Source organism: Pinus tabuliformis, chromosome 9 (assembly GCF_031772625.1).
Source record: "Pinus tabuliformis cultivar Carrire ecotype Pingquan chromosome 9, CPIR1, whole genome shotgun sequence".
Classification (NCBI taxonomy): Eukaryota; Viridiplantae; Streptophyta; class Pinopsida; order Pinales; family Pinaceae; genus Pinus; species Pinus tabuliformis.
In genome coordinates this window covers 1,572,692,888-1,572,764,976 of record NC_142307.1, presented here as the reverse complement: position 1 = coordinate 1,572,764,976, position 72,089 = coordinate 1,572,692,888, and the positions used below count along the sequence as shown (strand labels likewise).

Below are 72,089 nucleotides of genomic sequence, written 5' to 3'. Positions count from 1 at the left end.
GAGAGATCCTTTTAATCATCCTTTCATTTTTTGTATTGTGTACATGGAAACAATTAACAATACAGAAGATTGTTTTGAATAAATGGTTTTTAGTGTTTTTATTCCTAATTTAAACATGAACATGTAGCTATAATGTGGTTGGAGAGACAGTGAAACAAGGTTCTTGGCATTTGTGGTAGATGTTATTGTCTGTGTTATGTTTTTATTAGCTGAATGGTTTTTTGTGGGAAGATTAAGGAAACATAAACAAATAATATATAATAATTAAGATTAAGTTTAATTGTACAAGAATAAAAGAATTTATATAATTAATTTGTCCATTCAAGATCATAGTTGTATATTTTATTTAAAATATTGGGATGATACATAAGATGGGCCATTCTTATAATAACAATTTAAGATCAATTATTTCAATTTTAATAATATACAAACCATTGAATATCAATATTAAACATCTTAAACCTAAATCTACTGACCTAAAACACAATCATACTACTCTAAAACCATAAAGCTACACCTAGTTCCTTGAAACAATATTATTAAGATATAAACGTATTGTTGTAAAAACTTAACATCTAAAACCATTTTCAAAATGGTGACTTCTCAACTAAATATTGTTATTACTTTTATGAATGTTTGGTTTAAAAGACCTTGTATTCTCCTCTCCACAAAGAAATAAATAAAACCTAACATAATAATATGGATGAACATGTAGATAGACCTCTTATTCTCATCTCCACAGAGAAAGAAACAAAACCTAACATAATATTATGGATAAACATGTGCATATGTTGCAAATAATATTATAGAATACAACCTTTTTAAGCTTGTGAGTAGATCTAGAATTAATTAGTAAAAGTCTTTTTGGTGGGGAATCCTCTTCTTTTGGTAGAAGACCTCCTCTACAATCCATCATCCCAAACTTAATACAACTTTCTACAAATGAAATAGGAAGATACATTATATACCTTCAAAATATAAAACTTTCTACCCAGAATTCAGTTTTCCATCCAATATTAATATCAAATAGACTTTAATACATATTAACCATCATCAACCAAAATTATTAAATATTCTCAAAAACAACATATTAAATATTAAACAATACCAATTCCCCTTCAACAAAATTCCCTAATTTAGTTTCTCCCTCATCCATTTTCCCTAAATCTAATCATGTCTTGTTTGGTTTATTTATATTCAAGTGATTAATAACATAATAAGGTAATAATAATTGAAAATATTATTTTTTGTTTTAATTTACTAAATCTTAAAAATATATAATCTTTTGTTTTCATGAACACTGAAACCAAGATAATGGTGCCGTGAAATGTAGCTTAAAGAAAAATTTGAGAAAAGCCATAAGCAAATGAGTAATTTTAGATTTATATTATTAATATTTTTATTTAAGATATTCTTAAAACATACAAATTTCTAGATTGAGAAAATTTAATTATTTGTTTAAATTGAATAATAAACTTGTTATTTATTAATGTTATACTTAATTATATTCATAATGATATTAATATAAATATCTACACTTAAACACCAAAATTAAAATCTAATTTTATTAAAATGTTATTAATTTAATATTAATATATTTTTATGGTATATTAGGTATTAATATATTTTGACATTATATTAAGTATAGATTATTATATTTTAATTTTAAATATTATTATTTAAAATTATTTTAATATCACTTTTAAATAAATTATTTCAACAACCATATTATTTAATATATATATATCTATATATATATATGAAAATACAATTATAATCACAGTATTGAGCCATTAATCCAAAACCTATTAACATGATACTTAAATGTAATTTAGTATTTAAAATATATTATCACCTTGTTAAATTGCCAATCCAAAGCCCATTTTAAAATTTGAATTACTAACCAGTAAAACAATTGCGTTAAAGTTAAACCGAAGTTACCGTTCAGACAAAATTGACAAACACCAAAATTTTGACCATGGTACACACCATCACTATTTATAAAGCACACATTGAAATTCTTAAGAGCTGAAGATTATAAAGAAAAATAGAATAAACTAACAAAACAGTCAAGCAAATACTAGTGGCACCATTAGTGCTTAAAGTTTTGTATAATTCATTAATAATATAAACTAATTCTTTATTTCAAGCAGAAACGTAGTAACACATTCCATAGTCTCTCATTTCTGCAAAAGGTGGCGGACAGTCTAACAGTTTTGCGATCAACGCTCAAGTACAAGGAGATTGGTAGTATATGGGTTATAGATTTTGTTGCCACATTCGCATTTCCACATAAAGGGATAGTCTCCACCTATTGGAGTGGCAGGGCATTTCAGCGCTGGTGTTAAGGCGCACTGCACAGGGTTACATGGATAGCACCCTTCGCATTTATTATAGCATGATGGCGGCCCGGAGCCAATAGTGGGCAACGCAATGTCGCTTCTACCTTCTCCCACCCCCTTCACATGTCAACAACAGTTTTTATCATTCAAGTGTGCACTAATATCTTCATTCCAATCTATAGAAACAGAGCGAAATATAACTATTTAATATGAAAGATTACATAGAAACAGAGTGAAAACAAAATTACAAAAGAAAGGAAGGAAGGCCAAAATTTTCTGACGAAGACAGGGTTTGTTTATCAGTAATTTCTCTCCCAGCTATCTCTACATTATCAGCCAAATAAAAGGGTTGTTGTATCATATTAGTGCTTTTGCAGGCATCTGAGAAAATAATGTGTGCAAAATAAATTGAATACCCAATGAATTCCCATGCAAATAAATATAAAAATATAAAATATATAATCTATATATACAATCACATGACATTCTTGTTGTGAATATAAAAAACAAGGAAATAAACCTAGAAACATAAAAATAAACAGTAAAACATTTAACAATCTAGTCATTAAACTGTTTAGGAGATGTCAAAATTAAGGCTAAAAACATAAAAATAAACAGTAAAACATTTAACAATCCCGTCATTCAACTGTTCAGGACATGTGAAAATAAAGGCCTTTTTGCACGTGCTATTAACTTCCAAGCAAATATAAAGGATAATGGAGTCTGTCTTTAAGGTCTGCAGCAACGAGAGCAACAGTAGCAATCTTCTTTCTCATACTGATGCCCTTGCCACGACAACTAGCCATAAACACAAACATCAAACAATTTTATAGCTTAATTGGAATTGGATTAATTAGAATCACAGATTTGAATTATAAGTAAAGTCTGTGTGTTTTAAACTGTTTTTTCAAAATCCCTAAAAATTCAAACACATTTAAAAAAATCTATAATAGAAATAATTTTCGCTGACATGTTCTGCCATAGAAAAACCAGGGATACGGTTGTATTTTACCCTAAGGTGTAAACGTTGTCTACAGGTTTTCAGAGGTTGTTACAGTAGATTACAGGAAGAGGGTGAAAATGCAACAAAACAAAACGCTTTAGGATTATACAACAAAAAACTTTAAATTGTGAACGAAAAAGAGCATGGGGATGTTGTGGCCAAATAAAAAGAAAAGAGTCACGAGTGATATTTTACCTGTTGGTGTCTGGGTTTCCTACAGGTTTTCTACCTTGTTTCCAGAGGCATCATCATGGCATAGGGCTGTTACATTAAAAGCTAGAAATTAAAATTATAATATTGCCCTAAGCGAGCAACTCCAAGCTTAACCAAAAGACTCTACTTGGTTTCACTCTGGATTTTGTCCCCAGTATTTTGATGGCATCGGCCCTAAAAATTCTGTTACAGTAGCAAGAAAAGGGAAATGCAAACGCCCAAGAAACTTTATGAGATGCTCAGCAAAGAAGAGACTGCAGGAAAAGGGAGAAAATGAAAACGCCCAAGAAACTTTATGACATGCTGGGCGAAGAAACTTTATGTTATTTATCCACGTTGCCAGTTATTCCTCCATGTTCTGACAACCATACGTTTAAGAATTTAAATCGACATCAAGTCAGGTTTATGAGATGCTTGGAGTTATTTATCCACGTTGCTAGTTATTCCTCCATGTTCTAACAACCATACATTTAAGAATTTAAATCGACATTTGTTTCACCTGCATAGATAATTTTTAATTATTTTAAATTTAAGTTTTTAATCTTTATACGTGGTCATGAACAAGACCCATAGTAAAATTTTAATCACGATTTGGTAAAAAATTATTTTAAACATGGTTTAAACACTTGATTTAGATATGCAAGGAAGTTATCATTTTTAATTTCATTCATTGATGGAGTGGCGAGGACTAGAATATACCCGCATCTTTCAACTTAGACCATATGATCAAAATGATTAATTAGCAAATGTATTAAAATGCCCAAATCAATAGAAGGGACACCTATTGGCGTAATTAAATAAAATTTTGTATTATTATAGAATTTAAAAAAAATAATAATATACTAATATAATTATATTAGCTATAAAGTAAAATTGATAGATACTAATTAATAATAAAATACTAAAATAAAAATTAACTAAATTACAACTTTTTTATTATTATGAATTATAAAAAATAATATATAATTTAAACATATTTATATTCAAGAAAATATGGATGATGAAAATTTATTCTTATTTTATTATAGAGATTTTTAATTTGAAAATAAGCTTTGATACAATATTATAGTTTATCAATATAATATTTTTGAAAAACCATAATTTAATTTATATGAGACTTTTCATATTTAGTTTTTTTTTAATTAACTTATTTAATTAAAATAGAAAAAAATGACAATTTTTTTGGAGATAAATCTCAACCTTAGATTTGTGTATATTACTAAAAATATTCTAAAATATTCCATAGAAGTTAAATCCCTACCACCCACTTAATAATTATTGATAATTAAAATAAAATTGGGGAAGCCCAATTCCAAAATAGATAAGTGTATGTGCATAATTAAAAATATTGAATGTATATATATATATATATATATATATATATATATATATATATATATAGAGAGAGAGAGAGAGAGAGAGAGAGAGAGAGATCCAACATAATAAATATATATTGTTTATTGCATTGACCGAGAGGGATCAAATCTCTTATGGTGCAGATCTATTTTAGATTGCAAAATTAGAAAAAAAAAAAAAATTGCACCCTGAGAGATTTGATCCCTCTTAGTACTTGATAAATCTATGGTATATATATATATATATAATGCATTTTAATATTGGTTCAACTTCTTGAAAATCTCCTTGGACATTTGGATTGTATAACTTACATAGTTTAAATTTATAATTACAACATTTTTTGCTAAATTTCAACAAAAACCACGGAATTATGATTCAATTAAAAAACAAGAACCTCTTCTTGTAATTTTTATAATTTTTTGTATTGTGACACATCCATTAAACTGAGAAATCTTATTTTAATTTAAATTCAATCTCTTGAAAATATCTTTAAACATTTGAATTGTATAACCTATAAAATTAAACTTACCATTACAACATCTTTATTTGGGCTAAATTTCAAACAAAGACTATCAAATTGACACTCAATTAAAAATTAAGAATCTCTTGCAATTTTTATAATGGTCGGTGTTGTGAAACATCCATTAAACTGGGAAATCTAAAAGACTCCTTTTCAATTCTAGTAAAATTCACACTGTATCAATTGCCACTCACATCCAAAAATAAAGCTCTTCCTAATAACCACACACTCATTTTTTTATAAATCCAATAAAGAATTGAATAGTATCCTTTCTCAAATTCAATCTATCCTCATTAAAATATAATACGACATTCCCCTCTCCAAACCCCAAACATGCACGCATATATTTTACTAAACAAGAAATCCTTTAACTGAACTCTGGTGATATCAAAGCTCGACAACCAAGTTGAAGTTGAACGAGAGCCAAACGCATTTGCATAATGGTCGTTTGTCATATACCCTTTTTACAGAAATCATAAAATCATTGTTAGGAGCAGAGAAAATCATATCTGAGAAGGGCACCATTAAATAAGAGATAGGAGAAGGTTAAGAGTGAATCCACCTCTTAGATTACTTGGTTGACCTCAAAAAGAAAACTGGCTACTTATATAGAAAATATCAAAACCAATTAAAAGGATATTGAATAGGGGTCGAAGAAATAACCTAATTTAGTAAATAATGCTTATAAATATAATAATAAAAAATAAAATTATTAAATTATAAATAAAATATTTTGATATTTATTAGTAAAAAAATGAAATGAAATTTTTTTTAATTTATTAATAAATGGAGTTGTTTATAATGCTATTTTTTAGAGTTTCTAGTGTAGGAATCTAGCAGAAAAATTTGAGGTGAAATCTTGATTTGTATTATTAAAAATAATTTTTTGATGGTATATATGGATTCAGCGACATTAAAAACTCTTAGGGCACTTCTATTGTGCAGGATTTACCCATCAATTTTGTGATTTCAATGAATTCCGGCCAGATTTTAGAGAAATTAAACCAGAAAAATATACGGAAATCCACCATAAAAACTTCTAAAAAATCACACTAAACACAACTCCTTAATAAATAATCTCTTCACATATTCCAAGATAAGATGCAATTTCATACTACCTTGTGACTTACTAAATAAAACTAAAATGCAAAGTGATAATAACACAGATTTTTCAATATTCTAAATTGGTTTTGACGTACAAATTCAATTTGGAAATATAAAATACATAGTCAATGCTCATAGGCCTAATTAGTTTGCAAAATGCTTCTTAACATATAAATTTAATACTTAGAAAAATTGCTTCACGAAAATTGATTTGAAGTAACGATAATGTGACAAAGGTTTAACATCGACTAGCCGAAGCAATTTTCCATTGCAAAATAGATTTCCAGGAAGAAGATTAATGGACATAATCAATGCTCATTATCTAAATTGATTTGCAGCACGTGATTCATATGCAATAAGAGAGAACTAAAAATGGTTGGTCACAGATAAGCAGCAATTAAGCATACCCAAATCTTTTGATCACTGAGAAATTGGCAAGAGAATATGGGATATGATTTTCTTCCCAAAGTTGTACTATAATTTTTTTTATTATGGAAATTAATACTTTTTTGCGATGTTTTTTCGTTAAACAATTTGCAGTGATAACTTTAATGCATTTTTTTTATAAATTTTATTCAAAAAAATTGAAAATTTTCGCTTTTTTTCTAAAAATTAATGTAAATAATTGAAAATTTTGTAATCCCACGTGGTTGATTTTTGGAACTCTTTCCAACCATCCAAGTTAAAATTTGTATTGAGGCTATATAGGATTTAAATGTAATATTATTATAACCTTCATTTCATATAGCTCCAAACATAATGAAAGCTCTAGCATGGAAGATAGAATATTTATCTATGAAATATTATATACGAGTCAACTTATTTCAATAGAGTGATTTTCTTTTGAACCTTAGGTTGTATTACATTATCTTTATGCACTAAGCTACTCCCTGCTCAAGGTGTTTTAAAGATCTAATTGTTATCCTTCATGGCTCTTCCAACACATACTATCATACTCCCTACTCATCTTTGAACTTGTTGTTCTGGTGGACGTCGATGAGAATGAAAGAAGGGGAGGGGAATTAGGATCGAACCCCATCGAGATGGTCCGTGTTTGCTGATTTACATGTAATGAGGATTTGGAGCTTTGACTTCGAGCCTAGCAATTTGTATTAAGAATAGTTCCCCATGGATAGTTAAACCAGCAAAGGCTCGATCAACTGTGATAGTGCATGCGTAGGAGGGCAGCATGACTTAAAATTTGAACTAGTCAACAATTCGTGCAGTAAGTTGACCGGGGAAGGTCTGACCGTCCTGTTCGCCTAGAAAATGGAAGGATGTCCTAGGCAATGAGGTAGTCTGAATAAGTGTGTTAGGAACGTGAACACCAAAATTGTGTGACAAACGTGTTGACCGCGTTCTACAAGACGTGTCGACTTTCAATTCATCCACATAGATCAACGTTAATACTACCGTAGTGATTGTGGATTTCATTGACATCGTCCTTCGATTAATTGCTAACAGGTAGCGTTAGAGAGGAACTATTTAAAAAAATGTCGCAGACTACAAGTAGCGCAGACAAAGTTGCTCACGTAGTGGGAAGTTTGAGTATGTTTCATGAAATGTTCAAGAAGATTGCAGATGTTACCTGTTGGTTGCAGGAACATGTCTCCTTGCGGCAATTTTTGAGGTTGGCTTGCCATCTTGGCTTGGCTAAAAGTTGCGGAGTACATCGCCAAGTGTTTGACACTTTTTAGTTGTTTGAAGAAAAATTTAAAACATTTATGTGTCTCGCAATCTGAAATACGATGGTAGCCGAGATTGCAGACTGGCTTCGTGGTGAAGCGCTTCCATACAAATCCTTCACTTAATGCTTGTATGGAAATGGTCTGATGGCATCACTATTGAACAACTAACGTAGTGCTTTTAGCGAATAAGGATCATGCTAATAATTTCACTCCCGGTAACCCAAATATTATAGGTCGATTTTCTAGAGTCAAGGTTGTGCATTGCTGGTTTTTTTTATTATACGCACTCCATAGTAGCAAGTTTCGATTTAATTTCTGCACCTTATATTGAAATTCTCAAGTCTAAGTATTATATTTCAGGCAAGAGCTAACCAGCCTGCCATAGGGCATTAAATCCCTGGTTAGCTGCGCCCTCGATATCCCTATAACACACACCCATTATTTTTTATTTACAAAGTCACCACGTGAGTGTGTTATCGGGATATCGAGGGTGCAGCTAACCAGGCATTTAATGCCCTATGACAGGGTGGTTAGCTCTTGCCTTGTATTTCATACACCATGGTGGATAGCTATAGTAACATTGAGGGGGAAGAAACATTGTAAAGTTATATTGGAACAAATAATTTTGCAAATGTTGTTACATAACATAGAACCTGACAGTGTTTTGGTGGAGTATAGAGTAATGCAAATAAACGACAACAATTAACATGTTGATTATTTTCAATAAGTAGAAATGGTCAACCATAAATTGGTTATTGTTTCATTGTGCTTACTTATTGAGTGTTGGGAATTATGTGAAAATTAAATTTTTGTTTCATTATATGTTATGGAAGTTTCTCCAAAACTTAAGTTATTATTGAATGCTCTTGTGAGAGCACAATGAATCTATACCATGATTTAAAATTGGTTTAAGATACTTACACATGATAGACCTAGTTTTTTATGTTCATACTAGAGCAGGAGGAATGAAAAAAATTGCAATAATTGTAAAGTATGGTTATTGCATTGAAAGTTTGGATGATGGGTTTTAGTGGTCATCATGTCTTATAAATATGAATGCAAGTGTTGAAAAGAGTAATGGTGGATAGGAAAGTTGAATCCTATGTTTAATTACGTGCCAATAGGTCTCTTCTTCCATACTATCATCATAATACTTTGCTCATATTAAAATTAAATGATGATTTGCGTGATTGCCATGCGAAGTCTATTCAAGGAAATAGCTTAATAGAATGAAGTTTATACTTATAAGAGATCTTAATGGAAGAAATGTTGAACTCTTATGAGGTTGCTGGCAAACAAAAATAGATAAAATGACAAGTGCCTTTTCCATATATCATGGTCAACATGAGGAAAAATCAAAGATAAAAAAATATGGAGGGAATCTATATAAATCACAGGAAATAATTTCATGACATTGTATCAACATTAGCAGAAATTCATGGTTAATTATTTGGTTTCCATCCTAGAATAGAGTCTGAAGGTTTTCTTTAATTGTGTATATTCCTGAAGTTCCCACAAAATATCGTTAAGCTCATGAAAGATAGGTCTCTGTACATGGTATGAGACTATGCATTTTTAAAATTGCCTTTCAATTTAATATTTTTGTGTTAATTGGTGCATCTATATGTAATGATGCATTTCATTTTGGATGTGGTTTTGCCACTAGATGAACCGTTTGGGAAAATGCTCCAAATATACACTGTTGAAGGGAACTAAAACTTACCAAGTCATAATTCAAATATTCAATAGCAACATCTGTATTTAATTTGATATGCATAGTTTGAAACTCACAGGTTTCTTTTTGCATAAAGCAATATCCTAATAATTGTAACTTAGATATGCAAGTGGCACAAGTTATATTTCCAATCTAGACTAAACTAGGGTCAGATTTTCCAAGTGTATGCACACATGTAATACAAGTCATTGTATACATGTTGAAGAAGACATCATACATTAATAATTTTATGACCTTCATAAGTAGGTCAATGGGACTGGCACCCAAAAGTACATTTAGAATAAATACATGATGGGAGTGTAAAAGAAACTCCTAGTGATTCTCGATTAATAGCATTAAGACAGTATTAAATACAATCTGAAGGGCACATTCTCAAGTTCACTCAAATTGTAATGTGTCAATTATTGCAACTCAATGTATGCAACCTCAAACTTCACAACCTGTAGGTGCATATCAATCCAAATATAGTTGGGTTTCTCACAAATAGGGACCTTTCAAAATCTACAACAAGAAAAATATGCTTCCAGTAGAATGATTGTAGATCTTACGAATATACTTCTTGTGGAAATTGATAAGATTAAAATTATCTACCTGCTTCTACTATATATAAACAAAGTATACATGCTTTATGAGAACATAAATGACAAACAAATTAGATATGGTGGTGCTGGATTCACTTGAAGTAGAAAAAGAGGAATTCAGAGCACCCTAATGACTAACAAGAGTTATACACTAGATTCGAAGCATGAATTGTGCAAATTAATTAACAAAATTTTGGTAAACCAAAAGCTTGTTTCATATTAATACAACTTATGATGAGCTAAGGATCTTATGCTAGTAGTAAAATAATACACACATCAAGTAAAATGTCTAAGTGATGAAGAGAGAGAGGATAACAAACCATGCAACAAATCGTTGCTAAATTAATAGGATGATTCCACCATATTGATGGCTAAGTGCTCCTAGTAATCAAGATTGTTGTGCACAAAGATAATTGGTATCTAGAAATGCATTCAAATTAATTCACAATCGTACAATCTGGGATGCATATTCTGTACCACTTTTTCCTACCAAGCAATATTGGAGAAATCTACGTGTCAGATTACATTGATAGTGTTGTTTGGTTTTGAATATGGAAACATAACAATTGTTGCATAAACGACGTGGAAATTCATGTTAATGAATTTGATAATTGATAAATGATTTATATTCTCTTGTCTTCCCATGGTAATTTAATGTTTAAGGTGAGCTGTCAACATGTAAATGACCTATGTTCACACCCTGGTTCACATAATGCCTAAAATCTTAGAGGGTGTCGAATTGAGAACATTGTAACCTTCACATATAATTCATGTATAGATGTATGTACATGCATACTGATTGTTCGATTAGTTTTGGATATACACTGAATTATTCATAGCCAACAAGGTGTTGGATGTAGTGTTAAAAAATAGGAGCAAACAGGAAATCATATTGTATAACTAGGTTATGGGTGGTTTACTTTTCAGTACCAAACAATTATTTTCTTGGCTAAAGACAAGGTTAAGGTTGTTATTAAACTTCAAATATAATATTGAAGGCCATACTAGATTAGCTATCAAAAGCCTACTTTATGATTGGGCAGAGGTCATATTCCATTGTTATTAAGACCTTGTCTAGTGATAGGTTCAATCCCAAAACTCAAATTTATTGGTATTGTAAAGTTGTATTATACATAATTACCTCTATGTTATCATTTTGCTGAAAATTTTCTTGCAAACACAAGATACATGAAAATGATTAGCTAAATAAAGGCACTTGAATACATTGACATAAAATTATTGAGTTATGCTCTCGTTGCAGAAGTTGAACAGGTCCATGAATTCTTTATTCTCCAATCGAAAAACTGAGCATGGTTTGATTGGACTTTCCTAAAGGTAGTGTAAATAAATAAAGGAATTTTTAGCATTGACTTGTCGTTATGTTAATTGTACTAACATTGTTTAAAAAACATGTGGATATTGTACATGTCGTGCATGTGATGCTATGGACAAATGGTATTGTGTACACGTAGTACAGGTGGTATTGTGTACATGTGGTACATATGGTACTGGTATGGATGCATGTAGTGCATGGTCTTAGATGACATGTATAACTATATGTGTGCGGTACACACTATGTGTATGTGCATATGGTTGAGGAGAAGGCATTGAATGGTTGTTTGGTTTGGCAACCGACCCAAAGTGCATACAGAATAAATACATAGGTGGAAGTTATGGAGTGATTAAAGGATGAGTATCAGTATTTTATTTCAGTTTAATATGCATGTGGTTATGATTATGGTCTATGATGATTACATGTGATCTATGATTGGGTTTATGATGATTACATGTGATTTATGTTTTTCATGGTTATGTTTCGAGCTAACTTGATGTGATATTTTTATACATGTTGGTTGGTCAAATGTGTTAGTTTGACTTGTTGGAACTAATGCAGGGAGACTGCAAGAAACAAGCATTCGGCAATAACACAAATGCATTGGAAGAACGTCCATTTATTCCTATTATTTAAATACAATGAAATTGAGTATAAAGAATCATAGTTAAATGATGGGCAACATTAACCCATAGTTAATCAAATAGTAGTACTGTTATATCAAGTTATGACATTAACTGTGGTAAACAAAATTGAGCTTTTTTTTAAAGGCATCTAAAGTCTCTCACAATATTGATTGAAACAAATGTTACATGTAGCAATTGAAGGATATTACTAGTAGAACTCATGTGTAACATATATATCAGAAGATATGGTTTAGGTGGCAAGGCCATGGGAATCAGTAATATTAGAAACAACTACTTGAGAATGAGGAAATAAATTATAAGATACAATGGTACACCGAGGATGGTGAAAATTTAAGGGGGGAAGTATGTAACACCCCTCTGTTGTATGTAACACCCTGTTTCTATCATGCCAGACCTAAGCTAAGACTGAGTTGTAACAAAAAAGCTAGGTCTGAGGTGTAACAACGAAAGTAAGTAAATTATTATTAAATAAATAAAGATAATTTAATCACTTGGAAAATGAGGCACCAAGAGATGAGATTCTTACCAAATGAAATTCCATTGGTGAATGTGCATGGATAATTCTTTCATGATAAGACTTCTATATAAAATTTTAGATAAGCTTAATGGAATGGAAGATAAATATCCATTACGTTACTTCACTGGAGAAAGATGCTAATTTTAAGAAAAATAAATAAAATCCTTGTAGGAGAGAAAGGAAAGATTTTATGGGAAAAGACATAAAAGCCTTGTAGGAGAGAAATGCAAGATTTTATGGGAAAAGCCTCGTAGGAGAGAAAGGTGAACTTTTCTGGGAAAAGCCCAGGAGAATTGATAAAAAGATCCATAAAAGAGGGACGTCGCTAAAGGAAACCATATCATGAAAGAGGGTATTAAATAGCCATTAAAGAGATCAACAAGAGGCAGATGATCCATGTAAAGAACTCTCAGATTGGGGGTGAATTGGAGGAAGTCAGTTCTAGGTTGGTTGGCGGTGCTTGATTTTCCAAGTGACATTCTTCTAGTTGACTTGGTTTGATTCAATTACGTAGGATGCTCTGTATGTTGGTTCCTTACTCTTTATGTTGTCGAATATTTAAGCATATGAGTATAATTATAGGTGTTATCCCTTTTTACAAGATGATTGAATACTTATGCATGTGGAAAATACTGAATATAAATTTAATCAAAGATAAATTTAGTGATTGGAGGATAGTAGGTGGTTGTTAGTATTGTGTCAAGGAGGTATGTGACAAAATTTGTGACCTTTCATCTCCCTTTTCTCCTAATTTCCTTTATTTCCATAAATAAAATGTCAATTAATGCCTCTTTTCCTTTGCCAATTTCCTTAGCCATAATAAACTGAAAGTGATATCCACTAGGATGTTTTGTCCAACATTCAACTTGGAATACATGTCCCATGAACTAGGTCTTATTTTTCCTTTATTAACATTAATACATGGAATTTTAACCTCGGTTGTTACAAATTTATTATTTATTTACTTCATGGTTCTATTAAATTATTCAGTCAGTCTAATGCTGATAGGACCTAGTTCTTTCTAGGACCCGTCTCGACCCACTAGATTCAATTGCCTATATTCTTCAAAACAAGGATTGTGCCATTCATGTTCTCCAAATACTGGGTTCGAAACTAACATGTTTGTAAATTGTTATCATAATATTTCTAGCTTCAAATACTTCCAATACTCCTCGTTAGACTCTCTCATAATTACTTTATGTTTATCTAACCTTTCATCAATTACAGTTTAGTAATATTATTCAAGAGTACAAGTATCAGGTTTTCTTATAGCTTCCTATGAGGTACAACCACTTTTCTTTCTATTCGAATGTCCTATAGACTTATAAAATACTTTACAGTGCAACGAACCAAATTCTTTATTTGATACACACAAGAAAGAATTAAGAGCATGCAACCAAATTTATCCACCCACTATAATTATTAGCAGTCAACAAATTTTTCAATAAAATATTTCATACTTTTCCATCCCTTATTGTCTACCTATATAACGACACTCTTACAAAAGTAAAATTCTTATTTCATATCAGTCACAAAAAACAACGTCTGTAGAATTCACATAGCTTCTAGAAGGAAATTTCAGTTATCTATTTAGTCAAGGTTGTCAAGGAATTCAATCCGAGAGAAGACCTCTATCTTGCGGTCTTCAGGTGAACTCTGCAGTCTTTGAGTGAACTCTGATTGGACCTGCATTAACCCTGTCTGTGGTGAAATCTCGGTGGCACAAGAGGGTTGAGGGCACTCCATGAATTTTATTTTACACATATGCATTGTGCTTCTTGGCGAAACCTGAAACATCGACTTCAGTCTCTTGGTCGATGGATCTGCGACTCGCTTATAAACAGTTCTCCTTTTGTTAAGGATAAGTGCTCTCTATGTGTTGCCTCAGTTATTTTATCAATCTCTCGGTGGTTCTGGGGTTCGCCTTCTGTTGAGGATGACTTATAATCGGTTCACCTTTGTATCTTTGTTCCTTTGGTGATTTTATCAATCTCTCGGTGGTTCTGCGGTTCACCTTCTGTTGAGGATCACTTATACTCTGTTCGCTTTTGTATCTTTGTTCGAGTTTTTCTTAGATCCCGAAGGGAGTCTTTCTATGGCTTTTTGCTGTGCAAGTCAACTGGCCTCTTCAACCATTTCAGATCTGCGCATCCACTTTGGTGATGTCGAGAGGTTTTTTCTGTAGAGTTTGCTTTTGAGGATCTGCGGAAATGGCTTTGATTTAGAATTACGGCTCCCACGTTTTGTTCTGCGGCTCTTCTGTCGCTGATCTGCGGTTCTTCTGCGGCTGATTTGCCGCGGCTGGGTTTTGATCGACTATTTTCTCTGCCACGGTAACCTCTTCAGCAGGACTGGAAACAAGCATTGGTTGAGATCCATAGATCTGTCTATGGGCTATACAATCAAAATAGGCTAAGGGTTTCGCTGGGTTTTAGATCTAATCTTGTGCGGCTAGATCTAGATCTAAATCTAATTGCAGCTAGGTTCTAGATCTAATCTTCTGCGGCTAGATCTAGATCTAATCTTTATCTTCTGCATTTTTTTTTTTTTTATTTTTATTATTTTTTTTTTTTTTTTTTTTTTTTTTTTATTTTATTTTAATTTTAATTTTAATTTATTTATTTATTTATTTTTATTTTTATTTTTGTTTTTATTTATTTATTTATTTATTTATTTTTTTATTTTTTTTTTCTGTGGCTAAGTTCTACGGGCAAGGAGAATATGGCTCCCAGCTTCGCGAAAATAGCTACTGGCTCATTTCCGTCCGCTTCTGGAGGGCAAGCTCCTGCCCATATCGTCAGTGAAGCCCCAGCTCCCACCGTCCAGGTGGTCTAGGCCTCACTCGATGAGGCTTTGAAGTTTTCCGAAAGTGCCCTAATCTGTCGGTTCAATGGTTTTTGGCCGCGGCTGACGGCTCTCCACAATTGGATCTCGGAGGTATGGAAGCCTGTCATTTCTGATGAAATTAATATCTACCCCTGTGCTAGGGGTTTCTTTATAGTAGATTTTGAAAATGCTGAAAGCAGACAATGTATTCTAGATTCCGGCCCTTGGTTTTGGGAAAAACAAGGCTTATTCATGAAGCCATGGAATCCATCATTCGATCCGTCAACAGCAGTCATAACCTCAGCACCAGTTTGGGTGAGATTGCCAAGTCTACCCTTGCATCTCTAGAACCTCTCCTCGCTAAAAGCCATTGGAAATGCAATTGGGGAATTTTACTGCAGGTGCCCAGAAACAAAGGAATATGCCAAAACCACCTATGCACGCATCTGTGTGGAAATGGACTTCAGCGCCAGATTCCCAGCTGAAATAAACCTAACAAGTAAAGACTATGTGTGGAACCAGAAACTCGATTATGAAAGTGTCCTCTTCAGATGTCAATCTTGCTTTGAGACAGGCCATCTAGCCAAAAATTGCCCAAAAGCCTCCGAGAAAAATTTTGCTAGAAAAAACCACCACAGATCTACATGGTGGGAAGGAGCACAAAAAGAACACTACAGTGTCATCAAAGAAGAATACTCTAGAGCAAACTCTGAATCACAAGAAATCGGGCAAGAAAGAAACAACTCTCAAGACAAGCAGGGAGAAAGCCCCGGTCAACAAAAAAAAAAGTGAACTCGACAACCCCTCAAGCATCAACAGTGATGAGGATTCGAATACCGCACAAAATAAATCTTCATTTAACAGCAAAGCAGATCTCCTAGACCAAATTTCTTCTCCGACTACCTTCAAAAGGACGAACAAATGGATCGCGAAGCTAAGACACCAATGTCCCAAGAACCAGAAGAGATGAAGGAGATGCAAGATAAAGGAAGTTGGAAGACTGTAGAGAAAAAAAAGAAAGTTACAGCTCACCAATCTTGCCAAGAAAGACGAGGAGCCAGATAATTAAAAACTAAGAAAATTATAGGTCTGATAGACCAATTTGGTCTCAGTGGACGTTCATCATCATCATCATCATCATAAATCCCTTCACATAATTTTCAGATTATATTCATTACTTATTAGAGTTATTACTAACACTACACCTGGTAGGTGGGACCTGATCTCCTTTCAGGGCCTGCCATTTCCCTCCTCTAGTGTTTAAGCATAAATTATTTTGGAAAACCTCATTGTTCCATTAAAGAACTTCTGTTTGTTGAAATGGAACTAACTAATTCCAATACTAAATCATTATGTTATAGTAGCAGTGACTCAACAATATATAACTCACTTCCATCTATATTAGTCACAATCACACAATGTTTTCTACAAGACAAACATTTCCCTTTTTTTATCATGAGACCTTATATAAAATGGCATAAACCTCCATATTTATAAGAACTATAGAAAATGCATATTCTGAAACAAGAATTAAATACTCTTCTCTCTTACATCAATTTCTTTTTTTTATATTAAGCCACTACTTGCAAATAAATATTTCATGTACTATTATCATTTACTATAAAAATTTTGTTTTGAGAGACACAAACAACCTAAAGTACTTATCCATTAGGATTAGGCTGTCAGGAAATTCAAAAAGTAGAAAGACCACTCCTTCCAACCAATGAGAATAGAATTTACTTCCAATCCCCCTCCAAGTCAATTTTTCATTTTGTTGAGGCCTCGAAAATCATTCCTTCAACACAGGGGAAAAACCATTCAATCCAAACCTTAAGACAACTCCTTTTCCGTTTAAGTAGTGGCTCCGACTGGGGATAATGGGACTAGTTTCCCAATGAAAGATGATTGAATGAATGTGTGATTCTTATAGTGGAGTGAAATAGATGGATTTGCAACAATGAATCAAATGGAAAAATAATTGCATTAATCTATTCTATAACGCGGGATTGTTTAACATTTATCTAGATGTGATCTATAATGATTTTCCTTAGTAAATGAAAATATACATTGCTTAAACACTAATGGAAATGAAACTTATTTCAAGATGATTATTTTGATTAAGTAGTTAATCAAAGTAATGTGTAAACTCATATCGTATTTAGAATATCATAGCAAATTGCTTAACATGTATAAAAATATCAATGGCAGCATGATCAGTAGTGAATACATGTAACATTGTTCTATAAATATCAAGTAATAAGCAATCTGAAAAGATAAATTTACTATTTAATTATGAACAAAATAGAGGTACAATGATAGAAATACTATATGCACTTTGCTCAGCTCAAAAAAGAAATAACAATAGTTTAGTCCTTCTCACAAAGATGATTCTGGGAGTATAGTACTGCAACTTCTCAAAATTCTTTATGGAAATTCAAAAAACAATGTTCCAGTCATTCTATTGAGAAAAGTAAGAAAGTACAATAGTGCAAGCTTTCCTAAGCCTTTCTTCATAAAATTTAGGACCTTTATTTCCTACAACAGCTAAACTTAAATAACAGAAAACAACTCTAATCTATTGCATTGAGGGCATTAAATAGATCCGTTCAAAAATGCTTAAAGGAAAATAATATTTTGGTAGAAGTTTCTAAAAATTGTTTGTTCTCATCATTAGCTTCATTTGTTCCATCATATTATTTAGATGTTTGTCTGTCTGTTTGAACTGATCTGCCACTGATCAACACAACTGTCTTTCTCTGTCATGAACCTGAACATGACAAACAAGAATCGATAAGGTGGAAATAAATGAGACTGATAAGTGAGTTTTATTTGAAACAAATCACTTTTGTAGGAAATTAGGAAAATGTAGAGCGTAATAAATCTGACACAGACATCATGGAGAGGAATGTTGAGTGAGAAGGTGGAGCTTTACAGCTTATCGAAAATCATAGTTTAGGGGCAGGACTTCAGAACAATCGCAATCGGTATAGAATCAGGGGAAATTTTTTTAGAACAATCAAAAAATGTTTAAACCAGGAGTATTTCATATAAAATTCAAAAGGGGTCCTTCTCAAATAAAATCACAATTGGAAGTGTGTAGCGGGCAGAACCTTTAGACTCCTGGATACTCCAATAGCTCTGGACGCGGGATTTTAATGAAATGGATTTTATAATCCCATCGAGTCCGATTATATCACATACCGCAAATCGATAGGGTTGAAGGATTTATTATAAGTTGTGTCCCTATGAAATTTTCGATTGTGGGGTCCCGGGGTGACATCTAGGATGTCATCATAGTGATGTCACTATGACGTGGAATGGTGACATGGAAATTGATGTGGTGACTGACAAGTGATGTGGAGGTGATGTGGCAGATGACGTGGATCTGACGTTACTGTTGACGTCATATCGTAATCGGCGTTGGGATGAGGCATGACTTTTTAGAACTTTGCGATTGCGATATAGGCCCCGAACATGATATTAATATAAATCGCAGTGAATAATCTCGTTGGGTCCGGGCCTTATCGCATATTGCAATCCGCATAAGGAAATTGTTGTTGCGATTGCACGAACACAGGATTTTAATGAAGTGAAGTTGATAACCCCCATGGGTTCGGGATTAATCGCATATCGTAATCGGCAGTGGGGTATGGACTAAATATTTATTTTAGAACCTGTGGTAGTCATGGATGTGAGGTTTTATGAATTGTATTGGATTTTCCTGTCGGGTCCAGAACTTATATCGCAATCGTAATCGGCAGTGTGTAGCGGGTTTTGGCCTTAAGCCTTTAGATCTTGCGATAGTTACGGACGTGGGGTTTAATGGTTTGTATTGGATAATCCCTGTGGGTTCGGTTTATATCACAATCACAATGGAGTTAACAGAGTGGTCTTGAGCCTTATCAAACTTACGATGTGGGGTATGGATGCGATGCGAGGAAGCAGGATGAGACAGAGTTTGTTAAGATTTTAACTTTAGGGGAACAAAACTCTGATTTATTTTGTTTAGATAACCCATATTTTTAAATACTTAAGGTTTTTGAAGCCTAAGTATAGTTTGTGTCTTGAGGGCTATTTAATTCGGTTTTGCTTTTGGATAATCAAAATTTAATATTTGGGTTTTAATTAAAAAACCTAAGTATTAAACTTTAATTATAATATTTTTTAAGATGAAGGGTCCCTATTTTAATATAATAAATTTCATAGAAAATTTATAATACATTAAAATGGAGGTTGTTGAATAGTACAACAATTGGTGATAAAAATAATCTAAGAAGTGCAAACTTCTTTTGGAAACATCTAGATAAATAAAATAACTCTGACTATAAAACTGATTAACTTGCAATCTCTTTTAAAAACCTTTTGTGAATGAAAAACACCTATTTACTTGTATCAGTCATTAATCGGTTTATAAAAAATAAAGTAAGGGGACTTTTACGACTTAGCTTTAAAATGTACTCATTCATCATAGGTAGAGCCACTGTTGCCAGCAGGTGGTCATAGCCTCGACAGGGTTACCTTTAATCAACAACAATCTAGTGTCCCATCCATTTAATAGTGCAATAATTAGAGGTGATTTTTTTTTGTTGATATGCTAAAAAGTCATTGTCCTAGTTTGGTGGCCAAATAATGAAAATGCCATTTGCTGGTAACAATTAAACTGAACAAGTTGGCTCATGATGAGACCCCTTGTCTTACAATTAGAAATCATAATCCATTACCCTGATTTGGTGTTCAGAGTGGTAATGTCAGTTTATTGGTTCCCTATGAACATGGTAATAAGGCTTGTGCTAAGACATCTTATATTTCTAGATTTATTATATTTTAGAATCACACTCTAAAAATTCTCTTTTTAATGGATGGGGAGGATCGTTGGCTCCTTAAGAGTTTTTCCTGACAAATTTGAGTTGAAAGTTTTAAGTCGTAAGATGGTCTTTACTTCTTAAGGACAACCTTTTTTACTGAAACTAGAGTAAAAGGATATAATTGTTTTGGTTTGTAAATATTTTACAGCTTAATGGAAAATATTTTCACAGTTATATATTTTTTTATCAAATTTTCAATTTTAGTAACCACTTCTTCAAAATTCCTACCTTCAAAATGAAAAACGAAAATAACTTCAAGAGATGTTTGAAAAGTCAATAGAGTACTATTTAATATTTATTAAACAAAATCTGTAAAAGGAAAATAAATTGCAGCGGGATGTATAATGGGAGTGATTTTTTATAGATTTTATTCTTTATATATATATATATATATATATATATATATATATACACATACACATACATATATATATATATATATATATATATTATTAAAGAAATTAAGAAAAAAATTCTTTAAGACGAGCCCATTTACAGGGAGAGAATCTCTCTTTCCTGATAAATCTTGAAGTATAAATGTAGATGGGCTTATCTATTCAACAATCTGAAATGGACCAAGCCATAACTTCTTAAATTTGGTATGTTTCCCTTTTTTCTTCGTGTGTTTTGTCCCACTTGAGAACTAGATCTCCAACTTGGAAGGATCGTTGTGTGACTGAACTTGCATCAAAAGAAGCTTTCACCATTTGTTGATGTTTACTGTGTGTGAGTTTCGCCTTTTCCCTTTCTTCTTCTAATTTTAGGATTTGTGAATTTCTTAATTTCAATGAAGAAGAAGGTGTTTCTTCAATAACTTGAAGTAGTGCTAATGAAGGAGAAGCTAAATGTGATGGAATAATGGCTTCCTTCCCATAGACTAGGTTAAATGGAGAAGTGTCTATAGAGGCCTTCTGAGTTATCCTATCAACCCATAGAGAAAATAATAAAGCTTTGTGTCAATTTCTTTGATTTTGATCTACAATTCTTTTGATTATTCTAAGGACATTTTTATTAGTGGATTCTACCAAACCATTTCGTTGGGGATATTAATTAGCATAATATTTGAGTTTAAAACCTCTCCTAATTGCAAATCAATCATACTGGTACCCGAAAAATAAGATGCATTATCAAATATAAGTGTAGAAGGCAAACCAAATCTTGTAATGATAAATTGATCAATAGATTTAATAACAGATTCAGAATTGACTACCTTTAGCGTAATTGCTTCCACCCACTTAGTGAAGTAATCTGTAGCAGTCAGAATATACCTATGTTGTTTAGAAGAATGAGGAATGATCTCACCTATGATATCCAGTCTCCATTGTTCAAATAATTGATCGATGTTGATTGGTTACAGACGCAAAGATGATTTTCTTTGTCTTCCAGAAGCAGGTTGGCATGTTTTGTATTTCCTCACATATGTGTGGGTAACTTTGAAGAGAGTGGGCCAGTAGTATCCAACATGTAAGATTTTGTGTGTTGTAGTATCCCCTCCAAAGTGTCCACCTGCTGGTCCATCGTGAGGTTCCTGCAAAACTGTTTGTGCTTCAGATTTTTCTAAGCATCTTAACAATATGGAATCATAGTTTCTCCTAAATAACACGTTATCAACAATCTCATAATTTTTTGTTTTTAATCATAAAGCTCTTTTTCTTTTATAATTGAGTTTGGTAGGATCATATCCATTTTTCAAGTAAAAAATTAAATCAACATATTGGGAATTAATATCAATTACACTTACCTCAAAAATGTGTTTATTGTTACCTTTATCCCCTTCGGCTGGTATGTTGGATTGTCTTGTAAGAAGCTTGCAAAAACCTTGCTCTCTAACAATTTTGGCTGGTCTTATTTCGATGTCATATTCCTGCAGAGTTGTTACCAAAATTGCTCTCTTTTCTCCTAATTCTTTCTGCAATAGTAATTGCCTCACTGCTGGGAATGCGACTATTACTTTCATGTGTGTTTTTAAGAGAAAAGTTCTAAAATTCTTTACAAATTTATATATAGCAAATGCCTATTTTCTACTTCTGAATAATTCAATTCAACACCCTGAGAATTTGAGGTGAAAAATGAGATGGGTGCTTTAATTTTCTGATTATTAATTTGTGTCAAAACAACAACATAAGACATTGAAGAAGCAAAGGTATATAAGATGAAATGATTGGATAAATTTGGAGTATGTAAAGAGGGAGCGTTGACAATTGATTGTTTAATTAAATCAAATGATTTCTTTTCATGTTAGCCCCATTTAAAAATTGTGTTTTTCTTAATCATTTGTTGTAACGGTAAACCGATTTGTGAGAAATTAGGGACAAACCTTTTGACAAAATTGATATGTCCAAAAAATGATTACATGTTTTTTTTGTTATATGGTGGAGAAATTTCTGAAATTTCTTTTATTCTATCAGGTTCAATGTAAATTCCATTTTTTGACACAATGAATCCTAAAAGTTTCCCTTCACTAAGAGCGAAAAAAGCATTTTTTAGATTTAATGAAATACCATATTTTTTATAGCGTTCAAAAATCTATTTTGAGTCTTGCAAATGACTATTTCTGTTCTTTGAATAAACAATAATGTCATCTAGATAAACAACAACTGTTTTATGTAATATACCTTTGAAAGTTATATCCATGGCTCGTTAGAAAGTGGCCCCTGCGTTTATTAAACTAAATGGCATTTTTTGGTAGGCATAAATTCCCCATTTGGTTCTGAAAGTAGTCTTTAACCTATCAATTGGGTGGACCATAATTTGATTATATCCAGAGAAATCATCAAGGAAAGACATAAGTTTGGAACCAGTAAAATATGTTCCATAGTGGGTAGAGGGAAATTATCCTTTTGACTGGCTTTATTAAGATTCCTAAAATCTATACGAATTTGGATATCACCTTTTTTCTTCCTAGCAAGTACTAAGTTGGAAACCCATCTTGAATTCCTAACAGGAAAAATAATTTTGGCCTTAACGAGTTTATTCAATTCCGTTTTGATTTGATTTTCTAAGTTCGGATGAATTTTCCTTATTTTTTTTGGACATGTTTATCATTTGATATCATCAGGAGTGTATGTTGAATGATAGAAGTGTCAAATGTTTTCAGATCTTTGTAACTCCAAGCAAAGAAATCATTATATTTCTTTTACAAATTAACGAAGGATAATCTTTCTTCAGACAAAATATCAAGTCCTAAATTGATGTTCTGAGGATTAAGATCTGTCCCAAGATTTATTAATTCAAATCTCAAAGTTGAACTCTGTAGTTTTAAATTAGTAGGTCTTTTAAATCTATCTTTTAAATCATATAGATCCTCAAGTTTAACCACATATTTGGGTATGGGATTATGCTCAATTTTCTATTTTAATTGATCATCATGTCCATCCTCATCAATTATTAGGTCATCGTATGATTTTTCAAAAGTTAAGAAGCTTAAAATGTCTTCATCATCATTGAATACCCATCAGTTGGTGATATTATAGGGAATGGATGGCCTAAATATTAATTCTACAAAAAATCTATTAGGTCTGTAATCTTCAGATGGGATCAGTTTTGATGCAATGTTAGCAAGAAGGTTAGAACTGGCATTTTGAATTATAGGAATAACAGAAATGTTAAACTCTAAAAAATGTGAAGTGAGAGACTGAACCAATGACTGATAATGCTTCAAGTGTGTAGAGATACACTGCAACATGTTTCTTACTTGTTTTACTACAATTTCTGAATCTCCATAAACTTGCAAGTATTTAACGTCAAGGTTAATTTCTTTATACATACCTTGGACCAATGCTTCATATTCTGCAATATTATTTGTGCATTCGAATTCCAATTTTCAAGTCAGTATTGTCTTCACACCTTCAATATTAATCAATATGTTATCTACTCCTGCACCATCGCTTGATTTTGACCCATCAAAATACAATGTCCAGAATAATGAATTAACAAATGGTTTTTCTAGCATATTTAAACATCTGGAAAAGTCTGTCTATGAAATTTTTTCAATTTGAGAAGTTACATAATTACTCATAAATGGTGATGTTTGTGCTTTAAAATTCTCAAAAAATGATTTAGTAGAGTAGTTTACAAGAATGTTGTTATCAAATACTACTGCCTCATTTTCACCTTCGAAATCTATTATTGAATGTTTCATATGTTTTTTCTTGGTTGATTCTGATTTAATTCGGCTTTCGATTAAACTGGAGCCATAAGTGAGACCAATTAGTGGAAAAATAACTGTGTAGTTTTTCTGACCAATCTCTACTAAGAATTAAACCGTAGAAATTTGGGATATCATTAACAAGTATATCAATTATTTGAAAAACTTCAAGATTCGAAGATAATCTAATAAGAACTGAATTCAATTCTCCTATAACTTTGACTTTTGTCCTATCAAGTTGCACAACGTGAACTGGATTTTTATGGGGTGACATGTTTAATTTTAGAGAAACTGAATACGGCATGATATTCGAAGAAGCCCCTGAATCTACCATGCAGTTACGTACATTTTTATTAAATATCTAAAAGTAAAAAGAAAAGGAGGAGTATGTGAGTTAGACCTATCATCTATCATAATAACATCAGAGGAATCAAATAGTGGATGAGCAGGAGGCTTACCCATTCCGTTAGAAGCTTTGGATACCACAACAATAGGAAGATGAGAACCAGGTACTACATTCAACTCTTTTAGTAAAAATTTATGTTGTTTCTTGAGTTTAGTGAGTTCACGGAGGGAAATGTTTTCTTTTATTTTCTTCATATCCTCAACTATATTGTACTCAATAGTATCTAAAACTACTAAGGTTCTAGGTGAAGATGGAATCTCTTGGGGAGAAGTGGAAGTGGATTTTTTAACAACAACTTTATCTTTAGCACTGGAAGTTGAAGGTTTTTGTTTCTGAATTGATTGTTTAGGATCAACTAAACCTTTACTTCTTGTGCTAACAAGTAATGCTTCATATTCATTTTCACTATCAGAAATAGCAAGCATAAAATCTCAAATTCCATTTAACTCAACTATTTGTTCATCTTGGGATTCATCAGCAGAAAATGTTGCTTTATCATCATCTTCATCATCAGTTTCTGCATTAGAGATTGTGTTTGGAGGTTGTGAATTAGGTGGCTGATTTTTTTTGAATGGTCTAAAAGGTTTTTTGGAAGAGAATTCAACTACTTGTTTTTGATCTCTACCATCTCGTTAGACAAAGTTTTAAGAACTTGTTGTAAGCCTTGAATATCAAAGGGATCTTTAGGTGTTTTCTTTTTAGTTTCATCCTTAAATGTAACTCTTTTTACTTTTCTGTCCTCCTGATCCTTTTTCTTTTCTAGTGCATTTATCCCCTTCTCTACAGACACAACTTCTTTCATGTTATCTACCAAGGTATTTTTATTAGCTCTATCTCAAAAAATTCCTATGTTAGAAGGAAGAGATGAAATATACCATTCAATTTGTACATCGACACCAGGTCTGAAAGTAGTTGGGATTTTATTTAACAATTTGTTAAATCTGTGATTGAAATTTTTTATCTTTTCCCATTAATTCATTTTTAAATTGGGAAGGTCATTGATAAGAGATGAATTTGATAGACCATCACCAAATTTAATAAAAAATTATTCTTCAAAAATATCCCAACTAATAATAGAATTGGCTGGTAATGAAAAGTACCAAGATCCTGCTGATCCTGTAAGAGTGTACGGAATAATCTAACAACAACATCTTATTTATCTACCCCATTAAGATTGATGGCTAACATATGGTTGTGAAGGTGTTCTTCAGCAGGTAACCCATCATCATGATTGAATTTGGGAAGCCATCTTTTAGGATGTTTCGGTAGACGATGAAGTGGTGTTGGCTTTTGAACAGCTCCCGGATTGGACCATGGTATGGCTTCCATTATAACAGTTGGAGAGGTGGATGTGATAAGAGAAGAACTGATAGTTGTGACAGTGTTACTTGAGGTAGCACTAGTTGTTTGTGTAGAGGAAATGGAAATAGATGAAGTGAACTATAGAGAGAAAGGAAATGAAAAAGGAAGAAATGAAGATGTTGGTGAATGAGAGAATGCCATAATCTCATTAGTAGATGTTTGGGAATCTGATGCAGTAGTTTTCGTTCGGTGAGATTGAAGTGGAAATTCAAATGGCGAGATGCTAAGTTTTGCACTTTGGGACTGAGTTAAAACACCAGTTCCTTGAAAAATAGAAGTTATTCTTCCTGCAAAATCTTTGGATGATTCAAGATTTTCTACTGAAATGGAGACGTATTTCAATGTCTTTATCAAAGTTGTAATTTCTGGTTATTCTGGACTATAATTCGTAGGGATTACCTTAGGAAATATTCTAGGAGACTTGGGAGGTGATTGTACAACTTCTGATCTAAAAGTAGGAGATTTTAGAGGGGATCTAGAAGTTGTAGAAGATTTGGAGGGAGAATGACTCTTAGAATGGCCTTTTGCTTTTGGATTAGACTTACTTTCCATTCATAGTCTGCAGGCCCTCCTCCTAGTGCCAAAACATGTCCAGGCCTCGAAAATCATTGCTTCAACACAGGGGGAAAATCACCCGGTTCGGACCTTCAGACAAGTCCTTTTCCATTTAAGTAGTGGCTTCGACAGGGGATAATGGGACTAGTTTCCTAATGAGAGATGATTGAATAAATGTGTAATGCTTATAGTGGAGTTAAATAGATGGATTTGCAGTAATGAATCAAATGGAAAAATAATTTCATTAATCTATTCTATAACCCGAGATCGTTTAACTTTTATCTAGATGTGATCTATAATGATTTTACTTAGTAAATGATAATATAGATTTCTCAAACACTAATGGAAATGAAACTTATTTCAAGATGATTAGTTTGATTAAAACTCATATCGCATTTAGAATATCACAACAAATTGCCTAACATGTATAAAAATATCAAAGGCAGCATGATGAGTAGTGAATACATGTAACAATATTCTTTAAATGTCAAGTAATGATAAATCTGAAAAGATAAATTTACTATTTACTTATGAACAAAACAAAGATACAATGATAGAAATACTAGATACACTTCGCGCATGTCATAAAATAAATAGCAATAGTTTAGTCCTTCTCACAAAGATGATTCCGGAAGTACAATAGTGCAGCTTCTCAAAATTCTTTATGAAAATTCAAAAAACAATTTTCTAGTCATTCTATTGAGAAAAGTATGAAAGTACAATGGTGTGAGCTTTCGTAAGCCTTTTTTCATAAAATTCAGGACTTTTAGTTCCTACAGCAGCTAAGCTTAAATAACAAAAAACAACTCTAATCTATTGTGCAGAGCGTTGAGGGCATTAAATAGATCCCTTCAACAATTCTTAAAGGAAAACATTATTTTGGTAGAAGTTTCTGAAAATGGTTTGTTGTCATCATTAGCTTCATTTGTTCCATCGAATTCTTTGGATGTTTGTTTGTCTGTTTGAACTAATCTGCCACTAATCAACATAGTTGTCTTTCTCTGTCATGAACTTGAATACAACAAACAAGAATTAATAAGATGGAAATAAATGATACTAATAAGTGAGTTTTATTTAAAACAAATCACTTTTGCAGAAAATCAGGAAAACATAGAGCGCAATAAATCCGACAAAGACATCATGGAGAGGAATGTTGAGTGAGGAGGTGGAGCTTTAAGGCTTATCGGAAATCAGATCTTTGGCACAGGACTTCATAAAATTCACAATCGGTATAAAATCAGGGGCAAAACTTTTAGAACAATCACAATTGGTTTAAACCGAGAGTATGTCATATAAAATAAAAAGGGGGCCTTCTCAAATAAAATCGCATTCGACAGTGTGTAGCAGGCATAACCTTTAGACTCATGGATACTCCAATAGCTCTGAGTGTGGGATTTTAATAACATGGATTTTATAATCTCGTTGGGTCCGATTATATCGGATGTCGCAAATTGACAGGGGTGAAGAATTTATTATAAGTTGTGTCCCTATGAAACTTGTTATTGCGAGGTCTTAGGGTGACGTCAGATATGTCATCATAGTGATGTCACTATGACGTGGAATGGTAACGTGGCAATTGACGTGGTGACTGAAAAGTGACATGGAGGTGACGTGGCAGATGACTTGGATCTGACGTCATTGCTAATGTCATATCACAATCGACATTTGGATGAAACATCACTTTTTAGAACTTTGCGATTCATATATATAGGCCCCAGACGTGATAATAATATAAATCGTAGTGAATAATCTCGTCTGGTTCGGGCCTTATCGCATATCGCAATTGACATAATGCAATGGTTCTTGCGATTGTGCGGACGTGAGATTTTAATGAAGTGAAGTTGATAATCCCCGCAGGTCTAGGCTTAATCGCATATCGCAATCAGTGGTGGGGTATGAACTTAAGATTTTTTTTTAGAGCCTACGGTAGTCACAGATGCAGGGTTTTATGAATTGTAATGGATTTTCCCATCGGGTCCGATACTTATATCGCAATCACAATTAGCAGTGTGTGGCGGGTTTTGGCCTTAAGCCTTTGGATCTTGTGATAGTTACAGACGCGGGGTTTTATGGTTTGTATTGGATAATCCCCTCAGGTCCAGTTTATATCACAATCGCAATGGAGTTGGTGGAGTGGTCTTGAGCCTTATGAAACATGCGATGCGAGGAAATGGGATTAGTTGAAGTTTGTCAAGATTTTAACTTTAGTGGAATAAAACTCCGATTTATTTTGTTTAGATAACCCATATTTTTAAATACTTAAGGTTTTTGAAGCCTAAGCATAGTTTGTGTCTCGGGGGCTATTTAATTTGGTTTTTTTTATAATCAAAGGTTAATATTTGGGTTTTAATTAAAAATCCTAAGTATTAAACTTTAATTATAAGATTTTTTAAGATGAAGGGTCCCTATTTTAATATAATAAATTTGATAGGAAATTTATAATACATTAAAATGGGGGTTGTTGAACAGAACAACACATTCCTAGAACAATTTCTTGATAGACACCTAATAAGGTTTGTTTAAAGGCATCAAGACTGTACAAATTCAGTCAAAGAACTCACAAACTCAAAGGTCTGTGTTAGGGATTCCATTGTCTTCAACCAACTCAAGAATACCCTAACTGTTAATGTCATACCTTCTTTCAACAATGTCCTATTGCAGGCTCTCAAGCTTGCAATGTCATTCTCCTCACTTGGACAGCCTCCAACCATGTACCAAGTCTTCAAGGTTGCCTCGGGTTTTTTTCTCCTGTTCGCCTTTTGGCTCCCTTGTCCCAAGTAAAATTATTTATTTTTAGGGAGAGGAATAATTATCTTCTAACTTTTTGGTGAGTTATTTTTTTTTCATGTAATACATTTTCCCTTGAATTCCAAAACTAGTCATAGTTAGATTTTTGCTTAAGCTTTTCACTTAACCCATAATTTACCAAATCTATACAGTAAAAATAAATTATATATTTACTTTTCACTAAATAATGTTACACATCAATATATAAAGATAATAATTATCAATTTTTTGTAAAATATATTTACACACTATACTAAATTATATCAATAAATAATTTTATTATTTTTTATAAAACAATATAATTATTAGTACATTGTATAATATATAATTTCACATGTTAATAATAATTTTTAAATAAATTATTTAATTTAGTATAATTTAAAGGGTATACTAAAAATATAATAATATATACTTTTATTATTTTTATAATGCAATGTAATTATTAATACATTATATAACATATAATTTTATTATCAATAATACTTTTAAAATAAATTCATGTTGGTTTCTCACACAGCCAAAGACGCACAAATGAGCGGCTAGATTAGATCGAGGTATGAATTGATCGAGTTCCATGTTCTTGGGGTCTTAGACCTGTATACATATTTGGTGTTGGACATGCATTGACACTTCCTCTTAATCTTTGGTGTTGGTGGGCTGCATTTTTATTCTCTTTGTATTTTGGGTGCTTTGGTATGTTTTTGGGCATTTTGTTGTTAGGTGATTTGAGCATTTTCTTCCTTGGTATGATGGAAATTTTGACATTTATGCTCCATTTTTTTGTATTTTTCCTGACCAATTAAAATTGAGAGAGTAATAAAATTGGAAAAAATATATTACACTGTTTTGAAGAATTAATAAAAGCTTTTTAATTTCTTAAAGACGATTTATAAAATATTTTTAAAATAAAGTATTTTAATTATTTTAATTTAAATATTAATAATTATAAAAAAATAAAATTGATTTATAATAATTACATTAACCCATTAAATAAGTACAATCACAGAAAATATAATATGCACTATCACTAATAAATTAAATATACAAACTTATATTTCTTATGATAATAATATATAAAAGATTTTTATATAATCATGAAAGGTTTGTCAATATAATTATACCGCAATTAAATTATGATTTAGGAATTGTAATTCGGTGAATTTTATATAAAAAGACAAAACACTGAATATAAAATATTTTTAATTTTATGTATAATTATGTTTTATGTGAATGTGTTAATAATATAGTATTTTGATTAGAATTTGGGTAGATAAAAAATATGGGAAATATATTATTATTTTGAAGAATGATTTAATAATTTATTTATTTTATTGATGATGATGGTGGTGGTGGTTAATGTCCACTGAGACCAAACTTTGGTCTATCGGGACCTAAAGAAACGAATTATTTAGTTTCATTTAAGATTTTATTCCTATGCGGCCTCCCGAACTCAATATAATTTTGACATCGTAAAAGGCTAGGAAGGTCAGTATTGCAACAAAGATTATGAAACTTAGATCTAATGTGGTTGTACGCGGGGCATTCTAAGAGGAAGTGATTTTCATCCTCGATGTTCATATTCTCACAGAGATGGCATATCCTTTCCATCCATGGTGTTTTAGGAACTGCCCAACGAACCGTTTCACTATGGAGGTCATGAGAGTTCATTCTAATCTTAGCTATATTAATTTTCTTCTTTGAGCTAGTTAAAACAGAGAGATACTTTTGATTTTCGAGGGTGGGGTTGATGACCTCCTTATAATATCTTAATTTTATTTTAGCTACTAAATCTTTCTCACACTACATTTTTTCTTTGAACTTAGAAGTAACAACATTTTTAATGTTACTAATTTTTTTCAATGCAACATTCTCGTCGATCTCCCAATGGTTTACCAGGCCCTGGTGTCTTTACCAACCTCATTTGAGCCACAGGTGGTTTTGGCTGGAATTAAAAGCTAGCTTAGGAAGTCTATGGTCTCCTATTTTATTGAGTTTGTGCTTGTACAACAGAAGCCTAGTCATAACTAGGTTCTCGATAGGGAAAAGACCCACTTCTATAAGTAGAATATGATAAGGTGTATTGATTTTAATTTTGAGGTTATACGTTATAAAACGCTTCTAGATTTTCTCAATCTTTCTCCAAGATTCTCTAGAGATGCTGCAACCCCAAACTTCACATCCATATAAGATAACAGGAGTGACTAAAGTTTCAAAGAGGAACTTATTTGTATCCCACATTACGAGGTTTGTCGTTTTACAATTATTTTCAAGACCAAAATAAGCTTTCCACCCCCCATTAATCCTTTTCTCAATGTTATAGTTCCAGTTGAGCTTGTGATGAATATCAATTCCTAGGTGCTTGTAATAAGATACTTCCTCCAAGTTACTATTGTCATACATAAAATTAGCATAAGTGTTGTTCTTGTATTTGATAATCATAACTTTTTTTTCTCAGCATTAACAGTCATACCCATGGTAGAGTAGAAATTCTAAAGAAGTCTAAGTTTCTTATCAAGATCAGATGGGCACCTTGCAAGAAGAACAATATCGTCAGCATAGAGAAGAAGGATGATGACTATCCCAGCTAAGATCATACCAACACAGCCTACTTCCTCTAAACAACCTTCTAGCTTGTCGATGTAAATGCCAAATAGTGTAGGGGAGAGGGGGAAACCTTGTTTAACTCCGATATTACACTTAATATCTTTCGACCACCACTCATTTCTCTTTAACTTTCCAATTACATTCTCGTATAACCTTATAGCGACAACTCTCAACTCGAAAGGAACCTTTAGCTTTTCTAATATATTCCATAGGTTATTTCTAGGAACTGTATCGAAAGTCTTTCTAAAATCCACAAAGCAACAAAAGAGATTGGATTTATCATTGCGGAATTCCTCCACAATAATCCTAAGCATAACGAGGTGGTCCATTGTTGGGTGCTGCCTTCTAAAACCCGCTTGGTCATTAGCCCGCTTACCTTCACTTTCAAGCCATATGCTCAAATTCTTTTCCAAAATAATACCATATAACTTGGCTAAGAGAAGGCTGATCATAATTTTCAGATAATTAGAGGGGTTACTTGTATCCCCACTTTTAAAAATATGGATAATGAGGCTCTGAGTCCATGGTTTAGGGAACCCTTGCTTGCCCACTTGATTGAAAAGCTTGTGGATGTGGGGGATGAGGACATGACCTCCAATTTTTAAGATTTATGCCTGGTAACGTTCAATACCCTTAGATTTCCCATTTGCCAGACATTTAACCCCAAAATCAATGTCTTCTAATGAGAAAACTTCAGTCATTGTGAGAAAGTTTTCAAAGTTATCCATGACATTTGGAGATTCATAAAGATTTTTAAGATAGGAATTCCAGTCATGTAAAGCAATTTTATTATTATCTTTAGTTTTCCTAGTTAGAATCTGCCTCCAAAATTTCTTAGGAGCTAACTTAGAGAGGTGTTAGAGATTCTCTTGTCTTTTACGAATATACTGCCTTTTTTTCCTTTTAGTTAGGGCTTTGTATATTTTTATCTTGCCAATTTTAAGAGATTCATCAACAGCTTCCTTAATTGCTCTCTTCGCACTTTTACAATCTTTGTCATACCATCGGTTGGTTTTACTATTTCTTTTATTACTTGAAGCTTCAATTGAGAACTTGTTAATATAATATGAGGGTTGTAGTAAAATTATGATAAAGGTCTTCTATGTTGTCTATACTAGATAAAGGAAGCAAATTAGTTTAGTTCATTTAGAAAGAGATCGTTTTTATTTCTATCAAAGATTAAGTTCTTTTGGCTATAAGGATTAACTTCTATGGGATCTCTATGCATGAAAAAATTGAGAGTTATAAGTAAAAGCCTATGATCAGAGTCAGGCTCGTGCTCGTTTAAGATGTCAAAATTTATTATTTTGTTGTATAAAGGGAGATCAGAAATAACATAGTCTACCACGCTACTACCAAGCCCATGGATGCACGTCATCTGGCTAGAATTGGGCCACTTTTTTAGACCATTTCAAATTGTGAGATCTTGAACACTACAGATCTTGACTAGCTTTGACCCAAACAAATTCTCCCGGAGGTCTTTAGAGCTCCTTTTGTACTGGCTATCCATAGTAAGGTCTTCGTCTAACCAAAGAGGATTAGGGTTGGAATGATTTCTTAAAACAATAGCTTGGTTGCTTGAAGTTCAAGCATTAAAGTCACCCATTAAAAGGATATTACCTTCATTCCTTAGGCTAGAAATATTATTCTTTTTTTTTCTCAGTAAAGCTATACTATTCTATTAAATTATGTACAGGAAAACATTACAATCAGAAAGTCAGGTTGCCCAAGGCCGACTGTGGCTCTTTGGGTTAGCAGTTCGCAACTCAGTATTAGCCCTCGCAGGGGCAGCACTACCAAACATAACCTCTTCCATCCCGTGACATAACACAAAACTGTAATCAGACCAAACAAAAACATCCCAGGCAGGGGCTTCGGAACAAAAACAAAGATTTTTTCCTCGCAGGGGCGACAGAGGACCTATGACAACACAATTACGAGTCTTGCTAGCAGTACTATGGCAGACATAAACATATATATGAACTAGAGAGACCCAGACAGAAACATTTGGTCTATACCAGACGCAGACAGAGACGTATGACTTATACCAGACCTGAGCAAAAGAGTAGGATGACGGAGCGTGCCGCTGGATTCTATTCCTCTGGCTTCTCCTCGAGAATTATATACCACCCATGGCCTTTAGGGAAGCCTTCCCACTCTTCCGCTGCGGCCTTCTTGGAGGTCGACGCCTCCTTCTCCTGAGGTTGGATGGGAGTCTGCTCAGGTAATCCCTCTGGCTCTTCCTCAACAATTTCTAGTTGCTCATCTGGGAGCACCTCCTTGCTGCCCGAACCGCCTTCATCTTCCTGAGAGTCCTCCATGAACAAGACCGAGATGTGTGCATTGATGCGGGTATTATCCCTCGAGCTGCCGAGGGTGAAAATGGCAGTTCCAAATGCTGGAAGAGGAGGCGGTCCAACATTGGGACTACCCAAGTCCATAAATTGACTTGCCTGTATGGGTGTGGCCCCTGCCCTTCTGTGGCAGTAACAACAGCAGCAGTGGTGGTGGGATTCCACAGCGGGGTGGCGCGAAGAACCTCCACGAGTGGAGCCTCGTCGACTGAGCAACCTTTGCCTTGGTCTTACCATATTTGCAGTGATGCTGGTGGCGTGAAGCAGAGCGTCAGTTGAAGGTTTACCCAGCTTGTGTCGCCCCCCCACGTAATTGAGACCTCTCCCAACAGATCTGGGACGAAGCTTAGTAGCACATAAACAACAACCAACAGGGAATTCGAGCTCGAGACGTCCCTTGGCTTCTTGAGAGCTGGCTGTGACAGTAGGAGCTGTAGCCTGAAGGAGAAGATTGCCCACAAGAACTTGCACTGCGTGATCCTTACTTTGCGAATAGACCTGCAACAATCCTTCACCCATCTTAAACCTCTCCACATTCTCTCGATATCTGCCCTCCATAACTGCGCTCTGCGACCACAGCTATTCACCTTATGTTGCATTGAATGCCCTGAGCTCGCGTCTGTTCTTCATTCCTCGGCGGCAGGAGGCGATGAATTCCTTAGTTGATCACGAGGCGGCACATGCTTGGCATGTGGCCTCTCACTGCCAGACGTACTAACACCCGCATCCGGGGATCCTGCATCTCTTTGGATGAGGCTTTCACAATCCTGGGCCTGGAGATTGTTTGGAATGATATCCATGTTTCCTGATAGGAGGGTCTGTTCATTTTCTACCCCAATGTTGGCCAGGAGGTCAGCTATCTTGTTGCCTTCTCTTTTTGTGTGATGAAAGGAGATGGCTCTATTATTGCGCAGATCATGAGCAATGTTATTTAGCCTCGCTTCTAGTCTCCAGCTAGATGCAACTTTCCTGGCTTGAGAGCCATTCTGTATGCGCGTTGCCATGTTGATGAGGATCTGGGAATCGCCTTCTACAATCAAGGGTTGAAGGTTGAGGTTCCCGGCTAGCAAGAGACCTTGCCAGAGTCCCTCTAGCTCTGCGGAGTTGTTGGTGTCCCACCCTATATTTCCAAAGTATATCTGCAGAGGAGTGCCTTCATGGTTCCTCAAAATACCTCCAAATCCAGCTGCTCCAGGATTGCCTTTGGAAGCCCCATCAAAGTTGAGTTTGTATGAGTTAATAGGAGGGGCGTTCCAGCGGCTGTTGTCCTTGATGCTGCTATTAGATGGGTGATGCTTGGAAACTTCTTGTGGCAGTTGCAATTGCCAATTGTCGAGAATGTTTTTCTCATTATCTGTAGAAGGGAGATCCTCTTTTGTCCATGATCGAAGCAACATCGTTTCCTTGAGATTCCCATGTAGCCTGTTCCAGATTTCTTCAATAGGAGAGCGCTTGTTTTTGAATATGCGTTTGTTTCTTTCCTTCCAAATGTTCCATAGGACAGTTCCCGGGATGATGTTCCATAGGTGGTTGAGGATCTCACAGTTATAGGGGTTCTTTGGCCATTGTCTGATGGAATTGATGATGTCGTTATCCCCTTTACATCTTTTTTGGCATCTAAAGCTCACCTTTTCCCATAACTGGTTGGCTAGAGAGCAGGTATCCAAGAGGTGTTGAAGAGTTTCTTCGTTTTGAAAACAGTTGTGACACATAGAGGGGCCATGAAAGTTTCGTCTCCTTAGTTTATCCCATGTGAGAATTCTTTTATGTCCTACCAACCAGAGGAAGTAGGAGATTTTGGGCCAAGATCCGAGACCCCATATTTTACTCCATAGTGGATCCGGCGGAGTGGGGAAATTGCAGACTAACTTGTAAGCTTCGGAGGTGGTGTAGGTCCCTTTGGGTAGATATCCCCATCTGAGGATATCATTGCCTTCATCATGCCGTATGCTTCTTTTCCTTAACTCTTTCTCAAATTCTGCTGCCTCCTGTATATTTGTATTGATGAGTATTTGGTTACTCTGTCTCCATTTTCTGAATCCATGCTCCATCTCCTGCATCCAAAATTGTTGGACTTTAACCTGTTGCTGTTCCTGCATGTCTGGTATCAGAGATGGATGAAGAACACTAGTGAGCTTGGGCATTTGGTTCCAGGCATCTGTCCAGAATCTAGCCGTGCGACCATTCCTAATTTCCCAGAAGCTGTGCTGTTGAATGAGCTGATAGTGCTGTTTGGCCGCATTCCAGATTAGCGACCCCTTTTCGGTGGGAATAAATCTGATGAGCTCTTCTTGAGGTCTGTTATTGGCATATTTGGCTGTCCAGATTTTTACCCACGGCTTTTCTGGATTAGTTATCCATTGCCACCAAATCTTAGCGTTCATAATGGAGTTGCTATACTCTGGGTCCCTTAGCCCGATGCCACCCTTGTCTTTGGGCATGCATACAGTAGTCCATTTAACCAGTGCCCACTTGCGATTAGTTGCCGAGCTGCCCCAAAGAAAGTCGCGCTGTAGGTTCCTTATTCTTTTTAGGACCCACTTTGGTGCAGCTAGGATAGAAAAAAGGTAGAGAGGCATGGCCTGTAGGACAGACTTGATAAGCACCACCCGACTGGCTAGATTTAGAGATCGGTAAGTCCATAGGTTGAGACGGGAATCAAGCTTCTCTAGAAGAGAGCGCCATGCGGGATGCTTTATGGCTGAGGCAGTGAGGGGAGCTCCTAGATATTTAGAGGGGAGGGTAGCAGAGGGGAAGCCAAGAATGCGAGAGACAGCAGATTTGACCGAAGGAGGTGTGTGGAAGAAGAAAATCTGCGACTTGGAGCAGTTGACATGGGTGCCAGAGGCTTCAGAGAAGTCGTTGAGAAGGGTTTTTAAGCGAGAGGCTTCCTGGACAGAGGGGTAGCCAAAAAGCATGGTGTCATCAACAAATTGCTGATGAGAGGTAGCAGGGGTGTTGTGAACAGAAATGCCTTTAAGCTGCTGAGAATGGAGGGCGTGTTTGATGTGTCTACCAAGACCCTCAGCCATAAGAACAAAGAGGAAGGGGGATAGGGGGTCCCCTTGTCTGATACCTCGAGAGGGTTTGAATGGGCGGGAGGGGATGCCGTTCACAAGGATGGAAAAATGAGTGGATGTGATAAGGCTCATGATCCAGCGTATCCACATGGAGCAAAATCCAAAAGCTTTTAACATATGTTGAATATAAGTCCAACTGAGCTTATCGAACGCTTTAGAGAGATCCAGTTTGAGCAACATACCTGCTTGTTTAGAATGCTTGAGAGAGTGAATAATCTCGTGCGTGAGGAGAATGCCATCCATTATCTGTCTTCCTTCCACGTACCCCGACTGTTCCGGTGAGATGAGCAGAGGTAATAGGGGTTTTAACCTGTTTGCAATAACTTTAGATATGACTTTGTAGATGACGTTACATAGAGCTATTGGCCTGAATTTGTCAGGGGTAATAGAATTCTCCTCTTTAGGGATGAGAGTGATGAAGGTGGAGTTGAGGGAGGGGAGAAGCCAGCGCAGGGCCCTTGATTCCTCTACAATCTGCCAAACCTCCAACTTAATCATTTCCCAGAAAGCGTGAAAGAATGTGGTAGTGAATCCATCTGGGCCAGGGGCCTTTCCTTCTTTGAGCTGGGACATTGCCTCGTCCACTTCCTGGGGAAGAATAGGGCACATGAGAAGCTCATTGTGTTCCTCCGTGATGAGTTTTGGCACATTGCTGATTATCTTTCCAATAGCCTGTTGCCGATCTTCTACCTGTTCATGGTGGACATGTTGGAAATGATTGAGGAGTACCTCCTCGATTTCCTCATGCTTCTCTACTTTTTCCCCTTCTTGATTCTAGATGAAGGGTATATTATTATGCATCCTTCTCTGCACCATAGTTCTGTGGAAGAATTTGGTGTTGCGCTCCCCCTCCTTCAGCCATCTTACCCTTGACTTTTGCCTCCAGTAGATTTCCTCCTGCTTTCTCCTTTCTTCGAGCTGACTGTGAATGAGCCGTTCCTGTTCCAGGGTTGCCTCCGTATGCCCTTCTGTGATTATCTTTTGTTGGAGATCCACCAGTTCCTGATTTAACTCTTGTTGCGCCTTAAATATATTTCCAAAGGTCTCCCTATTCCATCTTTTTAGGTGACTTTTTAGAAATCTTAGCTTCTGTTGGAACTGATACATTTTTGCTCCTTCTGGGGGGACGAAAGATGCCCAAGTGGTCTTGACAAAGTCCTTGAATGCAGGGTGCGAAAGCCAAAACCCCTCAAAGCGGAAGGGTCTTTTTGTCAAATCACCTGGTCTCTGCCATTGTAGAGCGATCGGCCAGTGATCCGACCCAGTGTGTGCAAGTATTGCAGCTGAGAAATCTCCTCCTAGATGCACCGCATTATCTGAGATGAGAAAGCGATCCAATTTGGAGGCAATTTGATGCTTGCCAGCTCTGCGATTGCTCCAAGTGAAGGTGCCATTACAGAACGGCATGTCTATGAGAGAGGCAGTTTGGATGAAGTCCTTGAAGCGAGCAACTTCTGGTTCCATTCTGATTCTCCCTCCTATCTTTTCCTCGATTTTGGTGATCATGTTAAAGTCCCCTGCCACAATCCATAGTGGATGCCTTCTGTTAATGCTCAGAGCTTCTATAGTATCAAGGAGCGCAATTTTGCTTCCTGTGTCTTGCGGAAAATATACATTTGATAAGTTACCATGAATATTGGTGCCCAATATATGAAAGGCCGCCTGTATGAGATGATGAGAGGCATGAAAATCTGTGAGTGTTACCGCTTGGGTGTTCCATGCTATAGCAAGCCCTCCTGAGGCTCCCGAGGCATCTACAGCAACCGATCGACACCCTGGCCATGCTTTTGAGAGTATGTTACCTAGAGTGGAACTATTGCATTTGGTTTCCTGGAGAAAGCACATCTGCGGCTTTTCCATTTTAATCATGTTTTTTAACATCCTGAGTTTTCCAGGGCTATTAAGCCCTCTTAAGTTCCAGGATACAAGCTTCATGGTTCAACTATTGTTGGAGGGCCTGTAGTACTTCGTCAACTTAGCATATCTGCCTGAATCTACCAGGATTTTCCCAATCTCGATTGTTCGCTGGAGATCTGTTTTTCTTCCTCTCTTTTTAGTGTCCTTTGGGCGCAGGCTGCCATCCCAATGACTTCCTGGTTGTATCCCTAGTTGGTGTTGGTGGTAGGCTCTTGAGATGACCACTTCGAGCTTATTGAGTTGATTCTCAGATATTGTGTCATATGCTCTCTTTTTGCAAGCTAGTTCTAATTCCAGAATATCCAGACCATTTAGATCTATGCTTTCTGGCTCTTCTTCCATTTGTTGCACTTGACTGCTTTCTTCTATATTGATCTCTGAGTCCTGTGGGAGGTCTGCCTTTCCATCTACTTCCATGTCCTTGTGAATCTCCACTGTATCTTTCTGACTTCTGCTGAGGATGGAAGGGATGATGATGGGAGGCTGAGATTTGGGAGGGGGATCTGAGGGAGGGGGATGGGATGAAGAGGATGGGCGAGCTGGGTTGGTCTCAGAGATCAGGGGTTGATCTTCAGAGGTCTGGGCCAGAATATCGAAGCTGTTCTTAGATGCTGGGTCTTGGGGTTTGTTAGGCTGGGGTTTAGTCCCATTCTGGGGCTTTTTATGCGAGCGCTTCCGGCTTGGGACTTTGGTAAAGCCATCCTGGGTTAGGGTTTCAGAAGGATCAGGGGAGTTGGCTTTGACATTTTGAGGGCAGTCCCTGAAGAGATGCCCCAGAGCATGGCACTTTCTGCAACGAAAGGGCACATGTTCATAGTCGAGAGGCTAGATCCATTCTTCGTCTCGGTGGGCAAGAGTTACCGACTCTGGTAGAGCTTCATTCAGGCGGATAAAGACACATATTCGAGCATAGGAGATATACTTACGAGATTTGGTTTCTTCTGCCGCTCTGATGTATTCTCCCACTCCATTTCCTATGCCCTTGAGAATGTCCTCGTCCCAATATTCATCTGGAAGAGAGTACATTCTGATCCAAACCGGCGCCCAAGTGAGATCTTCTTTATCTGGGTTGAATCTTGGAATCCATTCCCTCAGATATAGTCCTGCTGAGTTGAAAAAGTAAGGCCCTGCTCCCAGAATCCTATATTTGTCCTCTAGGCAAAAAAAGATTGCGGTGAAAAAGCCTTTCGGCCCTAGCTGGAGAGTGACATCTCCTTTAGGTTTCCATTTCGCCGCAATCCAGCCATATAAGGCTTTCTCAGTCGGCCAAAACCCTATAAACTTCCCAATGAGGGCATGATCTTTCATGTACTCTATTCTTCTGTCAATCTTGTCTCCCGGCAGCTCTATTCGTGGCCGTTCTTTGGCCACAGGTCGGCATGTTGATGAGGATATTTTCGGGCCTTCTTCTGGAGTTTCTTTTCCTTCTTGTGTATTGCTGTCTTTGTTCTTCTGATTTCCGGTCTCCTTGTCATCATCTTGATGCTTTTTCCCTTTGTTTAGAATTTCCTGATCTACCGATCCAAAGATAACCGTTTGCTCAGGATCGTGCAGTGAAGGGGAGGGCTCTGACGCCCTCCCCTGAGGATGTTCCATTGCACCCCGCTAATACCCTGCAGCTCTGTCACGCCGCAGAGATTTCCTTACAGTCCTTGAGCGTGTTCCGCACAGTGCAGTCGGCGTCGTCAAGGGTTTTTCTCAGAACCCTAGTTCTGTTCCTGCTACGCGTAAGAATCCTCTGGCTTGCAATTTCGATCAACGCTGATGAGTCTGTGGCAACTTCCCCGGAAATATCATTCTTTAAACCATTGTAAGGAATATTTTTATCTACATTATTTTTCTTATAGAAGTTAGAATTGATGGGGGGAGGGTAGGGGGCAAAATAATAGATTTGCTATCAAAGTATTTTTATCATTAATGTCAGTAATCTCTGTCCAACTATATTGGTTGTAAGGGTCACTTTTATAAATCTTAGCATGGGGGTAGATGTTCTTCTTAATGTAACAAACTATACCTCGAATGCCTCTACAGGAGGATCACTTGTTCCAGGTAGACCATAGTGCAAAGCCATCTATGTTAGGGACCGTAGATTCTTCGTGCTCCCAAGTTTCAACAAGCAATATAATATCCACATCATTTGCGAACCAACTTAACTTGGGGCCTTTGTTCCATGGAAAGCCCCGACAATTCCAAGAAAAAATCTGAATCATGTTGAATTGCTATTTATTACTATCTTTTGGTTTCTATCTCGAATAACGGCTTTTCTATTTTTTATTATTGCCCATTTTCCTTCCTTCCTAGCTTCTTTTACCTTGTGAACCTCCTTTTATAATTCTGCTTGATCTTCTGGAATGATATCTTCATTTATAAATATTCATGTTCCTTTTAGACTTGAGGTTTTACTAAGCATGTCATACTTATGGTTAATAGAGCTCACCTTTATTCAGATCAGCCTTCCTTTATTCTTAGTTAATTTCCCCAACCTTGTTGCTTTTTTGAGACAAGTTGTTTCAATTTGTAATCTATTATGTAATTATGTCTGAGCTATGGCTAAAGTATCCTTGTCTACCTCCTCTTGCAAACCGAAGATTATAAGGTTCAAGGTTCTTTCGTTATGCTCATGGTCTAATTCTATCAATTTTTTTGTTTCATCTTTAATTTGTTTCATATCTAATTTACCTGCTACACTATTTAGGGTGAGGCAGCTATTAACTTTTTCTTCTAGTTCTTTAATCATGTCTTTCATTTTAAGACTCTTTAAAGTATCAACATTTCCTTGTTGAGATGTTTGGTTTGTATCTTGGTTTTGTTTTTCCATAACCTGCAACCTAGTCTCTATTCCCTCCATTTTATTCTCCAATAGTTCTATTTTATTTTCTACTTGTTCTGAATCTTGTCTTCAAAGTGAATTTGTTTTCTAGCATGGCTTCTAACTCTATTTGTAGGTTGACTTCTCTTTCTTTTCTACGTTTCTCTAAAGACTCTATATACTCATAAAGGTTCTGTAGAGTAACTGTGCTAGGTCTACCTTTGGTAATCTTTGGTAGCTGTGGTGAATTATTCATACTTGAAAATATATGAGAAGATATGTATTAGAAAAAGATAAGGAATGTGCGCACCTGATATCAACAAACTAGACCGCGGACTGCACGTGCCCCAGATGAACCGTAGCCTGCAGACCGAATTGGATCTGGAAAGATGAATGGATGAGACCGCAAATATTGGAAAAGTATTTGGAAAAATCGCACCGCATACCCGATTCACAGACCCGTCACAAGAATTTTTATAAAACCAGTTTTTGAACCGCAGAGATGATTGAACCATAGACCCGAATGGATAATGCAAAGCTCTTCCGAACCTTTGAGATTCCTCTGAAGTTTTTCACTGCTAACGTCGAAGGCAGTCTTTCAAATATATAGTCAGAGCATTACCTTACCTATGCGCCCTCATTGATTCATTTCTGTGGGTTTGCATATATACAAATCTTTGATTGAGCGAGGTTGATTCCTAAATTCGTGCCGAAAGCAAAGTGTAGAAAAAGAAGAACCTGATTGTATTGCTAAAGCTCTAGATTTTTGTTGGTTCTCTGGGGCCTAAACTCGCTGCAAATTTTCCGTAAGTCCCATGATCTATACAAAGGCTTTATATACAAGTGTGTGACTACTCCAGTTCTATACGGCCTCGTTGATTCATTTCTGTGTCACACTGTAAATCTAACACACATTAAATATTTCAAGAGGTTATTATTAAATATATAAAAATTTAATTAATATATTATTAGAAAAGAAAAATATTTATATATATAAAAATTTGAAATATATATGCGAACTATCCATTTGCTGGCAGATTAAGAAATGCCCATAAAGGTAAAGGTAAGCTTATCATTGACTGCACCGGTGAAGGGGTTGTTCTTGTAGAGGCCGATGCAGATGTTTCCTTAGAAGACTTGGGAGATTACTATCCCTTTGCGGGAAGACTGAGAAATGCAGATGATAAAGGTAAGCTTATAATGGACTGTACTGGTCAATGAGTTCTTCTTGTAGAGGCCGAGGCAGATATTTGTAAGCTTATAATGGACTGTACTGGTCAATGAGTTCTTCTTGTAGAGGCCGAGGCAGATATTTCCTTGGAAGACTTGGGAGATTTCTCGCGGCCCATTCCTCATGCTCTTGAGTTTATAAATAACGTTCCAGGGTCGGATACCATCACAGACTCTCCAATTCTTCTGTTTCAGGTTGGTCATTGCCATTTTTATAAATGTTACGTTCGGTGTTTATTCTGAATACGTTTACTCGGATTCAGGAAAAAAGATGTTTGTGTATTTATTATTAATTTTTTTATTTTAGAGAAACACAATAGCTAATTTAATTTAATTTGATATGTAGTTATTTTTAAATTTTTACGATTTATCGCTGGTCATTTTTCTATGAACTATAGTTATACTGAACAAAAATCAATAAAAAAAATATAAAAAAATTCCTACGCAACAAAAAAAACCTGCAAGATAAAATTCAATACTGTAAAAATTCGAAGGTATATATCTTATAAAGATGAAATATTATTATTTTTATTAAAATTTTAAAAAATTGAAATGAATCCGAAGATTTTCTCAATAAAATATCATCTTTATTTATTTTCAATATTTATATTTAGTTAAGATGGTTAAAAATAATAAAAAATAAAATGCATAAATAAAGTCTAATAGTATGAATAATAAAATTAAGATAATCATATAATTAATAAAAATTAATTAATAATACAAATAAATATCAATTAGTTTTTCAATATCAAATAAAAATAATTAAAAATTTCTAATCCTAAATTTTAATCTAAAAGAAGAAATGTTAAATTAAGAATTAAATAACTAATAATTAAAATAATTATCAAGTTAACAAATTATCACACTTACAACATACTTAACTATTACTAAAAATTAATCAATAATACAAATAATTATTAATTAGTTTATAATAATAAAAAAAATTATAATCTTAAACTTTAATCCTAAAAAAAAGAAATACTAAGTATTAAATTAAGAATTAAAAACTAGCAACTAAAATAATTATTAAGTTAAACAAATAATTATTAAATTAACAATAAAAATTAAAATAAACAAATTCCAAACATAACTCAAGTTACATCATTCTCATACCAACTCTAACTTTATTTAAACCTAATGAGTTCTGACTTATTCACTTATGAATGATGAACCACGAAAATTAGATCGTCAATTCCTACAAACATAAATGCAATAACTCAAAAAAATTACAACTACAATTGAACTGTAAAGTAAAAAATGAAATATTAGATATTAATAAACTTCAATAGATTTTTACACATAAATTTTTTTATATCTCAATCACTTTCATTCAACACAGTGTGTGTAAATTAATGAACGATGAATCACAAAATAAAATGAACGTCTCTAATTAAATTCCAAACAAATGATCAGTGCAATTCTAATAATGGCTATCATATAACTAAATAATAACTATCATCCCAATAAAATTATACTAATAATTACTATCAATAAAATTTTAAAAAATTGGAAAAATATATTTCAAAATTTTACCATTTTTAAATATTAAAATTAACATTTTATATAATTTTTTAATAAAAATTCCAAACTTTTTGGTGAGAAATTATTTTGTGACTATAGTTTTTTAAATATAAAAATTATAAACCATCCTCAACCATATGGTTGCCCCAATAATGGGATGGATGCTTATGTGGATCTGTTCTACCCTCGCTGCTTGCTCGTTGATCAGAGGAGATGTTCAAGCTGTTTGGGAGCATCGTGCCCTGTGCTGAGCGTCGTTGCTCAGAATAGCGACAGGGTTGTTTGTAAGTTTGACTGAATCGCGCACGGTTTAACTGATTTCATAAACTTCACTTATTTAGCACCAGCCTCCATGAAAGACACTCAAGCGACCGTAGTTCCTGTTTGTTTGCCGTCAACTGCCATGGAAATATTTGAAGAAAATTTGAATAAAACAATCAGCAACGGGACGCAGTGCTAGTGATCTAGCGATGCCTTCCAAGCTGATTGATGTTAATAAATTTTTAGGGTTTTAATGTATCCATTCAGAGAGCAATAGTTACATCGAACATAATAAATATATATTGTTCATTGTATTGACCTAGGTGTAGATTTTTTGAGCTGTAGATATTTTAGATTGCAAAACTAGATTGAGTCAGAGGAGATCTCGGATGGGTGACCTCCTGGGCCTCCTGAAGCTCTAGTTACCCGGTGCAAGTCCCGCAAGTGATTATTGATGCTATGTGATTTATTTCACTAGTTTCAATCCCACTTCTTCACCCGTGTGAGCATCACCTGATGGAATGAGTGCTAAGTGAACTATTCAAAAATCATGAGAAATTAGTCAGTTACGACTACCTCTCATGGAAATGGTCGTGAAAGACTTACTTACTTAACGCAGTTTAATCCCAAAATGATATCTAATATAATGCACTTCATAAACCCATACTTAATATTGTAAATTTTAATAAATATAATTTATAAATATAATAATAAAAAATAACATATTTTAATATTTATTAAAAAAATAAAATTAAAAATTTCTTCACATATTCGAGGGTAAGATGCAATTGCATACTACCCTTGTCAATTACTTTCTCAATAAAACTAAAATGCAAAGTGATAATAACACAAAGATTTTTTAATATTCTAAATTGGTTTGCACGTACAAATTCAATTTGGAAATATAAAATACATAGTCAATGCTCATAGGCCAAATTGATTTTGCAACATGCATATTAATATGTTATTTTATGATCTAATTTTGGGGTTTTTTCTGAATGATTGTTGGTTTGTATTTTTTTTTTCTCAAGAATATTTAAAATTCTGCCGACTGTTCTTCTAGATGGGATTAATTTTTAAGTCTGGTCTAGTTACTTAAATCATATTTTTTTTATTGTTTCTTATGTATCGTTCTCTAATCTTATTGTGTTTTCTGGAAATGAACAGAGTTTATACTCTGCAATATTCTGGCCACATCTAGATTTTAGTGAACATTTGATGTATGTATTTTGAACGGTTAAGGGGGATATAGTATCATACTTTTGCTAAATATAGGGGCGAAGATCTTGATCAACTAGGATTCTCTACAATAAGTTACGTGCGGTAAATCGAACTTATTTGTGAACCATAGAAATGGCAAGTACCACGGATATTCCGAATACCTGGAAAGAGAAATTCTCTAGAGTTGATCCATCCTAGCTCAAGGCGAACCTTTGGTTCATTCTCTTTCTTCACCTATACCTAAGATCATCACATGGTTTTTGTAAAACTTTCACACTTTAATGATTTTTTTTTTGTAAAGTCTAAAAAAATATGCATATTAACATATAAATTTAATACTTAGAAAAATTGTTTAACGAAAATTGATTTGCAGTAACGATAATGAGACAAACGTTTAACATCGATTAGCCGAAGCAATTTTCCTCTGGTAAAATTCCAAAAACAAAATCACAGAACAGAGAACAATGCTTTGTTTTACACACACAGGATCTTAACACAGCGGAAACTTAAAAAAAATTATTTGCAGCTGACAGAGTTCTCACACACCAACAAATTTTTATTCATTAATAAAAGAAAGAAACTGCTATTACAAAAATACGATCTTCCTCTCTCACATAGGGATTTACAAAAAAAAGACTCAGACTGCTGTGTCTGCTGTATATTCTATTTTGCTGTTGCTGCCTTTCTTTTTCATTCACGCGCTGCTGCGTTCTATATTTTCACTTCTTCGCACTGCTGTGTATTACAATACAATTTACACTGCTGTGTATATTTTCATACGCACTGTTGCGTTCTTCCCTCTTCTCTCATTAACACACAAAAAAAAAGCATTACACACACACACACACACACACACACACACACACACACACACACATATATATATATATATATATATATATGACAACAAAAAGAACTTACTTCATGTTTTCACTCCCCATGCTTCCGTAAAAGAAACAAAAAAAAATTAAATGCTTTTACCAGCTTTTTCTTGTGCCCATACTCCCGCTGAAATAAAATTAAAATCCTTACCAAAACTTACCAACCCACAGTAAATTCCATTTACTATTTTACTGACATTTACTGGCTGTCAATAAATGTAACTTTCACTTCACGAAAATTCATGCTGCAGGCATGTACTTAGTCGTTGACTTCATTTAGATCGCACCGCAGAAATCGCATTTGGCAGAACACAAAAATGGAGCACACACATATGGTGTGATCTGCGATATGCGATCGGATCGCATCGCACCATCGCAATCGCCAGAAAGCACAGCACATAACGGAGGGTGACAGGGTGAGTTTGCGATTTGCGATATGTGATAGATCGCATCGCAAATCAAATAAACCTGCAGTTGAAATTATTATTTCAACACTCCCCTTTAATTTCAACTGCTGGGTATTCAATCATACCCAAACATTTCCTCAAAAATTCAAAGCTCTTCTGATCCAGTGGCTTTGTCAGGATGTCTGCTACTTGTTCCTGAGTCCTGCAATGTTGTAGAACAATTTCTCCATTGTTCACCAATTCTCTGATGTAGTGAAACCTTGTATCAATGTGTTTCGTTCGCTTGTGAAATACAGAATTCTTGGACAATGCAATAGTTGAGCTACTGTCACAAAAAATCACTGTTGCTTTTGCCTGCTCTTGGCCTAAGCTTCTCAACATTCTTCTCATCCAAACTGCTTGACATGCTGCTGTTGTCACTGCCACATATTTAGCCTCTGCTGTAGACAGTGCTACAATGGACTGCTTCTTAGAAGCCCATGAAATGGCTCCTGAACCCATGTGAAAAACATAACCGGAAGTGCTTTTCTGATCATCTACACTTCCAGCCCAATCGCTATCGGTGTAACCAACTAAATCTGAACTTTCTGAAAAAGTATATAAAATGCCAAATCTTTTTGTGCCTTTGACATACCTCAGAATTCTTTTTGCTGCTTGCCAATGTGCTTCTTTCGGCCTCTCCATAAATCTGGAAATTAAACTAACAGCATGCATTATATCCGGCCTAGTTGCAGTCAAATACATAAGGCTGCCAACTATGCTCTTATACAAGCTAGGATCAAAATCCTTGTTGCTGTCCTTTTTGCTAAGTTTTAATCCCATCACTGTGTGAGTGTTTTCTGCCTTGCACTCTTGCATATGGAATCTTTCCAACACCTCTTTTACATATTTTGCTTGAGAGATGAAAATTCCATTTTCATTTTGATCTACTTCTATTCCTAAGAAGCATCTCAGCAAACCCATGTCAGTCATCTCAAATTCGTCTTTCATGACTGATTTGAAATTTTCAATGAGGTAGTCATCATTACCTGTAAAAATTACATCATCAACATACAAGACAACAATTAAAATCTTACCATCCTTTTCTTTGATGTAGATAGTGGGTTCTCCCTCACATTTGTCAAATTCATTTTCCAGTAGATAGGAATCTATCCTACTGTACCATGCTCTTGGCGCTTGCTTCAGCCCATAAAGAGCTTTCTTCAATCTGCAAACTTTGTGTTCTTGGCCTTTCTTCTCATAGCCTAGTGGCTGTTCAATGTAAACCTCCTCCTTTAACACTCCATTTAGGAATGCCGACTTCACATCCATTTGGTAAACTTTCCACTTGTTTTGTGCTGCTATGGATAGCACTGCTCTCACGGTTTCCATTCTTGCAACCGGTGCGAAAGTCTCCTCATAATCTCTCCCATACTGCTGCTTGTATCCCTTGACAACTAGCCTTGCCTTGTGTCTTTCAATTTTGCCTTCAGCATTGCATTTGGTCTTATAGACCCATTTGACTCCAATGACTTCTTTACCTTTTGGTAGCTCAACCAAATCCCATGTCTTGTTTCTTTCTATGGCTTTCATCTCCTCATTCATAGCTTCTATCCATTTCTTATCTTTAATAGCATCTTCGAAATGAATAGGGTCATCAACATGACAATACAAAGCAAACAAGGAATTCATTCCTTCATCATAAATGTCACTTAAATTTCTGAATTTCTTACCTCTTTCATTTGGTGTGCAAGTGCTTGAAGATGCACTTGAATTTCCTCCTTGTGGTGTGCTTGGAGAAGCACTTTCATTTATCCTCAAGGGTGTTCCTTGTTGTCCTTGTGTTGGCGCTGCTATTTGGGGATGTATTTTAGCTATCTCCTCATCATCTTCATCATGAGACAAACAGTTTTTAACATTTACTGTTTTCTCTATGCTTCCATCCCAAGCTTCCTCTTCAATGAACTGAACATCTCTGCTCACAAAGAACTTCTTGGTAGATGGGATATACAACCTGTAAGCTTTGGATTCCTCACTATATCCAATGAAGATACATTTATTCCCTTTTCTGTCCAACTTCTTCCTTAACTGATCAGGAATGTGTGCATAGGCCACACATCCAAAAACTTTCATGTGGGTGACTCCTTGTTTTCTCCCACTCCATGCCTCTTCTGGCACTTTGTTCATCACAGCTTTTGTAGGACATCTATTCAAAATATATACTGCACAATTTATGGCTTCAGCCCAATAATCATTTGGCAAATGCTTTGCCTTCAACATGCTCCTTGCCATATCCATAATGGTTCTGTTCTTCCTTTCAGCAACTCCATTTTGCTGCGGGGTGTACCTAGCGGTAAATTGCTTGTGAATTCCATTTTCTCTGCAAAAACATAAAAATTCTTTGGAGATATACTCACCTCCTCTGTCTGTTCTCAAGACTTTAATACGCAGCCCACTTTGATTTTCCACAAGTGCTTTGAAATTTCGGAAATTTTCAAACACTTCCGATTTGTTCTTCAAGAAATAAACCCATGTCTTTCTTGTAAAATCATCAATGAATGTTAGAAAATATTGGCTGCCAGCTAAAGATGAATTTTGCATTGGTCCACATAAATCTGAGTGGACAATCTCTAAGGGTGCTTTCGCCCTTATGCTTTTCCCTGATGGAAAACTTTCTCTGTGTTGTTTCCCCAATATGCAACCTTCACAAAGGCTGTCCAGTTTCTCTATCAATGGTAATCCTCTTACCATTCCTTTTCTGCTCAACAAGTTAAGACCTCCAAAGTTGAGATGTCCAAATCTCAAGTGCCACAACCAATTTTCATCCTTTGGCACACTTTGGAGAGCCTCTTGGGAAACTGCTGCAATTACTTCTTTGTTTTTCAATTCTGCTCTTATTCTGAGAGGGAACATCCTGTTCCTTGTCATCTTCACTTCAGCAATGCATCGCTTGCTGGGTGCTCTATCCATGATGGTGCATACATCATTCTCAAAGAAGACATTGTAACCCTTTTGAACAAGTTGTCCAATACTCAAGAGGTTACATCTCATTCCAGGAACATAATAGACATCTGTTATGGTTTTCCTTTCTCCTTGCTTTGTAAATATTTTAACTTCTCCTTTACCCATAACAGAAATTTATCTATCAGTCCCAAGTGTGACTTGTGACTTCACACTTTGATCTAAAGCAAAAAACAAAGCTATGTTTCTTGTCATATGGTTGCTGCAACCGGAGTCTAGAAACCATATATCTTCACTATTTGTTTCAGCCATGTTACAAGCTAACAATACATTATCTTGGCTGACATTTTCTCTAGTAATATTTGCATTAGATCTATTATTCACATCATGCTGCTTCTTCCTACATTCACTGGCATAATGCCCATATTTTTTACAATAATAACATTGGAAATTGGGTTTTTCATACCTTCGTCCTTGAGCATGATGTTGTCCTCCTTGTTGGCTGCTGCCTTGACCTTGGTTCTGATTTGGATTGTTGCCTCTTCCTTTCTTGTTTCCTCTGACTTGAACTCTTCCTCTTCCAAAGGACATCTGGGTCTTGAAGGCTTGCTCTAGAGATGAGTTTCCATTTCTACTCAACCTCTGCTTATGTGTGATCAGTGATGCATGAAGCTCATCAACTGAAAAGTTTGAGAGATCCTTTGTCTCTTCTATGGTGGTGACAATCACATGGAATCTTGAGGGTAGGCACCTCAATAGTTTCTCCACAATCCTCCTTTCTTCAAGTATCTCTCCATGAGATCTTATTTGTGTGACCAGGCCAATTACTTGAGTGAAAAATGAGTCAATATTGTCTGACTCCTTCATGCACAGGTTCTCAAAATCTTTCCTCAGCAACTGCAGTTTAGCTGTCTTCACTTTCTCCATGCCTTGATAGGCTGTCTTGAGAGTTTGCCAGGCTTATTTGGATGTCTTAGCTGCTGCTAACCTTGGAAACACGCTTCCATGCACTACTTGATACAAGAAGAAGAGGGCTTTTGAGTCCTTCTTCTTGTAGCTCTTTAACAGATCCTTCTCTCCCTGAGTTAATGCATTAAACTCATTTTCATCTGCTGGTTGTTCAAAACCATCTTCAACTATTTCCCATAAGTCTTGGGAAGCAAACAAGGCTTTCATTGTTATTGCCCAATAGTCATAGTTTTTGCCATCAAATAGTGGGAGCTGCATACCCATGCTATTGTTGGTGCTGGTGCCAGCCATTCTTGCACTACTTGACTATGCTTCAAATACTTCACTGTGTATTTAAAATAACAAATTGTCTTCAACAGCAACACACAAAAAAAACTTGAGAAATACCTTGGATTCTTTTGCCTGAGTCTTCACACTGCTGGAGAAATTGCTGCAGTAAGAATCCTTCCTTCAGCTTCTTTAAACCCTTCAAAGAGCCTAGACTAGCCCTGATACCAGTTGTTGGGAATTTTTCTGGTAAAATTCCAAAAACAAAATCACACAACAGAGAATAATGCTCTGTTTTACACACACAGGATCTTAACACAGCGGAAACTTAAAAAAAATTATTTGCAGCTGACAGAGTTCTCACACACCAACAAATTTCTATTCATTAATAAAAGAAAGAAACTGCTGTTACAAAAATATGATCTTCCTCTCTCACAGAGGGATTTACAAAAACAAAAGACTCAGACTGCTGTGTCTGCTGTATATTCTATTTTGCTGCTGCTGCCTTTCTTTTTCATTCACGCGCTGCTGCGTTCTATATTTTTACTTCTTCGCACTGCTGTGCATTACAATACAATTTACACTGCTGTGTATATTTTCATACGCACTGCTGCGTTCTTCCCTCTTCTCTCATTAACACACAAAAAAAAAACATTACATATATATATATATATATATATATATATATATATATATATATAGATATATATATATATATATATATATGACAACAAAAAGAACTTACTTCACGTTTTCACTTCCCATGCTTCCGTAAAAGAAATAAAAAAAAATTAAATGCTTTTACCAGCTTTTTCTTGTGCCCATACTCCCGCTGAAATAAAATTAAAATCCTTACCAAAACTTACCAACCCACAGTAAATTCCATTTACTGTTTTACTGACATTTACTGGCTGTCAATAAATGTAACTTTCACTTCACGTAAAATTCATGCTGCAGGCTTGTACTTAGTCGTTGACTTCATTTAGATCGCACCGCAGAAATCGCATTTGGCAGAACACAAAAATGGAGCACACACATATGGTGCGATCTGCGATATGCGACCGGATCGCATCGCACCATTGCAATCGCCAGAAAACACAGCACATAATGGAGGGTGACAGGGTGAGTTTGCGATTTGCGATATGCGATAGATCGCATCGCAAATCAAATAAACATGCAGCTGAAATTATTATTTCAACAATGTCCATTATCTAAATTGATTTGCAGCACGTGATTCATTTGCAATAAGATAGATCTAAAAATTGTTGATCATAGAACCAGCAAATAAGCATACCCAAAATCTTTTGATCACTAGGAAGTTGGCAAGAGAAGCAGCGAGGCTTCCACAGGAGGGGGAATGGTGGTTCAAAAACAAAGACTTTGATGAGAGGGCTTGGAGGATTATCTTACGCAATCCAGTTATGGATATAACCATTTTCAATCGTGGAATCCCTGTCTCTGCTCTAGAGGAAAAGTGGACTAGTTTATTACTGATAATTCAGAAGTTTATTACATGTGAAGGACAATTTGGGTCCATGTACATGTACCACGTCAGGTTACTAATGAATTTTCTGGAAAATCAAACCATCAATTTGCCTTATTTCTTGTTGAGTAGCCTAAAAAAGATGTCCACAACCATACAAAAGAATCTGAATGATGTAGAGCCCCACCTTTACAATCACGGCCTTGTTAAAATTCTAATTGAAAAACAATTGAATGAAAGAAAGGTGATCCGGACTTCAACAGGAACGCAACATATTACAGAGATAACCATAAACACAAATATGCAGTGGAAATAATACTTCATTTCATTAATGTAAAATACTAAAATATGCTTACAAATAGTGATGGAAACAAACTAGCTAGGCCGATGGTAGCTTATCTCTGAGAAGAGATGTGGTGGTTACATGCCTCTAGACTGTGTTACAATGAGGCTCGAAGGCCTATTTATTCTTGAGAAACAATGGAAAACCCTTAGCATTCCAAAACCTAACCCTAGAAGATGAAACGCCAAACTGTGGGCCCTGTTTGGGTAAATTGGTACATCAACTTCCCGAGGTCGTAACTTTGGCATACGATCTTCGTTCGACGCATACAATAGCTCATTAGAAAGATATATCTGAGCACTACCACTTTGGGAAGGGCAACATTAGTCCATGGACCCATTTTGCCCCCAGATTTCCCAAAAAACGTCGTTTAGGGCCTCAAAACGGCTTCGGAAGTTCAGGACCTGAAAAACTACGAAAAATAGTAAGTTGTGCTACAATTAAGGAAACTGAAAATGTTGAGAGAAACCATGTGGGGGTCCAGGTGGACTTGGCAAGTGGCCACCAATATCCACCTGGATCATTCCTCCCCCCTTAGGAAGCAATGGTCCCCAGTGCATTAAGTTCCTCCATGAGATGAGGAAACTTTTGCTGAACTTGGTCCCTAATGAGCCACTTGCCCTGGTGAAGGAGTTGGCCTGCTTTGACAATTCGATACAATTGGATATTTTGTTGGCAAGTGTTCTTGATCTATGTGTCCATGATCCGATCAGTTGCAGCTTGTTCCATGCAATCTGGATTTAACTCTGCGGGTGTGAGCTGTTCTGCAATGTCAGATGTGTCTAGCAATGGTGGAAAGTATGGCCGAAGGCGATCCACATTGAACACTGGGTGCAGGCCAAGGAATGGGGTAATGCTGAGCTCAAATGCATTTTCTCCCATTGCCTTAGTAATGGTGTAAGGACCGTATCGGAGTGGTCTCAGTTTCCGATCAGCTTCAGTAAGGCGTTCCTTTTGAAAATGCAACTAGAATTTGTCGCCCACCTGAAACTTGTGTGGCACCCGATGTTGATCATGTCCCTACTTGTACTTGGCATTTGATCTCTCCAAAATGTCATGGACCTACTGGCGAATATGTTGGATGTGCTTAATGAAGCTAGTTGCCTTGTCTGTTTCGGACTGGACATGAGCCAAATCTGTGTGAGTAGCTGCAAGTGGCATGGCCACATCAATGGGGCATAGTGGCTGGAATCGAAGCCCACCTGAAAAGGGCTGTGGTCAGTCGAGCTGTGAATATCTTGGTTGTAGCTGTGCTGAACATAAGGGAGGCTCTTGTCCCATGTGTGTGGATGCTTTGAGTTGTACATGTGCAGAATGTGTACAATCATCCTATTGACAAACTCTGTCTGGCCATCAGTTTGAGGAAGGATGGCTGTGGACTTCGTGAGTTTGGTGTCCAGCATTGACGAGAGACTGGACCAAAATGTACTGAGGAATCAATTGTCCTGATCTGAGATGATAGACTATGGGATCCCAAAGTGCACCCACACTCGTTCAAAGAAGAGTTTAGCAGTGGCTTCTACTGTGATATTCTTCTTGCAGGCCGCCATAATGGCCATCTTCGAGAACCTTTCGATGACCACAAAAACACAGTCATTTCCATGCTTAGTGGAAGGAAGGCCTAACATGTAATCCATGGAGATGGATTCCCAAGGTCGACTAGGGGTAGGCAGCGGGGTATAAAGGCCTTGCTTCTTGATGGTTGGTTTGGCAATGGAACAAGCAGTACATGATCTAATGTACTTCCCGACATCCTGTCGAATTGGCCAATAGAAATACTTTTGCAGTACTACCACCGTTTTCTCGACCGCAAAATGCCCAACAGCTCGACTATAGTGTTCTTCCCAAATCATATTGGCATGCTCGCTTGAAGGAACACAAAGGTGACCCATGTGGCATAACAGGGCATCCTGGAGATGAAAATTTGCAACATGCCAACCCTCCAAGAGTGTCTAGTATGTGTGGCCGAATTTTGGGTCGCTTTTGTAGAGAAGTGGACAATCAGAAGTCTCGTGCCCACAAGAGTTGAGCATGGTGGTTAACTCCATGATCGGTGGTCGACTGAGGCAATCTGCAACATTATTGGCTACCCTTCTTATACATGATATTCAGATGGAACTATTGCAGGTATGTAGACCACTTCTGATGGCGATCATTCTGCAATTTCCCTTGGGTCTGTATGAACTATAGGGGTCAGTGGTCTGTGTTGATGACCGTTTCCTTCCCCAAAATGTAATGCTTCCATTATCGGCAGGCCTGCACAATGGAATACATCTATTTATCATAAGTGGGATACTTCCTGACTGTGTCTGAATGTGTTTCACTATGATATTCCACTGGATGCCCGTGTTGAGTAAGGACTACCCTAATAGCATAGTCAGAGGCAATGATGTCGTGCAAAGGCGATCTTTCAACTCTATGAATGCCTTCTGTTGAGATTCAAACCAACCGAATTTTTCTTTCGCTCCTCCCTTGGTGACTTGACTCAAGGGCCAAGTGATATGAGAAAACCTCAACACAAACCTGCGGTAGAAATTGGCAAGACCTAGAAAGGTGCGGAGCTCTGTCAGAGTGGTTGGAGGTGGCCAATCCCGAATGACTTGGATCTTGGCTGGATCCACATGCACCCCCTATTCATCAATAATGTATCCTAGATACTGAACCTGGGTCATGCCAAATGTGCATTTCTCCAAATTGGCACATAGCTTGTGTTGCCACAGTGTTTGGAGAACCTGTCAGATGTGGTGGAGGTGCTCTTCCGAACTCTGGCTAAAGATCAAAATGTCATCCAAGTATACCACTACAAATGAGTTGTTGAATGGCCGCAAGATGTCATCCATTAGCCTCATGAAGGTTGCAGGAGCATTTGTCAATCCGAAATAACGAACCATTCGAAAAGACCCTCCTTGGCTTTGAAGGGAGTCTTCCACACATCAAAGGGTTCGATTGGTACCTAGTGATATCCTGACTTCAGATCGATCTTGCTGAAATATTTTTCCCCCTTTAGTTGGTCTAGGAGGTCATCAATCTGCAGGATCGGGTACCTATTACGGACAGTGATCTTGTTCACCGCCCGATAGTCAATACAAAGTCTCCAAGTCCCATCCTTCTTCTGTACCAACACAATCGGGCTCCCACAAGGTGATGAACTCGGACGGATGTGACCTTTCTGCAGCAGCTCCTAAATCTACCTCTTGATTTCATCATTCTCCAGAACGGAGTGCTGATAAATTGGTCCATTGGGTAGCGGCGCACCTGGGGTCAGATCGATAGAGTGCTTGACTTGACAGTGCAGAGGAACCCCTACGGGGGAGGTGAATATGTCCTCATGCTCCTCCACGACCTTGTCCATCTGTAGTTGTCGTGCGGAGGGGCCCTGTCTGGAGGCCATGGCCACCGTCTTCTTCTTCCCTTGAGGGCGTATCATCAGGAAAACAAATTTCCCGGTTTTGGAAATGAGCTTACTGCATCGTTTTGCAGTAATCAAAGAAATGACGGTAGGCGGTGCTACCTCTGGTATCCTATAAAACTTATTTCCCAATGTAATAATAATGACACCGGGCATACATAGCGTGTCGCTTCCACAAGTATGGTTGTCCTAATAATACATCACAAACTTCAAAGGGAGCAATGTCACACAATACCTCATCCTTGAAGGGCTTGATGTTGTATGGAAGGTGACACTGTTGGCTCACGCGAAGATCCCGTCCTTGGTGAAGCCACTCGATGGTGTACGGTTGTGGATGTGTTGTGGTCGGTAAGCCCAACCACTTCATGACCTCTGCTGAAATGAAGTTCTTTTTGCTCCCGCTATAGACAACGAACTGTAGCGGGGAGCCCTTTACCCACATCTGGGAGTGGAAGAGACGCTCCTCCTCCTCTAGATCTTCGGGTTCATTTTTCTGGATCTTGGCAGTAGCAACAGTGGCATTGGGATCTGCATCAATGATCTGCTTCCCTTTGTCATTCCCCTTGTCGGGTTCTGACTTAGAGTCAGTACATGCATCTGATTCTGAAACCTTTAGCTTAGCTACCAGTGACTGCTTGGCCCGACACTCACTTGTGTTGTGAGTGGAGCTCTTATGGAACTCACACCATTTTCCCGTGTCCTTTTTCAGCTTCGCGACGCTATTCTTTGCTTGCAGCTTTGGCAGGTTGTCTTGGGCTACCCCGCCTTGGCTTTGTCCTTTATTCTGTGGTTTAGGGGCACCTTTCCCTTGCTTCAGATTCGCAGATCCAAAGTCTCGCTTCTTTTGTTTAAACTTCTGCTCGACCTTGACGACATATCAGTATGTTGTGCTGAGCGAGGAGATGTTCAGGAACTCTATTTCTTCCTGGATGTACTTGTGCAGGCAGCTGTGGTATTTGAGTATCAAATGCTGCTTCGAATCCTTGATACCCAACTTTGTGTGAAGGGTATGGAAAATATTGGTGAACTCTGGCATGTCTTGGTCCCTTCCCTGCTGCAGCGTGGTCCACTTTATGTATTCATCCTCATAGCTTCTGACACGGTAGTATTGCTCCTTGATGGCCTCCCGGAATGAATTCTAGGTGGGTGCAGCTGAAAATAGTGAGCCGGTATTTTCGTCCTTCTACTCGCAGTAGGTTTCCCACCAGTCCTTGACATGGGGGGCTGCTTTGAGAAGAGCGAAAATAATCTTTTCCCGACTCAAAAATTCATGAACAGAAAAATAACCCTCTAGAAGATTTAACCATTTATCTATGGCATCTGCATCTATCTGACCCTTGAATATGTGGGTTTCAAAATTAACTTGTACCTTAAAGGGCGTGGCGTTTCCAGAGTAGCTGTTGGAAGCCGATGCGTCGCGTCTGGGTAGCCGCTGAAGGATCTGGGCAAAGTTGTCCATCATCGTGTTCCATTGTCGCTCGAGGGCTTCTTCGAGCAAGATTTTGATAGGATCTCCTGCCCCCTCTTCTTTCTTCTCATTCGCCATGGGAGGCCGTCAGCATTTGCGAGGTTGATCTTGCAAAGGTTCGACCAGTTCAATCCCTAACTCCTTATATCCCGACCTCGTTGGAGACATGCAAAGAAAAATAGAGAAAAAATAGACCACTCTAATACCATTGATCCGGACTTAAACAGGAACGCAACAAATTACAGAGATAACCATAAACACAGATATGTAGTGGAAATAATACTTCATTTAATTAATGTAAAATACTGAAATATGCTTACAAACAGTGATGGAAACAAACCAGCTAGGGCGACGGTAGCTTATCTTTGAGAAGAGATGTGGTGGCTACATGCCTCTGAACTGTGTTACAATGAGGCTTGAAGGCCTATTTATTTTTTAGAAACAATGGAAAACCCTTAACATTCCAAAACCTAACCCTAGAAGATGAAACACCAAATTGTGGGCCCCGTTTCGGTAAATTGGTACATCAACTTCCTGGGGTCGTAACTTTGGCATATGATCTCTGTTTGACGCATACAATAGCTCGTTAGAAAGATTTATCCAAGCACTACCACTTTGGGAAGGGCAACATCGGTCCATGGACCCATATTGCCCCCATATTTCCCAAAAAACGTCGTTTAGGGCCTCAAAACGGACTTGGAAGTTCAGGACCCGAAAAACTGCTAAAAATAGTAAGTTGTGCTACAATTAAGGAAACTGAAAATGCTGAGAGAAACCATGGTGGGGGTCTAGGTGGACTTGGCAGGTGGCCACCGATATCCACCTGGATCAAAAGGACACCTGGGAACAGTTCTTGATTAGAAACTTCTTTCAGGACCCACCTGAAACGCCTGAAAGTAGCTCAGCAAGGAAAAGTAGGAGAAGGAAAACAAGTGTGAGCATTCAGGACACTCCTACTAACATAGCTAAAGAAACTAGTAAGGAAGAGAAGCTGTCTGAAAGTAGGGAGGAAAGAACTGAGGTTAGGAAGCAAGGAAAACCAAAGGGGAAAAGAAATATTGAAGCTGTCTATCAAACCCCAAAACCTTCCTCAGAAGAGGATCAAATACTTTCTGAAAGACTAATTTACCTTAAGGAACAAGTAGCTACAGCAAAGGGAAAAGGGAAAGAAAAACAGAGTGTAGAGAAAGGAGACACCAGCTCACAGAATCTAAGGAGGAGCTCCAGACTTAAAGGTAAACTGAAGAAAGTACAAACTAAAGGGGCCCACTTCATGGACTTAGGAGAGGAAACACCGGAACAGTCTCCAGCAATCCCTCCTGGCCATAGCCCACAACATTCTCCTCTTTCTCAACCAGATATTGAGATCAGTCCTTCTCAACCAGATTTTGGGGTCATCCCAAGAAAGGCTACACCTGAGATAGATCCAACCCAGCAAGAAATGTATGATTTCATTGAATCATTGGAGAAGACTCCAATAGATCAAGGCACTTCATCTACCCAGCCTAATACAACGCAGGAAGCTTTAATCCAGTCACTAAAGTAGGAAGTTTTTGAACTGGAAGTCCTGAATAGACACATCAAAAGAGAAAATGAAACATTGAAAGAACAGAGCAGGTTGGATAAAATTATCCATGACAACACCATGTTGCATCTTGGGCTGTGGCAGAAGAAAAATAGGAAATTGAAGAAAAAGTGCAGGAGGTTGAGCAGGGCTCTTATCAACCTCAAATACAGGTGCCTAATGAGGAAGCCTAGGATGATAGTAGTACCAAGGAAGAAGAAAAGAAGGCTGGATGTATTAGCAGAGGTCTCAGAACACATGAACTGAAGGGAAGATGGTCACAGCTTTGGTTGCATGAGGACATGCAACACCTTCATAGTGGGGGTATGTTGAGCCTTGAAACTACCTTTCTTCTACATACTTTCCTAGACCTTTTTCCCCTCACCAATGCCTCATAAGTTATCAAATATCATTACATATTGATTATAAGAGTGCATTTAAGTGTTTTTCTAACTATATTTTTGTGTTTTCTATTTGACTTAGATTTTGTTCATCACCTGCGAAATGCAGCCACTTTCCACAGCTAACTCGTGATTCTGCAACAATTTTTATTGATCTCTAGGTTATATGTGTTGGCAAGTAAAATGAGGCACGTGGGCAGTTCAGGAATGATCTGGACATGGACCAGGTCCTATCGGTTCAGTAAAATTTGTAAAGGAAAGCCTTGGTCAAACGATGGTCAAACGAGGAGTTCTACAGCAAACAGGTCTCTGTTTTCAACACGTGAAAGGTCCGAGACCATTCCTAGATCCATGGATCCATTTTGACAGCTGTAGACAGCCTCCATGACGCAAATCCAACATCCACCTTTTGGTAGATTGAATGATCATGGCAACCAAGACACTAAGCTCACAGGTTCTGTCTTTTTATTTGTCCTCTGCTATAGGTGTTTCATAGGAAAAACAGTTATGTAATTTCCTCTATAAATATCGTGTTTGCAAATGCATGTAGTTAGTTTTTGGATATAGTCTTGCTATTAGTTTATATACTGTTGCCGTGACATCGGTCCTACTGTTGTAACGAGGGGATACTTCCTCTATTTTGCAATATAAAAGACCCTGTTTCTTATGACTGTGTGAGTGTAATTTCGGATTGACAGCGTGTTAACCAAGGCCGTGCAGAGGGCCCCTGCTGGCTGAGGTTTTGTTTCTCTATTTTTGTAAAGTCTTCATGCATCGTTTTCTTATTTCCATTGTAAATATTTCATAGCTCATTCACCTGTATGTTTCATAATTCAGTTATGGTGTTAGTGTTTCATTCCTGTACACAATTTTCCAGCATTGTATATTTTTGCTAACACTGATCAGTGTGTTTCAGGATAGGCTATGCTCGAGCATTTTCATATAATTTTTTTCAATAAATAGTGACATGAGATTGGCCTCTCTGCTGAATTTTTTTTTTAGCTTTTCAATTTCAGTTATGCTTTGATTTCAATCTTATTTATTTGCTGTTGTTAGACATCAAATTCTTCATGTCATTTAACGTTATCTCCAGAGCCGTGGCTTAACCCCGAAAAGCTACTTGGAGAGCTATCAGATTATGAGTGAAGTGATTTGATTTTACTTTCCTTTTTGCAGTTAGATATCAGGTTCTTCATGACATTTGACGTTATCTCCAGAGCCATGGCTTAACCCCGAAAAGCTACTTGGCGAGCTATCGGATTATGAATGAAGTGATTTGATTTTACTTTCATTTTTGCAATTAGATATCAGGTTCTTCATGTTATTGACGTTATCTCCAGAGCCATAGTTTAACCCCGAAAAGCTACTTGGCGAGCTATCGGAATATAAGTGAAGTGACTTGATTTTACTTTCATTTGCAAGTAGGTAATTTAGATATCAATTCTTCATGTTATTGACGTTATCTCTAGAGCCATGGCTTAACCCCGAAAAGCTACTTGGCGAGCTATCAGACTATAAGTGAAGTGAATTGATCTTACTTTCATTAGTTTGCAATTTTTGGTTTGTTTGAGTGCAATAGTTTAACTTTTATTTCTGTATCTAGATGAGCAGCAGAGACAATGATTTCATGATCAATAGTTCATCATTTGTTTAATTTGAATAGCTACACATTTACATTCTTGTTCAAGTACTAATCTTATCACTAGTTTGTTTTGAGATCCTTTGAAGTGTTAAGCTCTGGAAGTTATCATAAGTGACATAATTGTCTAAAAAATATATCCATACTTGCCTTCAAAAGTATTCTTTAAACTTAGGAATAGGATTTCCATTTGCATTAGGAGATAAACAAAGACAAAACCCCAAAACAAAATAAAATTGAAAACAATAAAAAGTAAGAAAGAGGTTATCTTGCACATATAGTGCGCCAAACTTCATCAGTTTACGAATCTCGGATTGATAATTAATATAGCAATTTAGGACATACTAAATTGACTAAACAGGAAGCTGCCAAGGTGTCAGACAACTGGCGCCTGAAGAGAATCCTCGAAATAATAAAATGCCACATAGAGAGGGTGAGTAGGCGTCATTTCCAAGTTGTCATGTGTAATGGGAATGACCTGGCTGATAGGCAGCAAATGAATTTATGGAGGGCAACTACCGGCTACGTTTGCTGGCATGGATTGACCTGGAGCACGAGCAAGCTTCATCAGCAATGTGAGACCATCAATGAAAATGCTAATCAAAATAACAGGCACTAACTACTTTGAGATCTCCAGTATTAATAATTATGAAAATAGTTGCTCGACGAGAGGCAGTACTAAGGGAAATTTGCCCCGTGTCGCAATCCTAATGACAGTCATGCCAAAGGAGCTATCATAATCTTTCCTTCCTATTATCCTCTTTTGGTATATGCTCCCTCACCTACCTCTGGTACCTCCCATGATCACATTCATTCCCCGCCTCTGATTGCCCCACCACTCGATGCTCTCTAGCCCCTATGTATACCCCCTCACACCTGCTCCTCTCCGACACCTTGCTTGCTCTTTCCCCTTGTTTCTCCCACTCCCTTTTGTTGTCAACCTGTTGACCTCCCCTCCCCCTTTCATGGTGCTTAAGGACAGTTCAATTTCGGCTCCCAGTCATGGTCAAGGTCGCGGCCATGAAACCTCCTGCTGGAACAACCTGGGTTCTCTGCTCATCACCAGAGTCGAGTCTTTTGCTAGAAGAGTTGCCTTGAATTATTCCATAGTTTAAGTATTAGGGGGTTTACGGAGTGCAATATATTAGATCTCATTTTGGGATTCAATTGTGTTAAGTAAGTCATTCAGGTATGACCATTTCCAGGAGAGGTAGTCGTAACTGACTAATTTCTCATGATTTTTGAATAATTCACTTAGCACTCATTGCATCGAGTGATGCTCACAGGGGTGAACAAGTAGGATTGAAACTAGTGAATGAATCACATAGTGTCAATCATCACTTCCGGGGCTTGCACCCGGCACGAGGGCTTCATTGGGGGAGCAATACCATACCACGTGCATTCATATTGGGGGATATATATTGAGGAAAAAATGACATAATATATTTAGCATATAATAGGGGGTAAAGGGTTTTATATTGGTAGGTATAAAAAATGAAGCTCAAAGTTAATGACAAAATATAAAGGGTATAAAAATGTTAATGAAAAAATGGATAGCTGTATTGGGTTTGTATTGATAGTGGGTTAAATAATGTGATTTTTAGATGTATTTTCCAATATGTAGTCAAATTAGGGGACTTGTTTAGTATGCCATGAATGCACATGATATGTCAGAGATTCATTGAGTGAATCCCCTGTGGCACCCAATAACCAGGACTTCTCAGGAGGTCATCCATCTAAAACCGCCTCTAGCTCAAGCATGCTTAACTGTGATTTTTCCCCACAATCAAGCCCACTTATCTTGCTACCCCATTTTCAAAACCTTAGCAAGTATTGTGCCTCGTGAACCATTCAAGAAGAGATCCCTTCACTCTTTTTGAATTTAAGTATTAGGCGATTTACACAGTGCAATATATTAGATATCATTTTGGGATTCAACTGCGTTAAGTAAGTCATTCACGTATGACCATTTCCATGAGAGGTAGTTGTAATTGACTAATGTCTCATGATTTTTAATAGTTCACTTAGCACTCTACACCCCTGTGAGCATCACCCAATGCAATGAGTGCTAAGTGAACTATTCAAAAATCATGAGAAATTAGTCAGTTACGACTACCTCTCATGGAAATGGTCATACGTGAATGACTTACTTAACACAGTTGAATCCCAAAATGATATCTAATATTCCATAGTTGTTAACCGTGAGATGCAGGAATGAATTGCAAACTTGGAAGCTCAAGCGACGGTCCTTAGACGAGGGGTGTCCTCGGAAGAAGTGGTGGAGGATTTTGCATGGATCCTTGACCCAAGTCTCACCAGGGCTAGGGAGAACCTGTACACTCACACAATCAACCTCTCGTGGCAGATGAAAACTCTCCTCAATCTGGAAATGCAAGAGCAGACTAAAATATCCAAGGCGGTGGAAGAGAAAATTGACAAGCTTATGGAAAATTTTGTTGTCTATGTGGAGTTAGTCCACCATTGTCGCTTCGTCACAAGAAATTCTCCACATTACACCATGATGAAGAAACGAGCTACCATGGGGATCCGCTCGCCAGTCGAAGGCTCCCCCAACGTAAAAAAGGAGGCAGCTAGTGCTTCCTCCAGTTGTTCAATGCCCACAGTCGCACAAGAAGGCAACACCCAAGGGATGCCTATCAGCTTGGATGATGACTCGGCAGAAGGAAATCCTTAATGCCCACGAGAGACTCCTTTTTTGAAATTTTACTCTCTCTGGTTCTCAGTGGTGGAAGAGCTCTTATTAGAAGGCACTGTATAGGCAATAAAGAATTTGGGACATTTGTATTATCTTCATTGTCACCCCTCCCTTCGAACACATGGGAGATAATATCAGCACGACTCCTTGTAATTTTCTCAAAAAACATAGAATTCTTTTTTTTACAAGCTTCAATGTAAAACAGTTCCATGAGAAGCCTAGAAGGCATTTGTTGTTGGCTCTTGTGTTGGAAAGTTTTCTCACACAATCCAACTTTTTGTAAATACAATTTTCATGCAGTAATATATTCTATTTTAACTTTTTTTAAAATTTTTCCCTAAAAGAAATTATATACTAAAAAATTTAATCTTATCAACACTTCATAAATCTCCAAATTAACTTATATCTATACTAATTAAAATTTTAACTTTTAAAAAGTCATAAGAATACACTCATCCTCACATCATAAATCACAGTCATAAAGAAAAATAAAGGGAAAAAAAACAACTTACTTTCACCTATATATCACCCAAGTGAATACAAAGATTTTGAAAATTATAATAATGTATTTGCAAATTGTATAGAGTTAATTGCCCTAAGAGATGGACCAATTTTTTTTACGAAATTATTAAAATAAGCTTTTCCTTGCGTATCTCTTAGTCATCATAAGCATCTTTTCCATTAAGAAGAAAGGATAAAAATCAACTCTTTACTGATCATATTTAAGAAATTTAAAACTTCGAAAGCATAAAAGGGAACTTTTCCGGTTTGGAAAACGTGAAAGACGAACTCTTTCCTATTTATATACTCAATAAAAATTTAGTTAACTTTAGCAATGTTGAAAGAAATGAAATAATCAACTCTTTACCACTTATATACCTAATAGGTGGTATATAAATTATATTCATTGACTCTTTACCCTATAGGAATTTTTGTAATTAAATTATATTCATTACCCTATAATGTTGAAAGAAATGAAATATCAACTCTTTACCCTATAGGAATTTTTGTAATTAAATTATATTCATTGACAAGTCCTTATAAATAGAATAGGATTTTTTTTTAGGAAATTGGGAAAAAATAACTATTCCTTACAGATCCGCAGTTATAGCATCTTTGCGACTTTGAGAGAAATGTAAAAATCAGACCCCTCTTCCCTATATACCTACCACGTGGTCTCCTTCGGAGGTTTGTTGACATATAGATATATGTCAAAGTCAAGTGATCAAATAGCCACTGGTAATTACTATATTTTCTGTAAAATGGAAAGTAATTTAAGTGATACAGTGCCCTCACCATCACATTCATGAGATCCTGAATGAGATGAATGCATTTAATACAGGGAATGCGTTTCAACAACCAGAGCAACCAAATATTATCTGTCAGATATTATCCTTAAGTTCCATTCCAATCAGCACGTTCACATTTAGTTGTATCTTACTTCTTGTCTTCACATCTAATTCACAATATCCTTTTTTTCTTCGCATCTAATTCACCACATTTTTTTACCATCTAATTCACCACATTTTTTTAACATCTAATTCACCAAATTTGGAGCATTTATTTTGAAGCTTTACATTTTTTTTTTTGAAAAATTTGGAACATTTATTTTGAAGCTTTACCGAAAAAGACCAAGTACGTCCGTTACATAAGCTATCTACATCTATTCTATGAACTATCTTTAAAAGCTAAAATAATTTTTTATTTTCCAATATCCTCTTTCTTGTCCTCATCCTTTTACGTCTTCCTTCCGAATACTTCGTTGGATCTTACTTGGTGTCCTCACATCAATTCACAATATCAGATCGAACATCTATATATATGGCCTCCCGCGCAGACCATCAAACGAAGTTATTCAGCACGCAATAATCCTTTATTGTTGTGCAGGCTATCCCCTTAGTTCATCAGCTTACATGGCAGCAGCTCTTGTATTGGGATGTACAGTTCAGCCGCCGCCGCTGCCTCCTCCTTCACCATTCCCAAAGAAGTCCCTCGGCCAGTTTACAGTCATTAAGCGCCCACCTCTTCTCGTTTCCCCGAACTTCCCCACACCCACCCAACGTCTTTACCTTACCAATATTGACGATCAATTGGGATTAAGGTTTCATGTCAACATACTTATGTTTTATCCACCACCCTGCAATTCCTCCATGAATGGTAATGGGAGGAATGATCCAGTCCAAGTTATTGGAGAGGCTTTGGGAAAGCTTCTGGTTGATTACTATCCCTTTGCCGGAAGACTGATAAATGCAGATGATAGAGGCAAGCTTATAATGGACTGCACTGGTGAAGGGGTTCTTCTTGTAGAGGCCGACGCAGATATTTCCTTGGAAGACTTGGGAGATCTGTCTCCACCTATTCCTCGTGCTCTTGAGTTTATAAGTAACGTTCCAGGATCGAATACCATCACAGACTCTCCTCTGCTTCTGTTTCAGGTTGGTCATCGTGGTTTTCAATTTATTAATGATAATTCCACCTATTTCGTGGGCTTGCTTGGTTAATTTTTATGTGCATCTTCGTTATACAGTCTAGTGTGTTGAAGACTATGTAGGATCCAATACGTTTGGTTTATTCTTAATGTACATCTTCTTTATATAGAATAATAGAATAGACTAAGGTTTTAACTTTCAATAGAATAGACTAGGGTTAGGGTTTTATTTTTTATTTGAAGAAATATAAATTGTTATTTGAAAAAATATAAACAATTTAATTTATTAAAAACGAAATACGAATTGATTCTCTCCTTATGTGTACTATCAACATGTTGTTTCTTTACCAAAACGTTGTATGATAGTAGATAATGTGAAATCACATGCCTAGTCTACTTAGTTGTTGTTATTGATTCAATTACGTCACAAATATCTTGTGGTTTTTGGAAAGCATGAACTGCGTTTCTTTGACAGGTGACGCGGCTACGATGCGGAGGCTTCGTACTTGGCTTGCGTTTTAGCCATTCCGTTGCTGATGGCGTTGGAATCGCGCAATTTCTGAATTCTCTCGGCGAAATAGCGAGAGGGGCAGAAAGCCCCACGGTACCTGCAGTTTGGAATAGAGAAATCCTTCGACCCAGAGCCAAGCCTACGGCAAATTATCCGGGACTGCGTGATTACTATGATTTTGAAAATAAATATCAAGAAAGAATAGTGCCGGTGACCGCTGCATCGGAGGAAATCAAGAACTTGAAATCGTTCTACTTTGGTTCAACAGAAATTGCGGCTTTGATTGATTTGGCGGAGTTGAAAGGGCGTCCACTTAGCCCCTCAGATGCTTCTTTCATCGTTTCAGACGTTTCCAAACTTGCGCAAGCCGTAGCAGAGTCGGATTTCGGGTGGGGAAAAGCAGCGTATGTGTGTCCTGTTTATCCGGCAATGCCACACTTTACTTATTTAGCACCGGCCTCCATGAAAGACACTGAAGCGATCGTAGTTCCTATTTGTTTGCCGTCAACTGCCATGGAAATATTTGAAGAAAATTTGAATAAAACAATCAGCAACGGGCCACAGCGCTAGTGGTCTTGCGGTGCCTTCGAAGCTGACTGAAGCAAATAAGTTTTCAAGGTTTTGATGTATCCGACAGTGGGCAGGGGAATGAAGAGCCGCACTGTATCCGACAATAGTGGAAATCTTGTAGTGCAAATCGAGTGCCATATCCTGATGGTTCTATTTTTTTCTGCAGTAAATTCGGTTAGTCCGCATTAATACTCAGTGTACTCTTGATAGATATAATGCGTTGAAGTTGCCTGTCTACATTGGTACTTAGCATACTTTCGATAGATATAATGTATTGAACTTGCCTGCCTATAGAATTGTCGATATGCCTTTTTCATGACAATCCTAAAATAAAATTGTCTTCCGCTACATCCCATTTTGGAAAATCCCACTGTTTTTCTCTTTGCTACGAAAATACTTGAGTGTAAAACGAATTTAGTAATCAGTTTTGAACATCCACCTATAATGAAGCATGGTTTATATATATATGAATATTTTTAATAAAGCATGGTTTATATATATATATGAATATTTTTAATAAAGCATGGTTTATATATATATATATATATATATATATATATATATATATATATGAATATTTTTAATAGTAACACAATAAAATAATAATTAGTACAACCACATTTACCAATGTGGTTGATAAAGGTCGATAGGCCTATATGTAATATATATACAATCACATGGATTCCTTGGTAATTGAAGAGTGATATTTGGTAAATCGAATAAATTAGTGAATTAAGTAGGAGGAGACCCGAAAAAACGCTCTGCAAGAAGCGATTAGGGTTCCTCTGCAACCCGTGACGGCGCAGACTGTCGATCGAAGGACCTGTACCCATACCAAATCGAAGCTCTGAGCGAAAAAAGCACCAGAACCGCGCTAGTCAGGCGCCATGGAGACAACGCAGGGGGGGGCGTCAGGGCCCTCCCCAATGCAGCATGAGCAGGACAATGATTTCCTCTTTGGCTCGATCAATAGGGAGATTCTGAACAAAGGAGATACGCCACAGCAAGAGAATAAAAAGTCAGAAGATCCTCAAGGCCAAGCCAACGGCCTGCAGGACAAGGGGAAAAAAAACAAGGAGGAGGCGCCAAAGGTCACTTCAGCCACCTGCAAACCAGTAGCTGCTGAAAGGCCAAGAATCGAACTTCCAGGACACCTGATAAATGCCAGAATCGAGTTTATGAAAGAACACGCCATCATAGGGAAGTTCATAGGCTTCTGGCCTACGGAAAGAGCCCTATATGGATGGATTGCCGCCAAATGGAAACCAAAAGGGGATGTCCTGCTGCAATTAGGACCGAAGGGTTTCTTCACAGTTATCTTCTATTGTGTTGAAGACAAACTCAGAGTATTGGGAACAGGCCCTCACTTCTTCAATGCAGCGGGTCTGTACATGCGAGATTGGATACCTAGGTTCAACCCGGACAAGGAGGACCTAACCTGGGCACCAGTATGGATTCGAATGTATGGGCTTCCCGATGAATACTGGGACGAGGAAACCCTTAGGAAGATTGGAAATGGAGTGGGAGAATATATCAGAACGGCTGAAGAAACCAAAACACGCAGATTCATCTCATACGCCCGCATATGTGTTTTCATAAGGCTGAATGAAGCATTACCAGAATCGATAACGCTCTCCCATTGGGATGAAGAATGGATCCAGCCCTTGGACTATGAGCATGTGCCCTTCCGCTGCAGAAGATGCCATGCACTTGGTCACTTATTTAGGGATTGTCCTCTAAATGCCACAGATGCGTCTCAGAACCCCTCAGCCACATCCAATCAAGACGGGTTCATCAAAGCCCCCAGCAGAAGGCGCGCGCACAGAAAAACCACCAATGGGCAAAAGACACAGCAGAATAACACCAAAGGTCAAGCATCTAAGAATAGCTTTGAAATCTTAGCAAACTCCTCAGAGAATGAGCCCATGACATCGGAGCTCCGCCCTTCCCAGCCGTCTTCCTCTGCACCCCCTCCTCCGCCGCCATCCTCCCCCACCCGCAGGACCCCGGATACCTCCCCAGATCTTCCTGGGGGAGCTACGAAAGTCTCGGCCGAAAAGGATCAGGAAAAGGAAATGGGAAACATGATGAACCCGCCCTCCAGCACACATCCTTACGAGGAAGAAGGTAATCAAGTAAAACCGATGGAGGAAGAACCCGAGAGCATCGACTTGCAAGGCCTGAATATTCAAGAGCTGGAGTTAGCATGCAGAACAAACGCTTATGACAACATCTCTGAATCCCAACTCAACACTCTGGAGGTCGTCATTTCAAGAGCTTTTCAGCAGCAACAATTAGGGATCCAACCTGGAAGTCTATGGGATGGAAGCCAACCACCAAAAGAATCTAAGAAGCGAGGAAGAAAAACCGATTTGCAGAGAACCATAGAGCTCGGGCGGCTCTTGCTAGACTCTGGAAGGTATGCGAAACTGACAAAGTATTACAAACCCACTGTTAATAGTGATCAATGAAGTTAGTCTCTTGGAATTTAAGAGGGCTCAACAGCCCAGAGAAACGTAGAATGCTGAAAAACATGTTTAGAATGGAGAAGCCACAAATCTGCTTCCTCCAGGAAACTAAATGCAACAGCAATACCATAGATAATATTCTCAAGAAGGCTTGGCCAGGCTGCCGCTCAATAGCAGTTGATGCTTCTGGAGCATCCGGGGGTTTAGCCATCGCATGGAATGAACAAGCAATAGAACTCTCAGATTACAATGCCTCCCATCATCTAATACAGGCGACTTTCCATATTCAGGGAACGAATGTTCATGGCAACCTCTCAAATGTGTACTTCCCACAGGACACTGGGAGTAAAATAGCTCTTCTCAACACTCTAGAGGCTCTGAATAACAACAGAAGGTTCCCTCTATGGATTATAGGGGGCGACTTCAACATGATTACGAAGCTAGAGGAAAAGAAAGGAGGGCGAAATAAGCTGGAGCAAGAAACCACCCACTTCAAGAACTTCATACAAAATGCCTCCCTCATAGATCTGCCATTCTGCAACGGTACGTTCACTTGGAGCAACCGCAGAGCGGGAAAGCATCACATCACCTCTAAGCTCGATCGCATCCTCATCTCGGACAACGCGATCCACCTGGGAGGA

At 36.7% G+C, this 72,089-nt stretch overlaps 1 protein-coding gene across 1 annotated transcript; it reads right to left on the bottom strand.

Moving 5' to 3' along the window:
* Positions 1-35,571: 35,571 nt before the first annotated feature.
* On the bottom strand, positions 35,572-39,870 carry LOC149154666 (uncharacterized). Its single transcript, XM_089444195.1, has 3 exons — positions 39,334-39,870; positions 36,815-38,715; positions 35,572-36,367 (listed from the first exon to the last, which is right to left on the bottom strand). The coding sequence occupies exons 1-3, from the start codon at positions 39,868-39,870 to the stop codon at positions 35,572-35,574; spliced, it is 3,234 nt and encodes a 1,077-aa protein (XP_089300321.1).
* Between the last annotated feature and the right edge of the window lie 32,219 nt (positions 39,871-72,089).

Bases quoted from the DNA above. Each gene is read 5' to 3' on its own strand.
- LOC149154666 (XM_089444195.1), bottom strand. From the start codon at position 39,870: ATGTGCTTTCTCCAGGAAACCAAATGCAATAGTTCCACTCTAGGTAAC. The intron at 38,716-39,333 runs GTGCATCTAGGA...CACCATGAACAG, and splicing joins TTCTCATCTCAGATAATGCG to GTAGAAGATCGGCAACAGGC. The intron at 36,368-36,814 runs GTTAGTCTGCAA...AATCTGGAACAG, and splicing joins ACCACCTCCGAAGCTTACAA to GCTACATGGGAATCTCAAGG.